The sequence below is a fragment of the Ptychodera flava genome, chromosome 2 (genome assembly GCF_041260155.1).
Source record: "Ptychodera flava strain L36383 chromosome 2, AS_Pfla_20210202, whole genome shotgun sequence".
In the NCBI taxonomy this organism is placed as follows: Eukaryota; Metazoa; Hemichordata; class Enteropneusta; family Ptychoderidae; genus Ptychodera; species Ptychodera flava.
Genome location: NC_091929.1, coordinates 27,601,292 through 27,673,380, shown reverse-complemented (window position 1 = coordinate 27,673,380; position 72,089 = coordinate 27,601,292). Strand labels below are relative to the sequence as shown.

The 72,089-nt window shown below is 37.8% G+C and overlaps 3 protein-coding genes across 5 annotated transcripts in view; all 3 read left to right on the top strand.

The window, feature by feature from the left end:
- LOC139118347 (phenylalanine-4-hydroxylase-like) overlaps positions 1 to 13,557 on the top strand; it is a 42,941-nt gene extending 29,384 nt beyond the window's left edge. Inside the window, exons 4-12 of the mRNA XM_070681623.1 lie at positions 3,385 to 3,473; positions 4,001 to 4,068; positions 5,441 to 5,637; positions 5,997 to 6,132; positions 7,799 to 7,925; positions 8,855 to 8,950; positions 9,500 to 9,633; positions 10,298 to 10,413; positions 11,060 to 13,557. Of these exons, the coding sequence (XP_070537724.1) occupies positions 3,385 to 3,473; positions 4,001 to 4,068; positions 5,441 to 5,637; positions 5,997 to 6,132; positions 7,799 to 7,925; positions 8,855 to 8,950; positions 9,500 to 9,633; positions 10,298 to 10,413; positions 11,060 to 11,103 (1,007 nt within the window). The 3' untranslated portion in view covers positions 11,104 to 13,557. The remainder of the gene's footprint in view (positions 1 to 3,384; positions 3,474 to 4,000; positions 4,069 to 5,440; positions 5,638 to 5,996; positions 6,133 to 7,798; positions 7,926 to 8,854; positions 8,951 to 9,499; positions 9,634 to 10,297; positions 10,414 to 11,059) is intronic.
- A 7,397-nt stretch (positions 13,558 to 20,954) lies between these two features.
- On the top strand, positions 20,955 to 44,770 carry LOC139118350 (protein henna-like). Of its 3 annotated transcripts, none has more exons than XM_070681638.1 (9): positions 20,955 to 21,392; positions 31,272 to 31,357; positions 31,671 to 31,738; positions 34,497 to 34,693; positions 36,637 to 36,772; positions 38,686 to 38,812; positions 40,826 to 40,921; positions 41,363 to 41,496; positions 44,210 to 44,770. In XM_070681638.1, exons 1-9 carry the CDS (start codon positions 21,242 to 21,244, stop codon positions 44,289 to 44,291), a joined length of 1,077 nt encoding a protein of 358 aa, XP_070537739.1. In that variant the 5' UTR covers positions 20,955 to 21,241; the 3' UTR covers positions 44,292 to 44,770. The 3 variants fall into 3 exon arrangements, with proteins under 3 accessions (XP_070537739.1, XP_070537747.1, XP_070537755.1); XM_070681646.1 differs by having other exon boundaries at positions 21,369 to 21,603; XM_070681654.1 differs by lacking the exon at positions 20,955 to 21,392 and adding an exon at positions 24,863 to 24,992.
- Positions 44,771 to 53,612: 8,842 nt separating this feature from the next.
- Positions 53,613 to 59,022, top strand: LOC139118342 (uncharacterized). Its single transcript, XM_070681610.1, has 2 exons — positions 53,613 to 55,553; positions 56,230 to 59,022. The coding sequence occupies exons 1-2, from the start codon at positions 55,043 to 55,045 to the stop codon at positions 58,269 to 58,271; spliced, it is 2,553 nt and encodes an 850-aa protein (XP_070537711.1). The 5' UTR covers positions 53,613 to 55,042; the 3' UTR covers positions 58,272 to 59,022.
- Positions 59,023 to 72,089: the final 13,067 nt, after the last annotated feature.

Below are 72,089 nucleotides of genomic sequence, written 5' to 3'. Positions count from 1 at the left end.
AAGAGCCGTTAGGCACAAAGATGTGGATTATCGACTGATGCTGTCATTCAGATCAAATCAGAAGTGAATTGGTGTGATCCAAAATGTAAAAACATCGACAAAAAACAGCAGAATCATTGAAGCAGAGAGACTAGCCCTTACCTCGATGATTGAAGATGTCTTCAGTTTTACAAACTTCTTGAAAGTTTTGGTAGTTTCTTTGCTTTGGTTCTTAAAATGGCAGAGATCATATTGTTTGACTCCTATAACCCTCATATCCAGACACTATCCCCGTGCAAGAGTTGAATATTGTTTGTTTGTTTTCTGCCTTTTCATGTTAATTACTCCAATGCTGATAGCCTGCCAAATCTCAAAAAATATTCCCAGCTGAAGAGAAATACCTGTAAATTCTGTCAAACATTGTAAAGACTCGTGAGGTATTGTTGACTTCCCCCGTGAGAATTGTGCATTTCTCATCTGCATGAAAGTTTCCTTGAAACATTTCTATCCCGAAAAAATTTTGCTGATACTGCAGTGTTTGCAGTGATATTGATGTTGCGCTGTAGTGGGTCAATCACAATCCTGTAGCAGTCACTTTCTGTAGAGAAGTTCTGCGCTTTGAATATATGACCTTGTAGGAGGGACAGAAGTTGAAGTTCAATATGAAAACCCCAGTTATGCTTTCAGTGTCTTAATAATTTTGGTATTTAACTCTACCTTTGGTTTAGTGTTAACTTGGTGTACGTGATCTGAATCTGCTGTTTTCATTAGACCCTGGTTGCTGAGTAAAAAACAAAATTGTATGCAGCTTTTCAGTGCTGCTATGGGCATTGTGATTTACAGCTCTGCCAGGGGTGCAGGTAGAGTCACGTCTCTTTTTGAGACCGGCTCAGCCTGGATTCCATGTCATGCTGATACACTTCAAGGGACTCAGGCCATATCTGGTCGACAACCCCCTGGCGCACTCAACACTTGTTAATCATCAGCACACCACAGCTATGTTGTTGTGTACAATGCACCAAAAGACCAGCAAACACAGTATGATCATCTGTCGTGCGGAATGCACCACGTGAAAAAAGTCTAGGTCAGAGGTTACAGTAACAGAGTGTAAATTTCACAGAAGTGGAACGAAACCAAAGTCGTCCTTGACACCTCAGTGTACCTGTCAGTAACAGATACTTAACCACTGTACAAAGTTTTCATGCTTGACTCGACCGGTACCTTTATTTCTTGTATTTATCGTTTTCTGACTGGGACTTCCTTCACTAACAACGTAGTTTTCTTCTTATTTTGACTGCACCAGTGTTCCAATTATTCCCCAAGATGATATGATATGACTGTGTATGCTTGAATTGGCTCGTTGAACACATTGCAGACACAATAGAAATACACAGTCTTCTGGGTTCCTTTGTAAACGTTCTGAAATTTATAGGAGGACCATTCCAATGCATATTTCAAATGTTAAGGTGGTTGGAAAGGCTATTTTTGCACCAATTCTTTTCTCATAGTTAATGTCAAGTTTAAAGTGTTAGAATCAAGATATTTAGTTCAAATTTTCAGTATAACTCCCTTAGTTAATATTTTCTCCAAAGAATATAAAAATTGTATATTTGCAGCCATGATTCTGAAATATGACACCAGTAAATATTAAAATTTAATTTTTCATATTTTTTTACATATTTGAATTTAATAATAATTGGATAGTATTAATATTACCAAATTAGTTATAAATATGTTGACACTATTTATTGTAAGATTTGTACGGCAGGATTTGTAAATAAAATTTGTTTTTATGATTTTACATGGGTTTATATATCAAAAAATTATTAAAAATTCTTTCAAATTTCAAAATGTGATTTTTCAAAAAGTACTTCAAATACAGGAAAATTGTGCCTTACAAATCTTATCTGTATACTTGTTAATAGGCTGTAAAAATTCCATGTCCATATCTCACTTCAAAGTTGGATTAAATTGGTATACAATTATGTAGGAAAACTGTTATTCTGTCAAAAATGTTGAAAACAAGCCACATTTGCACCCCTCTTTTGAAGTCATAGAGCAGTTTTTTTGGTTAATCTCACTTTTGACACCTCTTTGACACTCAAAGAATCTAAAAATGCATTTACAATAGCAGTCACTCACTCTGAATGCCAGCACCGCCTTGTCAAACTTTCCTGAAAACAGCAAATAATGACTTTCCCTTTTCAAACATTTTATTAAAAGCTAGGGGACCTCTACCATAGTTAATACACTAAGGACTCCCCAACTTCTTCTTATTTGGTCAGTTTTTCAGAAGTTTTAACAGGCTATAACTCTGCAATGCCTTTGTGCCCAAATGTCTAGTTTTTTTTATTCCACAGAGAATGTTGACTACTTTTATATTTTAATAGTTTTGTTGAAATTTATAACTGACGCTCTAGCCTTTCCAACCACCTTAATGCACACAGCACACAATGTAGTTATTAATATTCATAACAACTGAGAGAGCATGCAGCCTGAATTTTCTATGCTGGTGCTGAATTTCTTCAGTACTTGCAGCTTTATGGAGGAAAAGAAGGCTTCAAATTGTTTGATGATTAAAAATGTGGATCTATTACACAGTGATGACAGCATGGTTGCTGCATCAACTGTACGTTTCCAAGTATGAGTTTGAATGATGAGCTATCCAGCAAGATTTGATTCTACAGTGGAAGTTGATCAAAGTCAAGGTTCTGTGGAGAGATTAGTCTAGTTTCAAATCTGTGTATTCTGGGCTGGATAAAAACCTCTCAGATAGTAGGATGAAGTATTGAAACTTCATTCTTGTGAGCCTGAGTATGATTTCCGTTCCGCGGATAGTAGCGCCAAGCTGTTGCCTTAAAAGGGCGTGTGGTTTATGGGGATGTGAAACTTGGCTACTGAAGGAACAGATTTGTCACTAAAATTCTTGGAAGCAAATTTGACCCTAGGATTAAATTGTGTTGCCTTGTTGTGAGTAAATCTGTCACTACATAGTCCCATTATTTTTTTACAAACATTGATTTCCAATTAACTTGTAGGAATTCAGAGGTTAAAAAGCAAAATGTCAAAACATTGGCCCCTTGCCAGGGTAGATCCATTGCCATTCATTGTAAAGCGCCCTCTACGGTACAACAAATAAAAACAAAAGGTGTCAGCCCTAACTGAGTAGAATTTTGCAATCACTGTGATGGCAAAAATAATCATGAGTAAATAAATGAATAGATAAGCAATATAAAGTAAATATAATAAAAAAGTGAATAAATTCGACTATTATAATTTTAAAATATTTGTTGCAGAACATGCACATATCATTTCATGGGTAGATCAGTACACAGATACCATCATGACTACATCTGGACAGATTTCATCAAAGATATCACTGTGTATGTCTTTTGTCTCCAACAGTGCCATGGTTCCCAAGGAAGATCTCAGACTTGGACAAGTTTGCCAATAGAATCCTTGGATACGGAGCAGAGCTGGACTCTGATCATCCTGTAAGTAAGGTGTTCATGAAAACCACTTTCAACAACCCATTATCGTTCAACTCTATTATTTGCCATTAGGCAACTAGGCCATTGTCAAAGGCGAGTGATTTGAAAGGGCAAGATGCGACCTTTGTATTGAATACTGGCCATATTGTGTATAATTTAGAATTTAATGGTCTATTTCTGGTCAGTATCATACCAGTTATACATACATTAATTACACTTGGTTTCACAAAACTTCTCCGATCAAAGGTACTTCAGAACTGGTAGAATTAAAAATCAAAATGATGCTATGGTATCTTCAGTGTGACCAGATGTGCTTATACTGCAGTATAGATGAGGGCGTCCTCCAAAATATGAAATTGTCATACCCTTGCATATGATAGATAAACCCTTTGACCACCATGGGTTGGTCCAAGCCCATTGCCATAGGTATGGATTTTGGACCCTATAACCAGGAGTTAGGGATGAACAAGTTAAAGTTCCATGCAACATAACAGGATGAGACATTCAAACATGTTGTTTTCCTTTTACAGGGCTTTACTGACCCGGAGTACAGAGCCCGTCGCAAGGAATTTGCAGATATTGCTTTCCACTACAAACAGTAAGTTATAGCACAATCTTGCAATTTCATCATGATTGATACTGATAACTCGTTCCACTTGTGCCAAGCCGTGCATGAAATGACATTTTGGGCAGGGAAGAGTTTGACAGGCTTGCCCTGTCATCAGAAGATTTGTAGTACATTCCTATTATTCTTAGTGTTGTTGGACTTGGAAAGATGTATGACAGGTGCTCCTGGGCAGCCCACGCCCTTGGTTCAGTTTAAGGGACAGCAGCTGTACTGCAGTAGTTTTCAAATTTGTGCTAGAATTCACCGATCAGTATCAACTGTAACATTGCGCTCTGAAGGTGTGCAGGCCGAGTTGCCAAGTTGAATGCTGTGAGTCTGAACATACTTTGGGAGTAGAACAAGAAACTTCGGTCGACACTCATAAAAACAAAAATAGTGACAATATCATCAAAAGTTGCATTTTCTGAACTTCTCATCTTTATCATGCAAAACAGTTTGCACTCTGTGGACACAACTACAAACAGTCGTCTGGCCACTCTACTGTCTATAATTGAACACAGAAAGTCTACCTTCGTCTTCATTCATTGTGTTGCATAACATTCCAGTGAGTGTGTGACCATTTATGTCATTAACATATTATATCATACCATCGACAACTGTTCACTGTCAGTGGTTTTGATTGTGGATCAGACAAACAATAAACAACTTATTTGAGCTGACCCCTGTTTACCAGACAGCAACTAAAATTTTGGGACTGGTGTGCAGCGTCTCGGAAGCTACTATCCAGTTGGGTGGCTGAATCTTACCGGCATAATTGAATAATACAAATAGACTCCCTAAGTTGCTGTGAATAGTGACAATTGACCAATCAGATGTAAGCTTCCGAGCACGCTGCACATCAGCAGGAGATTTGCTTGGCCACTTTGCATATTATTTTCAGGATTACATTCTTTTGTGTATGCAGAGCCGGCGTGTCCGGTGGATCTAATGCCACTACTGGTCACCATTATTCACTTGTGCACAATTAACCCTATGGAATTTAGAGATAAAGAAATCAAGCGGCTTTGAAGAGCTGTCACCGGTTGTATTGTCATCATGTGCAAGCAGTGTGTAAATTTCTCCTCAAAATTAATATGATAGTGAAGATAAGTACTATACGAATGCACTCAGACAGCAGGGAGGCTTTCCAAAGAAGATAATTTCTTTCGTTTATGAACTATAGAGGGCGCCATTTACAAAATCTCAGTGTTCCGTGATGACCCTGCATACACACATAATGCATGGCAGTAGTCCAGTCTGTCCTATTGATTTTCTGTTTTCCAACTAACAATTTACATTAATACAGTGTTACTGCTTGAGGGTATGATTTGATAAACCGTTGAAAATATTCTGTTTCTTTCAGCGGCCAACCTCTACCACATGTGGTGTACACTGAAGCTGAGATCAAGACGTGGGGAAGCATCTTTAAGAAACTGACAACACTGTACCCAACTCATGCATGTCGAGAATACAACCACGTTTTCCCCCTGCTGGTGGAAAACTGCGGTTTCAACGAGGACAACATCCCCCAGTTGGAAGGAGTTTCAAAGTTCTTAAAAGGTGGGTCTATTTTGAGGAATGATGAGCAGAAAAGTAAATCCACTTTGCAGTACATTTAGCTACTTATACCAGTGAACACATTTGTAGAGTATAATTTCAATGCTCCATGACTGCTGTAAAGCATGTCAGTATGCTGAAAAATTTACATTTATTTTGTTATTGAGGCAGCTTTGACCTGATGCACACTGTTGGCTAATGGCTATACAGTCGGGGAGTTTTGATTTGTTCTAGATATTGAAAAAATTAACATAAAAGACGTTTAAAGTAAAAGCATATGGAGGTTTATTCACAATTTCTGATGACTGATAGGATTATTTGCTTCACCTGGCTGACGGAGCCCTGCCTTCTTTTGTCCACAGATTGCACAGGGTTCACTCTCCGGCCGGTAGCGGGATTGCTATCATCCCGTGATTTCCTTGCGGGCTTGGCATTCCGAGTTTTCCATTCAACGCAGTATATCCGGCACTCATCCGACCCCATGTACACACCAGAACCGTAAGTTGTAACCCTTTCACCTCCATGGTTTAGCCCCAAATCTTTGTTATCAGTGGTAAGTGGACCTGATTACTGCAAATTGGGGGTGAACAGGTTAAACAAGCCTCTTTTATTACAAAACTTAGGTGTAATCCGTCTCTTGAAATCGAAGATGTCAACATGGCCGCTTTAATCAGAGTGAGTGAATAGGTCTACTGCAATATGATTTTCAGTGTGTTACTGGGCACACCCTCAGCCTTTCTGGACCAGTATGTCCTAAATGATGTGGGTGTCCATATGAGCATGTACAACATGAAGGTCCAAGGGGAACCACATGCATACAGTGGGAGTGATAGAATCATGTCATTTTATAAAGTTCATGTGACATGACGTGCATCAAATGGACTTAACCCTTTGAGCGCCAAAGTCAATTTTTGTCACCTTTAAAAATATACTCCTGTCAATTTTTTTTCAGATTTTTTTCAAACTTTTGATAAAAAAACTGCAGCAAATGAAATGTGATGTCCATTTGGTCCAAAATCATTAAAAAATTTCAGAAAAATTCATAAAAATTGGTAAAAATGTTGCACTAAAATTTTTGTGGGGACATTTTACAGCACTCAAAGGGTTAACAGTGTAATCCCGCCAGCAACAGCATAAAACTTCACCGTCTGTTGAAGTTTTTCTCCTAAGCATGGGTGGCCAATCTGCATAACAATGCATAATTTGCATGTTCTTTTGCTGTGAAGAAACCCTGCTGATGTGCAGTTGAATAAGCTCTTTCTCTGATTGGTCCATTTCACTATTCACAGCCACTTAGGGAGTCTATTTGTATTGTTTTCATTATATTGGTCAGATTCAGCTACCCAATTGGGTCAGATCTTATTCAGTGCTGCACATTTGCCCAAGAAACATTCCATTGTGTGTGGCTGTTATCATAGGAATAGATTGCTCAAATTGCAGAGGGGTAGCCCTAACCTAAAAACATCCGGTGCAGAACCCTACTGATCCAGTCAGAGCATGACCTCTGTATACGGAGATGTGAATTTCGTCTCTGTTTCCAAACAAGCACTTTCATTTGTGAAGGCTGGACTGTAAAAGATTATAGATGCTATTAAGACTTGCAGTCCTGAGAGACTCCTAGTAGAATCTGCCAAATGAGCTATTGGGTAATATAATTGTATGTAAACAAAGAACTTTTATGGGACATACGAGATCTGCAACCTTTGTGTGCCTTCATGCAAATTTCATGATATTCAGTGTTTGTTGTTAGTCATTCACCATGGAAGTATACTTAGAAAGTTCTTCAAACTGTAAAATTGATGTGGTTTAAAGAAGTAGCCAATGTTGAGGGCAAAAATCATTGAAGTCCTGTAGTTCAGAAAGGGGATACAAAGATTAAGTCAATTTTTGTCACCTCTTTAAAATATAACCCAGACAATTTTTTTCAGGTCCAAACATTTCTTTCAGATTTTCCCAAAATTTTGACCGAAAACTTGAGTCTATGAAAAGTGCTATCCATTCGGTCCAAAATTTTCAAAAGAATTACAGAATAATTCATGAAAATTGGTAAAATGTTGCACTGAAATTTTGGTGGGAAAAATTACAGCATGCAAGTCTTATCTCACAAAATGCTCTGTTCATTTTTTTGAACAAATATTAATAATTTTTCTATTTTCTATTTCAGCGATTGCTGTCATGAATTGCTAGGACATGTTCCGCTGTTTGCAGACCCGGCGTTTGCTCAGTTTTCTCAAGAGATTGGCCTAGCCTCTCTTGGTGCCCCTGATGACTGGATTGAAAAACTAGCAACAGTAAGTCTCTCATTACCTTTGTTCATGCTTTCTTACTTGCCACCGATGAAGAGATTGAACTTGTGCTCAAATTCTCATCAAGGAAACTTTAAAGGTATACAGTCACCTTTAATCTAAATGTGCCCATATATGGTCAAAGGGGCGTTCCTTGGTATTCAAAATACCCGTGTGAGGGCGCTGTTTTTAAAAAGCAGCCACCTGCTTAAAATCTGTGATTGGTTAAATTTTCTCTTTCCATGGTAACTGTGGCAAAATTGGAAAAGGTGACAGTATACCTTTAAACCATTTTCTTTTACAGTATTAAAGGGACAAAGTCGGTCATTTTTTAATGAATTTTGTTGAATGCGAGACACTTTTTATATTGACATGCTGAAAGATTCTGAATGAATGGGTGACCATGCATATATTCGACCCACTGGCATATTTAGACACAGTAAATGAAACCATCGCGAAAATGAATAATGGTCATGACCATTAATTCATTTCCGCGATGGTTTCATGTATCGTGTCTAAAACTGAGGTCAAATACACGCAGGGCACCCATTCATTCAGTATCTTTCAACATGTCAAACAATATAAATTGTATCTCGCATTCAACAAAATTCATGAAAAGATGGCCGACTTTGTCCCTTTCAACAAGGGTCTATATGATCATTTTAAAGTCTTTGAATTTTCAAGCCACCGGAAAAGTCTGTGAAGTCCTGGAAAATGAAATTGAGTCCTGGAATGTCCTGTAAAAATTGATGAGCCATCCATGATTTAAAACTAAACAATAATGTCACAGACCAAACCTTCATGTGATCCCTTTTGAAGCTAATACTTCATATTTCAGTGTACTTTCGGGAAAAGAACAAGTCAGAAATAATTGGTCTTCTTTCTCAAGAACGAAAACAAATTAATAAGAATGCTCATGTACTTTTTTCCTTCAGCTGTATTGGTTTACTGTAGAGTTTGGAATGTGTAAGCAGGATGGAGAACCAAAGGCCTACGGAGCAGGATTATTGTCGTCATTTGGAGAGCTGCAGGTGAGCACAAAATAATTCATTCTTGTTCAATTGTGTATATAATGTCTAGGTAGTGAAAAAATTTGGTTACTCTACTCGTCCAAGTATAATTCCCCAGTTGGGCAACATGAAATTGCAGTCATACTACAGGGGAGGCGTATACTCGAACACTTTTGTCAAAATCTATTTGATGCTGGTGGATAATGGTAAAATTGCTTGAAAATGCCCTGCATGTAACTAAATGTCATATAGCATTAACTGTGAAGAGGCATGTAATAAACATATTATGCCCTGAATACATGGGTTTATGTGCCTCATGGCATCGGGCAAATTGTCACCTGCTCTCGAGCACATAAACCCATGTATTCAGGCAATAATACAGCATATATAATATATAATATATATTACAGCAAAGGTTGAAAAAATTTTTGCTCTAAAATGTGCTAGACTCAATATTGTTGACTTTATGGGATGACATATGTGACAAGATATTAGAGAAACACTTTTTGCGGTATGCGAGGTAAAAGCATTGCATAACACAATCCACTATCCTCTACCTTCGATCTGTAGTATTGCGTGTCTGACAAGCCAGAGAGGCGACCTTTTGATCCAGCAAAGGCAGCTGTACAGCCCTATCCCATCACACAAATGCAACCAGTCTACTTCATTGCAGACAGCTTTGAAGAAGCCAAAGAAAAAGTCGCGTGAGTATACCATGAGCAGTGTGAACCTCATTTGACAGTTATACATCTCTACTTGAGGAAATATTCACCTCAAAAATTTAACGACTTAAATTTTTGCTCTAACTTTGTTAATGGAATCTTTCAACCATTCTCTTTCAAGTCAAGAATAAAAATAGGGGGTCACCATGCAAATTTTGTTACTAGAGAAACAAATTACCCAAGATTTACTGACACTTGAAATTCAAAATGGCAGAAATTCAATGATTGCTAAATGCTTAAAACTTTAAATTCCAAAACTACCAAACATAGTTTGAATTTTTTTTATCTTTTTTCTGATTTGGCTGAGAACAATAATGTGCTATCTCCAAACATCTTATGATTGATCTTTTGTGTCTAATATGTCGTAAGCCATGACATTCTTATCATGGAATGCTGTTTCATTCATTCAGAGAATATTGCTTAAACTGTTAGCCCATATAAAACTAAAATAAAAATGGCAAACTTGTTGACCAAATGTGAGAAAGATTTTATGTTAAAACTACAAGCATGTAGTTTTGAATCGTGACATTTTGCCATTGCCCTGATTGAAGTTTTATCCATCAATTAAATTATTTATTTGTCAAAAGTCACCCAATAGTTTATATCTGAATTGTTAAGTGAACAGTTTAAATCTCTTTTTCTGCAGTACTTACGCAGCACAGATTCCAAGACCCTTCTCTGTGCACTACAATGCCTACACACAGAGTATTGAAGTATTGGACGATAAATTTCAGATCAAAAACCTGGCCAACAGCATTAAAGGTAAGATGAGGCGACTTCAGTTTCTCTCTCAGCATTTCCAGCACAGTGATTTACAGTAACTTTATGTTACAGCAGAAATTGAAAATGTATTGACACAACAATGTGAAAAGAAATGCGTGAATGTGTACAAGGTAATTTTGGCCTAAAGAGGGCGCTGTCACACTGATACCATTTTAGCTCTTGCAAACCCATGCTCAGTATTGTTTACATCTGAATTATTCTGTGAATGGTCACAAGTGTAATTTCAATATTCAGATTTTTCTATATTTATTTCACACGTGACCTACACACTCAAAGACACAAAAGTGTAAGAATATATAATATTAACCCTTTGAGCACTGTTATTCCCCTCCCCAAATATCAGGGCAACATTTTACCAATTTTTATGAATTTCTCTGTATATTTTCCATGATTTTGGACTACATGGACATAAATTGTCATGGACTACACTTTTTGACCAAAACTTTGGGAAAAATCAGAAAAAAAATATCTACATCTGAAAGAAATTGTTGGCAATATATTGTATAAAGGCAACAAAAATCAACTTTGGCATTCAAAGGGTTAATGCTATCTCATGTAATTTTTGGAATCTTGCAGTATATCTTAGCGATGTTTCTAAAGTATTTGCTCTTTTTTAATCCCACAGGAGAACTGTCTACACTGATTGACTCTCTCAACAAATGCAAGTAGCCAACTCCTGTAGTGTTTGGCACACTGTCCGTCAATTCAACATGGGGAAGCAAAATTTACATTTTTAACAGGAGCACAGATGTGTGAAAAAATGCCCCAAAATCCTGGCCTTGAATCACAGAAAAAAAAGTGTTATTTCCCAGAGTTCTAAACTGCTTGTTGTTGTTTTTGTCAGGTTGGATATTTGAAGTTCGTCATTTTGTATTCACCAAAATTATGAATGAAATTTCAGGAAACAACGTTGAAATTGTCATTGATGTGAACATTTTAAATTTATAAACACTACTGATACATGTTCAAGTGATACCCTCTTCTTTATACTCACAATATTTCTAGGGTGTTTTGAATCAATTTTAGAATTCCTACCAAGTTCTTGGCATTGCTTCAAGTGTTATCCAAAAGGGAATTTTATGGGGTTGGCTACTCCTCTTGTTTTAGCAGTATATGTATATTAATTGGTGTAAGCCTTAAAGACAAATACATTTTCATGTCAAATGGGCATGCAAATTAACACTGTTATGCAAATTGTATATTGTAATGCAAATTGGCCATCCCTCTGTTTTCCCAAGCTGTTGAGGACACAAAGCCCCATATAATTTTTGAGTTACAGAACACACTGTTTGCCTCCCCTTGAAGATTTGAGTCATCTACACCTGGGTACGTAGTTGCCGAGAGTTCTAAAGGAAATATTGATGGTACCTACCAGGTGTTTGATGAGAGAAAATGTAAATTTTATCAAAAGATATAATGATTTCAAAACCAATTTGCTCTTTGATTCATGGAAAGATTATTAATCTTAACACTTCAATGCAACTTTTTTAATATGCTAGAATTTCAGTGATCATGATGTTGAATTTGATTGGTTAAGTGTGGCAGATTTGCATATATTTTCAAAGTACATCTGGTAAATGTTTGTTTTCTCTCTTTTGTTTATTCCATCACTTATATTACATTTTCAAGGGATGGTATAGTGTGGTGGTATATCTTAATGTGAACATTACTGTGAATTTTGCCTCATGAATTTGGCTGTATCTCGATAGAAATGGTAGTAATACTATATAGATCAGGTCTGTTTAAGCACAGCAGATCATGTAGTGAAGTGATATGATCAGACTTTACAATTCGTTAGAAAAATGGGATACTGCTAGATGTCTGCAAAACAGAAAGATATTACATAAGACATTGCGTGGCATTTCTCTATAATGTTGCTGATTAAAAAATATTCATATATTGCTTACCATATGATCAAAAGAAATACAGACGAGTTATATGAGAGAATAGAGTACGTTTTGATAGTTCAAATATTACCGATGGGGACAAAACTCGTGTGTCATACCTGTGTTATGACAAAGGTTGTGAATTCCTGTTACAAAAAATGGTTTCTTCTTGGTGTATTGATTAGTTTTTGACTTTGAGGCTGTCTACATATATTCAGATCACTTTATTTAAAATTTGTTTTGATCATCCTTCACTTGATGCTTGAAGCCTGACCAATAGTATTCTTGTATGCAAAGTGTATTGTTTAAATATGCAAATATTATGGTAATAATCATTATTAATAGCGCATATTCATCTATCTCAGATAATGCACTATGTACAGGCTTTGCACCTTTTTTGTACTGAACACTACTGTCTTAGTGTTTTGTAGATGATGTGAAGTTTGTATTTTGTGTTTTAGATGTTGTCATCAGCCAAAATGAAAATTCGATCAGCGATAACAGCAACATAGTTTTGTCCTCGGTGACAAGTCTTCAAAAAATTACTGAAGGTGCCTTTTTATGAAAGCCTAGAAACTCCAGAGAAATAAAACATTCGTCAAGGTCTCTTCTTTATTTTGTCATTTCGACACTGTTCAGGGGTAAACCACTCTGTAATCATAGTTCTCAAGGGGTCAGGGTTTATAAGGTTAAAGATCAAAACGTTTCTCAGTAAAATTACAATTCCAAAGAAAAGTTATGGGCAAGTGTGGTATACCTGTTTTATATATTTCGATCAATTTTAGATTATTCAGACTGACACATTCCAAGCTTGTATTTTTCGTGAGATGCACATAGATATATTTTTTCTCAAGTGATATAATCACGTCTTCTTTTACTAAATATTTCTTATGTTTATATATTCAAGGAACTGTCTAAAATATTGTGAAGAGTCGTTTGGGAAGTAGCATGTGACTTTTTCATGATGAAACATGACCAAAAAGTGGTATTGTGTATTCATTTGAATGACGCTGAAAGCTAAGATGGAAATTTTCAGAGTGCAGAATGAATTTATATTCAGCAGTGGACATGTTGCTGTCAGAATGGATCATGAAGATATCTCTGTTATATCAGTAATATAGATATAGAGTTGCTATGATGCCTTTTATAATTCTCGATGCGTGGTTTGCAATCTACCACTCTCTATTACTATCTGCTGTACGACTTAATCTTTAAAATAAAGTGAAAAAAAAACTAACCAGGCTGTGCTCTCGAACTTAAGTATTTGTGTGTTTTAATTAGCCCTGCGTACCGTGCTGTGTGTTCCCGGCGTTATAAAGCCTCCTACCACAGCCCTGCTCACTCACATATGGGAAACTCCGGTGGACGGGGTCCCAATTTGGACAGTGCACAAAAAACTACCATTTCTAACTATTTTCGGCTGAAATCAATTTGTTTTCGCTCTATGCCCACCAGAATAACTCGATCGCTCACAGACTGCAAAAAAATTTGCTCTCATGATGACCAAAACCGTATATCTTGCTAATGGCCTGGTACTGGACCCTCACCGTATATCGCTGGTAAACTAACAGCTTGGGATATCATGAGAGTAAATTTTTTGCAGTGTGTGTGCAATTGAGTCATTCGGGTAAGCATAGAGTGGAATTGGGTTGATTTCGGCAGAAAATAGTTAGAAAAGGTAGTTTTTTTTGTGCGCGGTCCCAATCGGGACTGCGTCTGCCGGATTTTCCTATGAGAGTCAGCAGGGCTGTGGTTGGAGGCTGTATAACAGTGTGTGTGTGTTAGCGTGTATATATGTGTATGACATATGTGTCGTATGTGTGTATTGACATATCTACGTATAATGCTTCTGTATTTATGGTATGTATGTTAGCTGCAATAATTGTAGCCCACGGGGCTGTGTAGCAGGCTTTTTCTGACGTGTTTGCATGTCGCCCCTGCCCGTAGAGCTACAATACCATCCCGCAGAAAGTGTGGACGAAAATCATATAAACAGTCAGTGACAATAATCACTAGTGTGAGAACCAGGGGATTGAGCACTGCCCCTTTAAATATGGCTCCCCTATATTTAGAGAGATTCTACGTAGGTTCATTAATTTCCACATTGAATTATATCTATCAGTTTAGCTACAGATATTTTACAGAAATTCATATCGTTTGAAGATTTGTTCCATTGTAATTCATGATTGCCCCAATTTTATCACGAAAAATTCCAAAATCTGAATAGGCGAGTACGATAAGCAATATCGTATTAGTCCTGAAATGGGTATGCGCCTCGAAAGTGAAAGACTTTAACTTTTGTTCAAAGTTTCCTCAAGAATCTTTCAATAATTCTCTTTCAAAATCAAGAATAAAACACGGGGGTTACCGTGCAAATTTTGGTACTACAGAAACAAATTACTCAAGATTTTCCGATATTTCAAATTCAAAACGGCGCGCCATCCCTGTGTTTACTCTATGGAGAAAAAGATAATTTTCGATTTTCAAAAAACTAAGACGGTGAAAGTCTTTGTTACATCCAGGGCTTGAAAATGAGCCCTCACAAGTGGTAGGTAAGAAAAGCACTAGAAAAGTTTGAGAGTCCAAATATCTGTGCCCGAGGCGCATTCTACCTTAACCACATATCTGCGGAAAAATACAAATCTGTCACAATACTATAAGATCTGGCCAAAGGTATGTCACATTGTTTTTGCATTGTGGCGGCAACGAACTTACCAACAAAGCAGGTCCCAAATATGGCCCGGCGACTGAATGACCACTGCATTTTTTAAACCACTATCTATAAGCTGGTCTCTTGCAAATTCGCTTTCCCATTAGGCAAGCGTTGAAGACGTTCAATTTGCAACTCTCCCTCGAACTGAATCTGAGAACATGATCAAGGTGGGAAAATGTAAACGTTGTCTCATAGCGTTGAGAATATTGAGAACGTTGATAAGTTTGAGAATGTTTTAAGAACGATTAAATGAAATAGGGAAACGATAACACAAACCATAATAGTCCTATAAATGGTTACAAAATGCAGGAATCAAACTACATGTGGGTGACTTCCACTTGGTGACTTCAAACCTTTGGTACGGCGCCCTCTAGAGGTGGCAAATGTCGTGTTCACAGTGTCCTTGCTTGACCTCATTGCAAAGTCAAACACCACCACGATGACAAAATTATCTACAGATATCATGACCCTAGTATGATTATGCATCAATAACACGAGGTTAGCTACGTCGGCTGCACAGTGGGGCGGCTCAGGGGACTGTGATAGATTGCACCAGTCCCTCCCCCGACTTGGGTAGCCCAGAGAGTTCGAACTACAAATCACAAATGGTACATTTTTCCAAAAGGGGAGGGGAAGGTTGTCGAAAGTCTACATTTAAGGCAAAATCCTGAAGTCAAAGCTCTACATTGTGGTTAAATTCTGGTAAAGGTCAAGGTTGTATTAGAGTAAAACAGACAAAGGTCAAAAGTCTACATTTTATTCACATTTTCTTGGGCCAACGTCTGCAAGAGGCAAAAACGTGAGAGTTCAAAATCGCGTTTAATGCCTATAACGTTCCTGCTGGAGTTTCTCGCACATTTGACTGTGATGCGAACCAAAACTGGATTATTGAAAGGGGTGGTAATACAGTGTAGATTAGCTGCCATAGGCCGCAATGATAAGGTAACTTGGGTAATTGTGGCTCAAAGAAGTACTTAGGGAGCGTTCAGTTATTATGGCCGGGGGTGGGCCGGCAAAATCCAGGGGAGGGGGGTCATCTCAAATTTGAAAACTGCAAAGGGGGTTATGTATTTTTCAAACAGCTCAGAGGGGGGTCACTTAATTTTCATAAGTATCCGTCCCGTCAAAAAGCAGTTTCAGTGTTCAGAAATATTCTGGGAGATAAAAATGATTCGTTGCATGATTTTATTCTCTGATGTTATTCAACTGTAAATCTGAACAAAAGTATAATTATCTGTCACATGAACATCTTGAATTGACAACTCTGAGGCTTGTCTTATTGTAAATCAAGCTCACTGCACTGAGGGCAATGAAAAATTCCTATTATTTACATATTAGAGATATAGCAAGTTTTGTCAGGGAAATTATTTAACAGTTACCTGTACTGAGACTACTAGAACCATGAAAAATTAAATAATACTTTATGGTGAAATTCCAATATCATAATTGTTGTCCACATCTGAACTTTTAAATACCCTATTTGAATCAAGTACATTTGTATCAATCATCAAACACCTATGAAAGCACAAACTAATTTTATAGTTCAGCATTGTAAAAAAATTATTTTAGTTTTCTCATAGACTCAAATGTATAGTGAATCAACATTTCGGTGAATTCCAAAATCCAATTTCTTGCACACATATCAACCTTTTACCATCCCAGGCTAACTAAATACTTTAAAATGAATTATCAAATTCTATAAATACACAGATTTTGATATTTTTGTATTGGGAAAAAATTATGCATATTTTCCTCATAGACTCCCATGTACAGTAAATCTACATTTTGGTATAATTCCAAAATCCAATTTCTGGCGAACACATTCATTTGTTACCACCCTAATCTAATCAAGTACATTAATATCAATATCGAGAGTACATAAATACACGGGTTTACCTAATTTTGTATTGGAAAAAAATTACTCATACTTTCTTCATAGACTCCCATGTATAGTGGATGAATATTTTCAGTGAAATTCCATAATCAGATTTCTTGTACACATAATATGCACCTTTAACCATCATATTCTAATCAAGTACTATTATGTTAATTATTGAACGTCTGTAATATACACAAGTATACAAAGTTTTTCATTGGAAAAAAATTATTCACAATTTTATCATTGACTCCCATGTATAGTGGATGAACATTTTTGGTGAAATTCTAAGGTCAAACTTTTTGTCCACATGCCAGTTGTAAAAACAACACGATTGGAACTAATTTGGGATAATTGGATGGTGAAGTAATGTCTATTTGATTGGCAAATGTAAGCTCATCTGCTTTTCTTTTTAAGTTACACACTTGTTTTTATGAGTAATTTATAATATCGCAACATTCAGCTATAGGGCACCTAACATTTTTGAGAAATTTGAAAAATATGAAAACCCAATTATCCCAAATTAGTTCCAATCGTGTTAAACCCTATTTCATTTAAGTTCATTTATGTAAATTATCAAATATCTATAAATGCATAGATATAGTTTTGCATTGAAAAAGTATTAAGCTTACATAGTTTTCTCATACATTACCATGTATAGTGAATCACCATTATCAGTCAGCTGATTTTTAATTAAATGCAAATATCAAAATTTTGTACACACACGCTTGCGCAAAAATATTGCGATCCATCAGTAATTTCTGTCCAACCCCTTTGAGGGTTAATTTCAAAATTATAGCAAGTCAATAGGGGAAATCTGAGCATTAAGACCTTGTGAGTTTGTGAGGAAGGTCATTTGGCAAAATTCTAAGCTCTTTTTGGAGGGATTCTATCCCACCATACCCCCCCCCCCCCCGAGGTATTGTGTGCGCAGCTTTACTCAAGCAATGTGTGTATAAGGGGGGGGGGGGTCATAACTTTTTGTCATCTTGAAAGGGGGGGTCATCCATTTTTTTGGTACAATAGGTAGGGGGTTCACTTATTTTGACTTATGCGCAGAGAAGATTGCCGGCCCACCCCCGGTCATAATGACTGAACGCTCCCTTAAGAGATATTATTTTTCATAGAACTGCGCCTGTTTAGATTAGAATTAATGACGGAAATACGCATATTGAGTGCAACTACTATGATAAAACTTTGTACGCTTTTGAAGCAATAAAGTGATGGTAGTGATGTTGACATATGCACTGGTTTAAGCAATAAAGCACACCCAGCGACGGTGTATCACCGTGACGAGATTTTGACCAGTTCAAGACATATATGCAGGAGCGATAGCATTTGTTATGAGTGAACTGGTCAAAATTGAGTGGTATACTGTCGCTGGCTGTGATTTATTGCTATTATATCGTGACAGCATTTTTAAATTCAGGCATGGCACGTCAAAACGGGATGTTTGTAAAAGCCGAAAGCTCGCTCGTGTGCCAGCCGTGGTATATCGAGAATGCTAGTTCTTTTCCCGTCTCGACCAATCAGATCGCTGTATTTGCGCCATCAATATACTAGTATGATATAATTCCAATTATATTCGTATCTGACTTTGTGTTTGAAGTATTTTAAAGTTCAAATCGCTGCATTGAGGGAGCTCTGAAAAAATTGTGTGGGAGAGTGTGTGTGTGGGGGGGGGGGACGTGCCGTATGCTTGGTGAGGGCAGTGGAGGGAGGGAGAAACGTTGTGTAAAACCAGTCTTTGTTACCATTTGAAAAATCCTATCTTCTACATACATACATACATACATATAGATCTAATACTGAATGCCAAGCATTTCGGTAAATGTCGGGAAAATGCTCCAAATTGTTTGATCCCGGACAAGTCACCGTGAGCCAAACATAGTTTGGCCAAATCAAAGATCATAGATTATTTTAGTCCAGCTAACATGCTGTATAAAGTACAGAAGCTTTAGTCTCAGTATTCTTGAATACGATTGGAACTATTCTGGGATAATTGGATGGTGAAGTAATGTTGATTTAATCTACAAATGTGATCATAGGGAATTCAGTCTCCGATGATGATGATCAGATGGTGACGATGATGATGATTAAACATTAAAAATGAAGGAAAATAAAAATATAATCGGACTCAGTAAAGTTGTTGTTGTTGTTATTGTTGTTGTTGATAGTATTTGTAGAAAAGAACAAAGTATGGGTTGCAAATTCAATACAGCCAAACTATACACATGCACTGCAAAATTCAATACAGCCTTTATAGTATACTATACACATGCGCTGCAAAATTCAATACAGCCTAACTTTAGGCTGTATTGAATTTTGCAGCGCATGTGTATAGCATGGAGGTAGCTTACCTCCATGTCTACAGTAAGGCTGTATTGAATTTTGCAGTGCATAATTTGTTCTTTTCTGCAAATACTATCAACTACAACAATAACAACAACAATAACAACTTTACTGAGTCCAAATATATTTTTATTTTCTTCATTTTTAATGTTTAATCATCATCATCATCACCATCTGATCATCATCATCGGAGACTGAATTCCCTATGGTCCGAGCGGTGAGTACTGGGCGGGATCCATTTAGCGGTCGCGATTGCGTCTTTTCTGGTGCCAAGCTTGCTTCCCTGATGAAGATTTTTTCTCCCTGCCCCCTCTGTTTGTTCCTCTCTCTCTCGTTCTCTCTCTTTCTCTTTTTCCTTCCATGTTCCCATCTTTCCCTCTTCGGTTAGACCCCAGGCCCATTTCCCATCCCCACGGGCCGGCGCTACTCAGCCAACACGACAGAATTACTTCAAGCGCAATAAGCTGGCGCACGGCCCGTTGGCTTACAAAATAATACTGAAGCGGCTCAATCCTTGTGCGAATTCGACATCGCCTACACCTCAACTTTCCCTTAAAGGGACATTAGCTGTAACTGTTGACTAATTTTTCACTGCTCTGTTTCAATGTATCAACTACAGAATTTTACTATAATCCGATCATCAGGACCAATGCCCATTGTCCTTCCTGCCAACACAGCCTGTATATGTGAAATGACCGTTGTTATTGTTGATAAATGTATTCTAGTCCGGACCTGAATGCAAAATGTAAACAATAACAATGCAGATTATACTCATATAGGGTATATTTATTAGCTAAATATTATGAGTTTCTCCATGGTTCAGGGACCCGATTCACACCAGAAACTGCAGATAACACACAGAAACAAACAAAATAAAAAAATGACCAAAGTTACAGCTAATGGATCTTTAAGGTTCAGTCTGGATATCATGAAAACAAAAGTAATAGAAAAAAACCCGTATCGTCTGTACTGCAGAGACGTCGTGCTCAACTGTACTACATGTGATGCGATGCCGGCAGTGACGCTAACAAAAAATAATTTTGGCCCCGGTTACTCTGAGTTATGGACTGGACCTATTGAGCCTGCCTTCAGACCATTTTCATAATAAAATAAAATATTTAATTGTTATCTTGGATACGTGACGCCAACAATGGCACAAATACGCGTCCTATTACCCCTACAAGCAGATTTACGTCTCAAATACGCACTATGGATCGGGAAAAGATAGAACTTGGGGACCTGATTAATAGCGATTGCCAAGCTTTGGTACATCAAGGCTAGACATGCTCTTCGGTGCGAATAAGAAATTTAGATTCCTTATTTACATCCATGCTTATCCGCACCGCTGCGGAGCAAATAAGAAATTTCTTATCCGCACCGCTGCGGTGCGAATAAGAAACTATGATTTCTCATTCATACCGCTGCGGTGCGAATAACATCTTCCGAATGGAATAATGGCATGCATGCGAATTTCCAACAATGACGGAAAAGAAGAAGTTGATTTTTGTTTCTTCACGGCCCGGCGAGACAAGAAAAAGAGATACATACACACTTTCAAGTGTCATTAGAATACAAAGGTTATTACGTAAGATAGTGAAGTTGGATTGTAATGAATGAGAAATGAAATTCATTCTGAGAGTAGAGGTGACAGTATACGTTTCATATTATCATAATTCGTAAACATGTTGAGTGCGCATGCCTAAGCTTGGGTCGGTCGCTGCCCATGCATGTTGCAGACGTTTGATGAGGTCATGGGGGTTAAACATACTGTTGGGGTCAAAATGACCTTTTTGCCTTCATGAACATCCATACATGTACGAGGGCTAACTGCAGCACCTCCACCCGGTGGCCGACCTTTAGCGGTGTTAAGAGACAGCCCTGCCGTCGACGTTGCGTTACGTAGGAATCGTGGCCGTGGCCGTGGCCTTGGTTCGCTATAGCTGTGGGTCCATAGCTGTGGTGTTTTCAGACGGGATTCCTATGGACCCACAGCTGGGTTCGTCAGTGCTCGTCAGATGCTGCGCTTTGCGGTTTCTCAAGGCTGTGCCAGCCCACGGTACAACCTCCGACCGAGGTCAAGTTGCTCGGTGGTTTTACTTCCGCTTCATCAAGGCAAGGCAATGTCACTCCGGTAAGGGTTATTATGATCATAGTGACGTTCCATATTTGAATAGTTGGAGATGTGTTTTGTGCGAGACGTACAGTGTCCTCAATTTCCATTCCGACATTCTCCTGCACACAAAATCACCCATGCGCGCTCATGTCGTCACCACGGAAACCTCATTCAGTTCGTCCGAGGACAGTACAGTCTCTTACGACATTGGACAGTCTTGAGCTTGACGGTACAGTATGCCCCAGTTGCTTTAGCCCTGCGTATTACAGGTCTGTTTGTTCCCGGCGTTATACGGCCGTATAACGTATAACGCCGGGAACACACAGACCTGTACGCAGGGCTACAGTTGCTGTAACTTTTTATGATTTTCCACACTGTTTTTCTGCTTTTTATGTTTTTTTACGCGAGTTCAGAATCCTGGGTATAGCCACAGGCACTGGACACGTACACGTCGCCTCGCGATCTGTACTGATTCACAGTAAACAGAGAGAGAAAAGTTTACTGTGAATCAGTACCGATCGCGAAGCGACGTGTCTAGTGCCTGTGAGTACAGCAGCCGTTTATCGTCTCATGGCCACCCAGTCTTCGATCGTCGGATACCAGAGATCAACCAGTGGCTCGTGGATGACAAATAAGAATTTTATTTATTTGACAAAGATGCTTACGGAAGAGCCCATTTACGATAAAACGTTGAGGCTACTATACCAACACTACTACCCAATTTTATGCCTGCCTAGCTTAACCATAGACCCGGTTTTTCTCGAGGGTCTATGGCTTAACTATGGCCAAAAAAAGAAGAAGAAATGTTTCTGGTCAGCGCGCGCGTCACTTGAATAACAGCGCGTCACCCTTTTTTTTCTGTTTGTGGCCGGCGGCCGTGGTTGACACCAAACCAAAATGGCTGAAGAGAAGGAGAAAATTCTTTGGGGTGGGGGCATGATCAGTGACTGCATGAACAGTATATATGTGACTATATTGATAAAACTATAAAACTGACCCTCCTCCCTCCCTTGTGGCAAAAAAAAAAAAAAAAAAAAAAAAAAATGCGCGTCGCCGCACCATTTTTTAAAGAAAGACCTGACCAGAAACATTTCTTTTTTTTGGCCTATACAGTGCACAGTGGTTTACTTTGAAGCATTTGCATCAGACGAACTAGACCTGTTATCTAAATCGAGGTGTTGCCAACACTGTCGGGTGCAACATGAGTCGATCATAAAAAAATCAACTCTGCAAAAGTTGAAACATTGTCTAGCGGAATGTCAGACGTAGTCTGAACACCACCACCACATATATCCAAACACTCCGTCCAAGTCTTATCACTTGCAGACAGGTGTTGTTGTTTTGACTGCGTCTGACCTCCAGCAAGACAATGTTTCAACTTTGGCAGAGTTGATTTCACTGTGATCGACTTGAATTACTGCTCAGCTGAGAAATACACCTGACAGTGTTGGCAACACTTCAATTTAAACAATATGTCTAGTTCGCATAATGCCAATGCTTCAAAGTAAACTACTGTAATTACAATTTAACCCATTATGATAACTCAAGGTGAAACTTAAACGTACAAACAACTCTGGAAACAATCAGCGGGCAATAATTTACATATCTTAACAATAGGTCTGTTTACAATTGACGTCACTGTTCTCATCTGTACACATGCACATTTTTAAGTTACGCTTTTGAAAATACGCGCATGCAAAATGACGAAAATACATCTTAGTCGGCGACTACTAGTAACAATGAATACGTAAAGACATATTGACGACTGAGAGTACAGGCTGCACAAAAACAGTCGTGGATGCAACATTGATAAAATTTGTCCCCATTTCAAGCTACAGTCTCCGATTTCATGCGCCTACAGCTATATTTAGTAACAAACCTATATAGACCGTGAACAGCGCTATTAGCGGGTATTATATCATACAGTATATTTATGGCGCAAATACAGCGATCTGATTGGTCGAGACGCGAAAAGAACCATGGTATATTGGCGATATACCACGGCAGGAATACGTGCAAGCTGTCAGCTTGAGCAACCAGTTATGAACTGAAAATGCTCACGTTTCATGATATATTGCAGTCGTGTGTAAATTTAAACCTTCACCACATGTTTGTAACTTCATTGAAAGTGTTATGATCTACATAATGAATAATATTCACCACAGATTAATTCTAATTGGACTCTCTTCATAATGTACGTTGGCAGAGAGTTTCATCGGGTCAAATAATAAGTGTTCTTGTAGCGTTTCTTGTGATATCTACATTACGTTTGAAACAACAACAACACAACAGTTATGTTCGTTGAATTTTATTGGTCAACAACAACAACAACAACACGACTATTAAGTACAACTACAACAACAACAACAACTACAACAACAACAACAACAACAACCAGGTCTCTGGGTCCCCTGTGCCCGTTATCGTTTTAAGTTTAAGCGTCAGCTGTTTTTCCCAAAGACGGGAACCCTCACTTAAGTTTCTGAGTTGAATAAAATCATTGATGACATCGAAATTTAACTGTTTTATAGTTTTTTTTTCTGTTCAAGACATGTATATATTTGTCACCATGTTCAAGGAAAGAGGTCCTGGTAACGCCAGCGCGCCTTTTCAATAACAAGGGAATTCATGACATTGGCTATATTTTGTGCGTGTTTTGTCTGTAAAACACGTCTGTGGCTGCATTTATTTTGTTGACTGTGCGGCACAACAGAGAGTCCACGCTGACTCTGTCTTCGTTGTATCATCGTCTTCTGACAGACCTTGAATTCTTCTAATAAACGTCTTTAGGAGATTAGGTAATAGAGATGGGTAATTAGTATAGCTTGGGGTCCATACCTGTGGTGTTTTCAGACGGTATTCCTGCCTTTTTACAGGCCAATTTTGGCTCTTACGACTTTTTTGCGTCGGCGGTCAACCACAGCTATGTGAACTTCCATAGACAAAAGTCCAAATCCGCCCGCAAGCACCCTGCGCGCAGGTTTGTTCGACGGTATTTCAAAAAGTTTACATCCACATTACAAATTGCCAACACTCATCGACAGCTTAGTTATTAGGGATTTACCACGTCGACCAGAAATCCGCTCAAAATTCACCAAAAATATCAACTTTTTTCTAGCTTTATCCAACATGACTACTTGGAGACCGCCATTTTTCTAGCATAAAACTTTGTCGAGGCTCAGTGCAGCATGATCAGTCACGTTTTATACTAGAAAAATGGTGGAAAAGAAGTTGATTTTTGTTCGTCACGGTCCGTGAAACAAGAAAAAGAGATACATACACATTTTCAAGTGTTATTAGAATACAACGTTTTACTTCCGCTTCATCAAGTCAAGGCAATGTCATTCTGGTGAGAGCTATCGTGATGGAGACATTTGAATATTTTGGAAATGTGGTTTGTGAGACCGTAGTTCGGTTCCCTGACCTGTTTCCCCCTGTAGGGCCCTCTACAGGGGAAAACGGGTCAGGGAACCAGACTATTATGAGACGTACATACAGAGCCCTCATTTTCCACTTGGCACTCTGATCACCCATAGGCGCTCATGTCGTCACCACGAAACCCTCACTCAGTTCGTCCGAGGACGGTACAGTCACTTTCGACATCGGACAGCCTTGACGGTACAGTATGCCTATGCAGAACACTTCCTTTGATACACTCCCAAGTTGTGTAACTTTGATGCTTTTCTCCCCTCTTTTTTGTTCTGTACGTCAAATGCAATTTATAAAGCCTCGGTGTAGCAGCCTTTTATCATCTCATCACCACCGAGTCAGAGTACTGGCTTGTGCATAGGGTCATATGGCGTAATACTGTTCATAATAATTATATATTTCTGTCATTATTGCATACTTCCAAAAGAACCCTACTGCACTCGAATCCTGAATGACGATTAGTTTTCATGCCAAATTCGCGCAGTTATACTACAGACGCATATTTATGATTACGAATATTCATAATAAACAAATGTTTCTGTCGTTATTGTACAGTTACAAAAGTACCCTACAGCACTGGAATCCTTAATGATGATCAGTATTTATGCCAAATTCAGGCAGTTGTAGCACAGACCCTCAGAAATATGGTTAATATAGTTGCAGCAACAGTATTGCACGGTAACTTGATGCGCGCGGTCACTCTACTGCCTCGGCAGACTAACTCTCTGAACAGTAAACAAAAGGGGTTTTTGAGAGTCTGCCTAGGCAGTGCTATGACCTTGCATCAAGTTACTGCGCAATGCTGCTGCTGCAACTATTATTTGAGGGTCTGTGCTACAACTGTGTGAATTTGGCATAAGTAGTGATCATCATTTAGGATTCGAGTGTTGTAGGGTACTTTTGTAAGTATGAAATAATGACAGAAATATTTTTTTTTATCAAGAATATTCATACTCATAAATTTATAATAACAGGGTCTGTAGTACAACTGCGCGAATTTGGCATGAAAATTGACATCATTCAGGATTCGAATGTTTTAGGGCACTTTCGTAACTATACAATAATGACATTTAATTTAATAAACAGTATTCATAATCATAAATCTATTAATTTTTTTACACTCTTGCTATTGCTGACAATGCCTTGTACCCCTGTGGCTTGTTGATATGACAAAGAAGACTCTTTGTTTCTTTGACAAAGTGAAGATGCGTACAGAAGAGCCAGCTGATGTCAGATTATAAAACGTTGGTGCTGCTTTACCAAAACTACCACCCAATTTTATACCTGCTTAGCTAAATTATAAATGTAATTTAACCCATTATAATAACTCAAGGTGAAACTTAACCGTATAAACAACTCTAGAAACAATCAGCGGGCAATGATTTACATATCTTAACAATAGGGCTGTTCCCAATTGACGTCATTGTTCCCTCATTACTATGCAAAAATAAATATTTGTCCGCATTTCTAGATTACGCTTTTGAAAATTGCGCATCCAAGAAGGACGAAAATACAGTCTTAGTAGACGACTACTAGTAACAATGAATACGTAAGGACATATTCAAGAATTAGAGTACAAGCTGCAAGAACAGTCGTGGATGAAACATTGATAAAATTTGTCCCCATTTCAAGCTACAGTCTCCGATGTCGTGCGCCTTACAGCTATATTTAGTAACAAACCTGTAACCGTGAACAGCGCTATTAGCGGGTAATAATTTACATATCTTAATAAATAATAGTATTCATTAAGTTAATCTTCCGGAAAAAAACTCTCGTAAATTAATTAACCACTAGTGAAAACAACATATATAATATCATTAGAAATGTCTACTCTTAAACTTCCAGATTGTATGTAGATTATCTGACCTCGAGTGCTTATTTACCGTAAATTTTGTTTTCTTTATCACTTTTTCCAATTACATATAACTGCCTGAATTCATAAAATCAGCTTACGTATAATGTACGGGACTTTGCACTAATTGTAACAAAATGTTTTCTGAGAAGCAAATTTCCTCTGTAACAGTAACTCAACCAGTGCGAACTTTGTCACTGACTATCTACGACTCATATCTTCTCTTGTTGACTACAGTATACTTCAAACGTGATAATGTGTATTTTCAGTCATTTATTTTCAATCATTTTCGCGTGAGCTGTCGACGCGTGCTGCTCGAGTTGTGAACTTTTGCCCTAAAGGCTCTATAGCGCATCCAGCGTACCGGTAAATACGCTAGAGGTCAAAGTTCAGACCGTCAACAGCTTTGTCAAAAATGGTTGCAATACGTGTTGTTGTGGTCAAGGTTGCTGCGGATCCGTAGCCCTGCCGCTCCTTGACTGTTGACTGAGCAAATCTGCAAATCTGGCATCACTCGACTTTATTCCCAAGAAACACGGTACTGAGATGGACGATACTTTCAAAACCGATGCAGAATAATTGCGGACACTGTGATAGTTAATCTCATTAATGATCGAAACTCATCTTGTTTGATTTTGGAGGCAACTCGACGTGACTGTTGTTTGTTAGACAACACCCTCATCGGTGAAAATCGATATCGTTTTCACCGTTGTTTATGAGCTGAATATTGGTGTTCACGCTGTGCCTATGTGAATACGCCCTCTACGTTCGATATTAACTTTGAACGTCGCCTGGAGTGAATTTTGGCAGGCAAAGCTACGCCCGTTTTCTCCAGAAACGAATGCTCTGGAAGGGATGCTAAAGCGACACTGTGTTACTAACACAATATATAGGCGTTCAAAGAACTACTGCAACGGACACTGTACTGTTTGTAAGACAACCTTATGGCCTTAGATATAATTTGTTTGACAAGTGAAAAATAACGATTGGTATAAACAGCTGAACATTGTTACTGTACGTGTTATTTGTTCTCAACGTACCAGGTTTTTTGATAGCGTTTTGCACTTTTGAATCAATGTCTTGTATATTCCTAATACTTAGACATACCGGCTGCATATGTGGGTACATTTGATTTAGGAATAGTAAGTTTTTGCCAACGAGATTGTAAATCGACAATATTATTCTGTACAGGTACATTTGAGTTTTATGGAATTATTGTTCATTGTTAAAGTGTCAGCGCCATTTGTCCAGTCCCTACCCTCGACTTGATATACCCCTACCTGCAACGCAACCGCATTTTCAACGAATTCCACGACCCAACTCACACTAACGAATGGGTGATTGCCCTTCACAGTAAGTGAGGCTACCCACAATTCCTCTTGATTTGTTCACTCAGACATTTTTTGCTAAAGGCTTTTTCAATTTTATCAGTTTCTTAACAATTTTTAATTTAAAAATAAATTAAGGATTATTTGTTAACACTATGTTCCAAAATTATTGATTATGTTTCAAATTCAAGAGTAAATTGAATGAGAAGTCGATGTTTGGAGGTGCTAAAAATTGCACACTTGTCAAGATAAAGTTATCAGCAACTAAGATGGTCTCATCATACCACCTGTCAGACATGCAAATTTCCTTTGTTACGAACATTAAAAAAAAATCAATACCCTTTCTTTTGCCAACACAGATGCAACTTATTCCCTTAGTTTCCTTGAAAATATTGTGTATGGCTGTCAAAAATCTATGTCGACAAAATTACAAAATTGCTATCTCTTCCGCGGAAAAGGGGTTGATCTTCTCATTATTCACAGTGAGAAATCAGAAAATTATGATTATCAGAACTATGTTGCCAGAATTTTGAAATATGGACCGAGTTGTTCTGTGTACAGAAGAAATTTGCTTCAGTTCAGTGAGTGATCTCCGTGTGTACAGATCATGGAGAATTGTGGGTAGCCTCACTTACTGGGTGATTGCCCTTGTTGAGTTTGCTCCTACACAGCTGGCCTGTGAACACGGATCCGCAGCAACGGCCAAGGTCGTTTGCACCAGTCGCAGATAATCACTGATAAAGCAGGTGCAGGTTGATTTATTCAAAGATTGATATATTCATTATTATACGAGCTGAATGGTTCTACTCAGGGAGGAAAACGACGCCACGTGTCATACAGACTCAGTACACCCAAAAGATCACGTGAGGGTGGTACAAGCAACCCCATGTGTATAAGCTCGTGAGAAAATAAACGTTTTTGCGCGTTTTCCGCACGTGGGTATGTTTACAAGTGCTTTAGCCCATTGAAGCATAGGTAGTTACTCACAAAACATAAAGACACTTGTTAGCCTGTAGGGGCCGACGAGGCTGGTATCCCGATGTTAAAGGGGTGTAAGGAAGACTTGTGGCAGCGAGTGTTATTAATTTAAGTCTCCACTCTATTAACACAAATAGTAAATATAATGTATTGCTACTTTATGTATCTTCAATGACGCCATAGGAGTGTTTTCAATTGTTAATTTGCCAACTACCGACATCCTGGTATAATTCAAGTTAGATTTGATCTGTCACAATCCCTCCACCTCCCGAGTTGAATGGAAGGATGTGACCCCTCCCCAAAATAGACCAGGCAATGGTAGCAAAGCTACCAGCACTAGTAAGTATAGGTAGCTGTGGATCCATGCTGCGCGCTGCTGTAGTTCTCTGACTTGAGTTTTACACCAACCCCATCTCAAACTATGGCACATTATATTCCTCAGCTATTATAGAAGAGCAGCGGAATCCGAGAGCAAGCTGCTAGTGCACACGATTCGCGGATTTTTCGACCAATTGGCATCCACTGAAGTTACAATCTGTCAACACTCATCGATAGCTAGGTTTCTTGGAATTCGCCACGAACAAAATTCCGGACAAAATTAACTTAAACAGCACCGTTCACCAAATTTTTCCCGATCTGATTACGCGGAAACCGGGATCTACATGGCTTTAGGAGACAGTGTGGGTCTTTTTAGGTGATCGGCCGATGTCCTGAAACAATTCTCTCATTTCGCAGGACTGTGTTCACGCGGAAACTAATGTTTGTAACCTCCATAAATGTAATAATCTCCACAAATGTAATATCAACTACAATTGTAATACAATCAACCACAAATGTAATAAACAGTCAACCATTAATGTAACAACCTGGAACCACAAATGTAATACACAAATTCACCATAAATGTAATAAACTCAACCATAAATGTAATAAACATTTGTGGAGATTATTACATTTGTGGAGGTTACAGCTGTGTCTCGCCATGGCCAATAAGTTCTGTATGCAAAACAGGTAAACGTAAAATACACTTTCAAATATACAAAACACACTGAACGCAAACAATTAAGATATGAATAATGTGTGGAGTTGCTTTCCTTATCACATAGATAAATATTTAAGGGCTAATTCCTCAATTGCAACGACAAAATAGATTTATTACATTTATGGTTGACAAGTATTACATTTATGGGTGATTTTTTTATTACATTTATGGTTATCATTTATTACAATTGTGGTTGGTGTTTTTATTACATTTATGGTTGATTTTTGTTACATTTATGGGTGATATTACATTTATGGGTGCACTTTATTACAATTATGATTGATGTTACATTTATGGAGATTAGTAAATTTATGGAGGTTACAATGTTGCCTGTAGTCTTTGGGATATGTCACACCACAGAGAGCCGCAAATAATGAGAATACATATAAAACACAATTTGAACTAATTTGGGAGAATTGGATCTTCATATTTTTTGAATTTCTCAAGAGTGATGGGTGCCCTATAGCTGAATGTTGCAATATTACAAATTACTCATAAAAACAAGTGTTTTGCTTAAAGAGAAAAGCAGATGATCTTACATGTGCCCATTAAATTGATATAAGTTCACTATCCAATTATCCTCAATTGATTACAATCGTGTTATATGAATATCAGTAAAACACGAGGAAATTAATATAACTTCACCAGTTTTATTGTGGGATTTTTCCTTTTTCTTTTTCTTTTTAGCTTGACGTTTTTCTGAGCAAGTTCCCATCTTCCACGATTCCATTTCTCTTTATGTTTTTGGATTAGTTTTCTGTGCTTCAAGCTGTGCACCCGTTGTCTTTTCGACATACCTGTGACCTACATTAAGTATAGCAGGATTTGTCCGCCCTCAACGACCAATGTTATATATTCCTCTGTCAGTACAGTCACATTCAATATTCGGCAAATTTGACTGTATGGTTTTAGAGAGTTCTGCCCGAGTAAAAAAAATCGTCCAGGAGTTGTGAGTCTACTTTAACACCTGACACCACAATCATACTTTCGATTTGTCGTCGTCCTTTGAGATATTTGAATTCTTCTAAATAAACGTTTTTAAGAGATTTATTATCGGTAAAAGCTGACCGAGCGAGAGTGACAGAATGTCCATAGACAGAAGTCTAATTTCGACTCAACTCTCCTCTTACGTGTAAACGAGCTTGACTGACCCACAGTGGACGTTACGGTTAATCTGACTACATAGCCCTGCTAATTGTCTGTGGTAAAATTCATAACGAGTAGAAAAAATACGACACGCGCAACAAGCCGTCTATTATTCTTTTATAGTCCCGTGGTTTCCGAGAAAAATTGCGGAGCTAGATGAGTGTGCCAGCGTAATTGGATACGGGTCAGGATTAGATGTAAACCATCCCGTGAGTATCAAACGAGACATTTACATTTTGAACTTAATGAATGTGCCTTCTATTGAACGTACGATGTTTAGAAAACAGGCGAGAGGGGAACTTTTTTACCAAAGCAAATCAGTTACGAACAAATGCTACTTTCCCCTCCAACTTTTCATTCTGTCCAAGATGCCGTAAAATAGTCATATTTAGATGTCATAAGTGTTCTTAATCGTCTAGTTTGCTGCTCCAGTAATGTGCCATGACAAACCTTTTCCTATGAAATCGTTTTCTTAAAATCGTTTCAACGTTATTAAACTCGTTGCTACCCTCTTGATTGCAGGGATTCACCGACCAGAAATACCGCGAGAGACGAAATGAAATCGTTGATATTGGGAACCAGTACCGACAGTAAGTCCCTGAAACGTACCTCCAAAATATGTTTATTTTTCAATTGTTTGTATACTTGGTCCAGGGCATCCCTGAAGTGTCTCCTGTTTAGCTCACGTTTCCACTGACGTCAGCTAATTTCGCACTAATGTCTGTCTGTCTGTCTGTCTGTCTGTCTGTCAGCAGGTTATCTCAACATCGGCTGATAGGATTAGAATGAAATGCAATACATAGATTTTGATTTGGAATAGCAAGAAATGATTAGTTTGTGGTGGGTGTGGCTTGCATATTTTATGTTTATTTGCATAATTTGTAATTTCAGAAAAACGGATTACACTGAGAACGGCTGCGTAAAATTTAATGACATTGGCTACAAATGTTGCGATGACCTTTCACAATTGGGGATATATATCTGGATTGACTTGACAAAATTGACGAAACTTGCTATCTACATTAAAGATACTATTATAACAACAATGAAAGTTGTTAAGCATTGTGAGATCAGCTAATTACGAATTTTGCATATTAACGAACTTCCCTAATTAGGACTATATCGGAATGGACTTGATCAAAATTGACGAAACTCGATATATATACATTGAAGATACTATGATAACAACAATGAAAGTTGTTAAGCATTGTGAGATCAGCTAATTACAAATTTGCATAGTAACGAACTTCCCTAATTAGGGCTATATCGGAATGGACTATTTGATCAAAATTGACAAAACTTGCTATATGTACACTGAAGATACTATGATAACAACAATGAAAATTGTTAAGCATTTTGAGATCAGGTAATTACGAATTTGCATATTAGCGAAATTCCCTAATTAGGGCTATATCGGAATGGACTTGATCAAAATTGACGAAACTTGATATATGTACACTGAAGATACCATGATAACAACAATGAAAGTTGTTAAGCATTTTGAGATCAGGTAATTACAAATTTGCATATTAACGAACTTCCTAATTAGGGCTATATCGGAATGAACTGATCAAAATTGACGAAACTTGATATATGTACATTGAAGACACTATGATAACAACAATGAAAGTTGTTAAGCATTGTGAAATCAGCTAATTACAAATTTGCATATTAACGAACTTCCCTAATTAGGGCTATATCGGAATGGACTATTTGATCAAAATTGACGAAACTCGATATATGTACATTGAAGACACTATGATAACAACAATGAAAGTTGTTAAGCATTGTGAGATCAGCTAATTACAAATTTGCATAGTAACGAACTTCCCTAATTAGGGCTATATCGGAATGGACTATTTGATCAAAATTGACGAAACTTGCTATCTACATTAAAGATACTATGATAACAACAATGAAAGTTGTTAAGCATTGTGAGATCAGCTAATTACAAATTTGCATAGTAACGAACTTCCCTAATTAGGGCTATATCGGAATGGACTATTTGATCAAAATTGACAAAACTTGCTATATGTACATTGAAGATACTATGATAACAACAATGAGAGTTGTTAAGCATTGTGAGATCAACTGATTACTAATTTCCGTATTTAAGGAACTTTTATAACTAGGGATATATATCGGGATTGGCTTGATCAAGGTTGACGAAACTTGAAATGTACATTGAAGATATTATGAACATCAAACTGGAAGGATTTGACCAAAGCTATGTAAGCATATTGGTAATTATAGTCAAGTTGCAAAATTGTGTCGAAAGTTTCAATTTACATACAACTATAATATATACTGAAAAACGGGCATTTTCAGGTCATATCTGGTTAGAATATTAAAGTACAAAACACGCCCGTGAGGTGCACTTGGTGTCAATGTTCAAACAAGAGTAAATATTCTAACATCGATACGCACAACTGTCACTAGCTCTGTCATAAAGAGCACTTGCCCAACAATAGGGAAGGCCCCCTTTGGCGTACCTTTTGACCTCTTGTTGCATTTTCCTACAGCTTTGTTCTGTCTGTGAGATAAAATTTTTCATTCCACTCCCAAGATCATGCCCATATGCTCACGTTTCAACTAGTCACTACCGCATGAAAATATATCTATAATATATATATATATATATATATATATATATATATATATATATATATATATATATATATATAACGTTACATGCTATTGTCGACAAGTCACTTTCGACTAGAATTCATATTCAACGGTAAGATTACACAATGATACACATTGCATTGTATAGAGAAAGCTGACACGATGTATTTCATCAGACATTCTGGAATAGGTGCTGGAATTCTGCATGCTTTCAGAAAAATATAGAAGTGAAATTATTGATCAATGTTAGAAATATTGTCCCCATAGGAAATGTACATTATACGGAAAATTAACCAATGCATATTGAGTATAATACATATTAAGCATTAAGTCTGAAATTTTATACCTTTGCATACCTTCAGATAGAATGTGCGCTGTTTTTTTTCCGAACACAATTATTTAAAGTACTTTTCTTTTCTGCTACTCATGTGGACTTGCTTTGAAGTCTGCTGAGTAGATGACGTCTTGGCCGTCTTATTTTTGTGAAAGTCGAAAATTAATTATCCTTAACTGAGGTAACACAAAGTATAGCAACCATTTCAAATTTCAAATGTCCGTACATTTTTGATAATTTGTTATACGTTTCATGGCGTGTATTGCCTTAAAACATGGACTTACATATAGTTTATTGTGATGTTTGAACCGAACAAATGCTAATTTTACTGCCTATTCAAAGGCACAACCTCTCGACGTCATTTAAATATATATTTTCTTTTCGTCTAGCGGCCAACTTCTACCAAATATCGAATACACAGAGGACGAGATCGAGACATGGAAGACAGTCTTCAATAAACTGTCAGCACTCTACCCAACTCATGCCTGTCAAGAATTCGTCAAGGGGTTCCATTTATTGGTTGACAACGGCGTGATCACCGAGGATGAAATACCGCAGTTGGAAACTGTATCCAACTTCCTGAAAGGTTTGGTCTCCCTGGTCATCCCTGAATATTGCCATTGCACTTAGTTATTCTTGTTATTACTCATGGTGAGCTTCGGAAACTTATATCAAATCTCAATTTCAAATTCCTTTACCTACCTGCAGCTCAAGCGTGATTTATAAAAAAAAGTTATGTCGAGCGTCCTCCTTACATTTGCAGTGTGACGTACGATTTTCTGGCTTTATCGTAGAAGAGAAATGGGGAAACTTTAATTTTCGATGTTTCGTATCCCCTAAATTGGAAGATGTGATCATTGTTAATGTATTTAGGCTAGTTATATTATAGTTGAAGAAAGTTTGCCACGATTAATCACCAGAATGCGCCTTGGGGACATATATTGGGACTTTCAAATTTTTCAAATTCTTTTCCAATCTACCACTTATAATGGTCTCATTTCCAAGTTCCTGGAATAAGAAAAAATTCACCGTGCTATTTTTTCGAAAATAAAAAATCCCCATCGAGCTAACATAGGGATTGTGGCCAATTTGGATTTTCGAATATATGTAAATGTTAGGTAATTTATTTCTCTAGTACAAAACTTTGCACGTTGATCCCTTGTGTATATTCTTGATTTTGAAAGAGAATGGTTGAAAGATTCCCTGACGAAAGATTCAGCAAAAAAATTTAAAAAATTGTCACTTTTTTGGTGCATACTACCGAAACTGTATGGTCAAGTACTCCAGTCCCTAAATTTCTGGATTTAGACTCTGCAAATAAAAGTTCATACAGCTGCGCTATACATGTAATGAGGATTTACAGTTTTGCTAAAGACGTTCTTGTCTGTTTTACGCTCGTAAATAGTTCCTTGTGGAAAACTTTCATATGAGGTGAATGGTTTTGATAGGGTTTGTAGACACTTGACAAGTTGCCTTTCATGTCACAATTATACACACCGTTTCAAAAAGTCTTGCAGAGACAATTGTTGAGAAAAATTTGACTATTTGCATATCGATCACACAGTGTGACGTCACGTATGCTCATTGGTTAGAGCTACTGCTGGGGGTGACCATTCGATTTCGTGGGGGGGGGGGCTGGAGGAAATAGGTATGGCAACGATTTTTTTCACCCATCCACAGCTTTTTTCCCAAAGATTACCTTGAAACAGTTTTTGTCTTATAGAGACAAACCAATTTTTTTTCAACAAAAAACAAAATCATGCAAGCAACTCTTTGTAAAATACTGTGTTCTTAGAGTGAAAATAGCTGTAACTATTTGTTGATTTTTTTTTCTGTATTAAAATGTCCAGTGTATCACCTACTATTTCCAGTTTTACTCTTCAGAGTCTGTTGAATTGCAAAGTAGTCAGCTTGTGAACACAACAAGTATTACATGTAAAGTGAATGAATATTGTGTACAAATCAATCTCAGTCCGGACTGAAATTTAATTGTGAACAATAACAATACATTGTATAATATGTAATAGCTGTAATTCTTGATTATGTCATTATGGAGAGTAAACAACATTTTGTAGTGACACTGAACAAAACATTCTACTTGCGTATAATATTTAATTACTAAGTTAAGTAAAGATATCTATATATTTGCACAATGAACGTATGCTCCTATGTTTAACATGTCAGGATGTTGAACGTGTTTACAGGCCATATCGTTTACAAGTTCCACCATTAACCGTTGTAGGAGGCAGCTCCAGAGACCACTGAAGACAGTCTACTGTCTCAGGGTACATGGCAACACTTTTTTGCAACCTCCCTTGAAGCAATTTTTTCCTGCTCACTTGGCAGACACTGTTTTCTTGTAAATGGCCAGCGACAGTTTTTTTTTTAAATTCCTCCAGCTAACCCTCCCAGATACTAAATGGTTCGCACCCTACATCTACTGTCTATGCCTCTATCTTTGGAAAAAGACATCTCAATTGTTTGCTTGTTGTCGTTAACATTTGTCATTCATTCATTATCATATTACAGAGCGTACTGGCTTTACCCTTCGCCCTGCAGGGGGTTCAATAACACCACGTGACTTTCTCGCCGGCTTTGCTTTCCGTGTATTTCGCTCCACACAGTATATTAGGCACAGCTTGGATCCGTCCTTCACGCCAGAGCCGTAAGTAGCCCATGCGGCAATGTCAACGCGTGATATCGTTTCCCGTATCCAATAATAAGGAAAGCAGCTCGAGACATTGCACTCTCATGACTCTATGTACGTCACAGGGGGTATTTCATCAAATGACGGAGCCCGAGTGAAATATGAACTTTAAGGCACACAGAAGTTTCATTTTAAAGGGATACAGTCCTCGGAACTGAGGTCAAGGTCGTATGGGACCCATCAATGTAAACACTGTATCCAAGGTATGATTGTGATTGATGAAAGTTAAAATATGTCTGTCATAATCTACATCGTATAATTTAAATGTTGTAGCTATGATGATGAGTTGTATCTTGATATCATGCACGAAATACATTGTTTGTAAACAAGAAACTCGCACAGTAGCAGTTCCGACGACTGTTCCCCTTCAAGGAGGGGGCAAGATAAAAGTTGTCTATTTCATAAATTAAGGCAAAACTCACGAGGAATGCTGAATTGAAGAGAAAACAAGCGCTCTCATCTAAGTCAAAGTTTGTATTTGGATAGCACAATCGCCAATGATCGAATATGCCCATCTGATACCAGAAATCACATCAACTTTGTTTCTCGATGTGTTCCGGCAGTGAGCTGAGTGGAAGGTACATTTTGTCGCTCACCACTCTGTCATATTTTAAGTCACAATGAAACTGAATGCTGTGTTAACAGTGTTAATACAAGATTCACAAGAATTGTGCGATAAGTTTCCGCCAATATGTTAATGTAATGCAAGGTGTGACGGTAGGTGCCATTTCTGCGTACTACAGTGGTGACATCTTCTGACGAAAACTACCCAGTTGTGACTCTGTTGCTAATTGAGTTAGTCCTCGATGATAATAAATTAAATAATCTGACCTGAATATCTTCAAAGGACACACAGTATTCCATTCAGTCTTTACTTACTTCTCTTTTATTTCTGCTAAGGCTGGCTCCAGTCTGTTTATATAGGTTCTGGTCAGCACTGCTCTGGGACTAACACATTAACTAAAAGGAACAATAAATATTAGGAAATACATGCACAGTGTCAGTAGAAAAACCTACAATCAGCACCAAAATTCATATGAAGATGTTCATAATATTCAAATAATTGTTCAATTCTACATGTCCATTTTGTACATCAAAGACTGAAGAAACGTCCCACTGTTCATGCATAAACCAAAATTCATTTCAAATAGCCAATGTTGTCAAATGTGCTCCGACGCCAAAATAAAGAAATACAAAAATTTTGGAACGAGAAGTACACACACAGCAATCTCTGTTGCTCATACAGAATGTTTCCAACCTGGTCCATTTCAAAATGCATGGCTTCAAAATTCCTGTATCAAAATACACAACTGAAAACAGCTTAAAGCTTACCAATATAATTAAAGCCACCGGGCTGTTAGCGTTTCATTCCATTTGTTGGTTCAGCATCATTCAAACAAAACCTAGAAACTAATCAGCCCTCTGAACAAAGTTGCCACATCACACCATGCTTTCGCATGCCCTGCTTTCAATTACCTGCCGCTGTTATGTAATTGATTGAGGTCATAACCTCAAAGACAATGGCATCAAAGGAGACACACTCCCGGCCTCTAGAGGGCCATATACAAATTTCTTAGAAGGTATAAACAAAGTTGAATTTAGAGAGCAAAGAAAAATAGCTGTTCCAGCTTGAAATGCACCAAAAGGAAATAAGGCAATTTGGCTGCAACACAAGGAGGACCACCCTCGAAGCAGAGAGTTTGGAATCGTCTCATCAGAAGGGTCAAATTCTGAGAAAAATGCAATGAAGTTTGTATAATAAATACAAAAGATGATTCTCTGAAAACACTCTGAAATTGAAGACAGTGTTGGTGTGCCTTAACCATAGATCCTCGTTGCATGCTTTAATACTGCAATTATCTCCATTTCAGAGATGTCTGCCACGAGTTACTGGGTCATATGCCCCTGATTGTAAACCCGTCATTTGCCCAGTTTACCCAGGAAGTGGGTCTAGCATCGCTTGGTGCCCCGGATGATTGGATTACGAAGCTTGCAGCGGTAAGTTGGAAATAAGTCATCACCTCAGGGTGCCCCAGGGATTTTGGCAATTTTTTTATCAAGTGTGAACCATTAGCTTATGTGTAGTGCGAAGTCTATGACAACTGGGCAAAATAATACAGGACAATCAACACACGTTATATAAAAGAATAACAGCACACATACAGACACGCACACACAGGCACATAAATTATATGTACATATATATATATATATATATATATATATATATATATATATATATATATATATATATATATATATATATAATATACACACAACATATATATATATATAATTATATATATATATATATATATATATATATATATATATATATATTATGTATGATGTAATGCGTATTTTGTGTGCAAAGGAAGTATATATGTTGTTTTTGTGTTAATTTGTTCAAAATGTATAAAACAATACCGTCCTCCGTATGTTTCACGTATTTCTACAATCATGAGATTCTAATCAGAAATCTACCTGTGTCTGTATATATGTGAGCCATACTTTACTAGCAATTTTATACTTGGACTGTGAGCTTTCCGAATTGTGCATGGTCGTAGGGGCTTTGCTCGCGTAGGTGTTGCTGTATACTCAACATAAAATAACACTCAAGCAAGTGGTAAAATAAATGATAAATCGAAACACAGAGGAACATGGACAGAGTGGCAACGGGTATTGTTTAAGGCGTGAAGCGGTTACGTAACCCATCCATGTTCGCCTCGCCTCAGGTTGCTCTCGCCTCTCTTTTCCGAAGAGTACCGACCATGCATCCTTCGGTAATTTTCGGATTTTCGCCAATTGTTAAGCGAAAGTATGTTCGGCAAAGTTTGTGTTGTTGTTGTCGTGTGGTGCTGAGCGAAATTGACGTGCTGGCGAAAACGGGAGTGTTTTGAGCTTCAGGAAAGTGAGTTTTACCGTTTTAAAAATTCCTCTCATATTTTTATGAATATATAATGAGTGTGTTTGAACCAAATTTGAAAGTCTTTTATCGATACTGTCTGGTTTTACTCAATGGTTTACGGTCAGTCATACCGTCTTTTACACGTGCGTCAAGGACGGACATGTTTATGAAACTGCTGGCGTGTTATGTTTTGATTGGCGTGAAGCAGTGTTTCTTGACTGAGAGCTCACAAAGTTACTATGGTTGTTACGCGACTGGCAGTACGATGCCATCTCGTCGTATTTTTCGCATAATCTCGTGTAATTATCAACCACAAACAAAGCCTCCAAAAGGTTTAACACCTTTGAAGCTCATTTTAATATGAAAAGCTAATAGTCTACCGAGACGACCATGGAACAAAAGGCATGCAAGCGTTGCCACTCTGACTATGTTCCTCTGTGATCGAAATAATTATTACAGAGGAAAATGTGCAAAGACTTCCAAGGGGCCATAAATTATCGAAACACTGACAAACTTGTTCAAAACTGAAGCATGAATTGCTTTAGTTACATATCTTCATCCATCCGAATGGATTTGATTAGAGACTGGATGGCTCCTCTCACTCAGAGCGAGCACTTTATGGTGTCACTGCGTCCGCCATATTGTTACTACACACATTGAATGAATAAACAGACCACGCGTGACAGACTAAGTATCAAAGTACCACTGGTGGCGCTGTACATACTGTAAAATTTACATTACAAACGATGCATCTCATCAAGTTCTATGCATATGAATAGCAAGATCAAAACTTTACGATCATTGCCCACATGTAGTAGAGAAGTTGTATCAAATTTATCGTTTGTATTGACGCGGAAATCATGAGACTGACTTTGTGTCTCTATTTTGCAGCTTGGATATTTAGTGGTCATTTTTTTTGAAATTGTTCGTGTAAACAAATATGGCATCCCTATCATACGTTTAAAGGGAGCCATGCATCTCGTCCGTATGTGGGAATGAGAAAGGTGAAGGTCAACTGTCCGGTGAGCATAAATGTCGTTGATAATAGAACTGTAAGGGAAATTACGCACAAGCTATCATTATTGCTTCTTGTCTGTTTTCAGTTTTACTGGTTCACATTGGAAGTTGGACTTTGTAAGGAGAATGGCACACCCAAAGTTTTTGGAGCAGCAGTGTTGTCATCTTTTAGAGAACTACAGGTAAGCTTCCACAATTAAAGGTAGAATGCGACTCGTTAACAGATATTCGGACTCTGAAGTTTTTGCAATTCCTCTCTGGTCTACCAATTGTAGGGGCTTATTTTAAAGCTCTCTGTGTAAGAAAAATTTTCACCGTCTTAGTTTTTCAAAAGTCGAAAATTTTATTTTCTCTGTAGAGTTAACACGGGGTTGGCCGCCATTTTGAATTACAAATACCGGTAAATATTAGGTAATGTGTTTCTCATGTACCAAAATTTTCATGGCCACCCCGATGTTTCTTCTTGATTTTGAAAGAGTGAAAGATTGCTTGAGGAAAGTTTGAGCAAAAGTTAATTCTTGCATTTTAAAGATGCATACTACCCAAAGCACTTGTCAATATGTGTGCGTGGTTCTCCTGAGCAATCAAGCTGTAGAAAAATCTGATTCTACTATTTTTTGCAGTACTGTATGTCAGCGGTGCCAAAAATCAGACCCTTTGATCTTGGTGAGGTGATCGTACATCCCTATTCGATATCTGAGATGCAACCGATGTATTTCATGGCAGAGAGTTTTCAGGATGCTATTGATAAACTCAGGTAAGTAGCGTTGTCAGATGCAGTGTAGCTGGGCATTGTTGCCATGATGAGTAAAGAATAACGTTTTTTGGTAGATTTCGCCCGAGAGAAAGATGTGCAGACTCTGAAATTTTGCAGTTCTTTTCTAGTACATGCTGATTGTGTGGACGCATTTGGCCAGATGGGTATATGCAGTTTACGCTCTCTTGTTTTTGTGACACTGAGGTCAACCGTTGAATCTCTGCATGGCTTAACACTGGGTGTAGTAGCTATTTTGACTTTTCACATTGTAGTCGATTTGGACAATTATTTCTCCCATTCCAAAATTTGCAAGATGAGCAGTGTTTTACACCCTAGATAATGAAAGAGGGCTGTTTGAAATTTCCAGGAGGCAAGTTTTGCAAAAGTTGTTCCAGTTGTGAGACGCATCTTACGTCACTTAGAATTCGTTACTCTTGAGCCTGCCTCCATTTTAAAATGATGGCATAATATACATAAGACATGATTTGCGCAAAATAAAAACAATACCTTTTCCAGAAAATCTATTTGAGGAATTTTCATCTCCCATCAAAGGGAAAACATGAATGTAGACACCAAGGAATATGTCACCATTGCCTCTCGCATCAGAGTCTAAACTACAAGATGTTCTAAAACTAGGTTTAATATTGAGATAAAAATTCGAATGTTTGAAAATTGAAAAATTCAAACATTGATGGAATATATTTCATGGTACACGTAAATTAACATGCTGTTCATAGTCACTCAATACTAATCCTGTTTAGATTGGATGTTAAAAAAGATTTTGTAATACGGTTGTCAAACCGTTTTTATGTCGACCACTGCTAAGGAGTTTCCACACTCGCTGCTTTTCAAATTTGCCCATAATGTTAAGTATTAGGGAATGTGTAAGGGACAAGGGTGCGATCTTTTCAAATTATTTTTGTAATTTTGTTTCATGTCAGACGTTAATCTGGCTTATCATATCTCTGCTGACACCTTTTACATGCACACAATATGTAATATATGCCGAGGCCATCCTAGTATGTACCGTAGATAATGTAATCCAAGCATGTGTTTGTATATCTATAGGCAGGGAGGATATGGAGCTCTGAAGACAGAAAATTTAGTATTTTTCAGTGAGCACGACAACATTAATATTTGTGCCTATAAAACAAAAATAATCAAAATAATTTAGAAAAAAGCAACCGTGTCCCTTGAATTGACCACCTTCTATCTGTTCTAGGACATCCTAGTCATTTATATATTAAAGGTATACTGTCACCTGTTCCAATTTTGCCACAGTTACCATGGAAAGAGAAATTCTAACCAATCACAGATTTTATGCGGGTAGCTTTTTAAAAAACAGCGCCCTCACACGGGCATGTTGAATACCAAGGAGCGCCCCTTTGACCATATATGGGCATATTTAGATTACAGGTGACTGTATACCTTTAAAGGGAGGGATCGTCCCGCCTGTGACTGTCCGACTTTCTTGTTGATAAAAATTGCCCCTGAATCCCAGAGATTGACTATGAATATCATTTAAGGCAAATGTTAAGTAAATCAAGCATGTTATGCATGTTCATGGTTCACCTGTTTTGTAACTTTCCAATTACTGCAAGATTTTACCCATTAAACTTTGGTTGTGTCTCTTTGTTTATGTGAAGCTGCCTTGGCCGCTGTCACCATTTTCAGCACAAACGCCATTTTGAAATTTTAGACATGCAAAAGGAATCCTGGGATATGTTATGCATAGCAACATATCCGTTGTATTGGTCCAATATGTTCAGCCATAGACGGGAAGACCCCCTCCCTTTAAGTAATATTTGATGCTGGCAAATTCAATTGATGTAAATGGAATGTGAATAGCAAAACAGGAAAATATTTATATTCAGGGCTCGAAATTAGCGGTAGTCCTGCGTCCAAAGACTACCAAGTTTTCTCTGCGGCTACCAAAATCCATGAAATGGTAGCGCACACGGACTACCAAAGCCTGGGACCTGAAATTCAGTCAGTAGTTGGCATGCCTTGTCTTGTCCGTCACTTTGCGACGAGCTAAATGCAGTCAAACCCAGCTGGACACAGAAAGGCCATACTATGACTTTGTTATGCAAATTACGAAGACGACCGGCTCTGCAGTGGAACTTTGCAACAAAGTTTCAATATCTAAACTGTGGTACTTGAGTAACAGGCACAGGAAATGATGGCCAATGAAAACGCAATTTAGTTGCATTTTGATCATGATGTATCAATCACAATTACACTGAAATTATGCCTCCTCCAACAGAAGGTCAATGGCCTATTTTTAGCCCTGCTACATTATGTCCCAGTGCCGAGAAGGTCGTGTTGTTGTCAGGACGACTATCAAAATTTGCATACAACTCTGAAAGTGAAACGGGTTGTCAATAGGTCACCAAACTTTTGAGTATCCCTATCGACCATTATACCTGTTTCCATGCCAATGGGTATTAAAATTGTGTAAGTATTCACATCAAATGACTAGATAATTCACTTCAGGTGCAGAATCTTGAAAAAACAGCATTTCTCAACTGGTTAACAAAAAAAGATACCCCTGAACTAAAATATGCATAGGCTACCAGCCATTGTCAGCGGGCTACCAACTTCAGAAAATGGTAGCTCAAGTGGACTACCAGGGACTAAAATTAATTTCGAGCCCTGACATTGATTATTGTAAAGTGTATTTAAAGAGCATTGAATGTTGTGTTCTTTTCAGGCAATTTTCGCGACAAAATCCGAGACCTTTCTCAGTTGTGTATGATGCCGCCACACAGACTGTGGATGTTTCAAAACTGTAAGCCCAAACTAGTGGTAAAGAATCACCAAAGAGTCTTCCTAAACAGGCAACTGTAATGAAATGGGCATTGAAACTGATTCGAATCAAGAGAAGTAGCTGGCAGTTCATTGGTGGATGAAAGCTCAATTTCCAATGGTGGATGAAAGCTCGATATCAATCATGTTTGAATGACTTTTTGTATTCATGAGGGTGTTCTTGCTTGTAATTGTTGAGTTGAGGTATGAGTCTTAGTCATAATGCTTTCATTAATTGAAACCAGACTCACGGGATGTCGTATGTAAGCAGCACTTTAGCTCTTCATTTCAAGATTGCTTTCTATCCAACATTTCTATTCAGCTTGTTGTACCTTGTGCTAAGTGAGACATACAAGTGCACGTCAGTGTGTTTCACGATATGATTTGGTATGGCCATCTGGCGATCATTGTCTGTCAAGAGTCAAGATTTCAATAAAACCAGCACAGGGGCGTATACAGTGAGGTACATATGCATATCAATCGCTTTATATGACATGATCCGATATAGGCTGCTTGGCGGCAATTTCTGGTGATGATGACTGATTTATTTATTCTGCTGATAAGGTAATGATGCCAGACCGAAGCGACGGAAATCTTCCCTCGTGAAAGAAGGTCAAAGGTCATCGAACATCACCGAAATTATGATTACTTACTTTCCTACTGGTCCAAACGCAAGAATAAGAAAAAACGATCCTCGTGTCCTATTGGTCGATAAGAATAAGATATATGCATAATTACTAAGCCGAGCTTCTAATCTAAGACGATGCCCCTCGCCCAATCCTTAAATGTTTCATGCAACACAATGCTTACTGTGCTAGCTGTTATAGGTAAAGGAGGACCTACGGTAATATAAGATCATCCCCAAATCAGGGAACAAAGTGCTCCATAAGCAAGAAAAACCTAACAGCCGTTAAAATTACTTGCTGAAATATATGTAAAAGTAGGTCAAAGATAGTCCAAAAATATTTTGAAAAAGTGTTTCCTATGCTTGTCAATATCCAACAATGACCATTGCGTAGCCCTCATTGGTTTGCATACCATTAGATGATTGCATAATTAGTGAGATGGAAAGGTCAACGAATAATGCCACGATGTTGGATATACGGCCAAATACCAGAACTTTATAGTGCTGAGATATGTGAAATAATATATGAAAGGTCATCAAAGGCCATCCATAAATTCGGGGAAAAATTTTCCCATACGGATCAATATACAACATAACTCAAACTCTGAGCCCTGTTGGTTATCATAGGATGAAATATGTATATAAATAAGTGAACGGCTCCTTGATCGGGCATATGCCAGTAAATACCAGAGCTGCACCTGTCGTAGTTGCCTAGGTAAGTGAAACAAGATCAAAGGTCACCCAAAAACATTTTAAACCGTTTAGTGAAATGCTTGTCAATGCCCAACAAAAATCAAAGCTCACCTGTTATTAATTAGCCAACAATTACATGTAGGCTTGTTGTGCGAGTGGAGCAAGAGTGACAAAAGGCCGCTCACTCTCAAGCACTATAGACAACATGTATATATAGAAGAAGGTTATATTATCACTGTATACCTAAGAGTTTGAATAGAATGTGCTTCCAGTCGCATGCATGAACGCTGTTATTATTACTTTTATTATGAGGATTACCGGGAAACTATGAAGTTATTTTTCACCAACCCTGCATCACGATTGGCTTCGATGAAGAGACGGTCTCCTTCTCTCAAAAGGAATATTGGACATTTTGATCTCAATGCTTCCTTAGATCACTTTTTTTTCTGGCATTAGTCCTGTAATTTATTTCCCATATGCCACCACAATATATAGTGTTGGCGTAAACTTCCTATTGTACAACATTCAGCAACACAAATCCTGCTGACAGGTGGCAGAGCAATGTCGGCTTGAGAACTAATTAAAGTTTCCTGTGGCCAAGTCAATTGAAATTTTGAGTTAGTTACGAAAACATCGCCCCCAATGGTGTTTATGCAGAAATTAATGCTCATTGCTACAATATCCAGGGGCCACTAGATTACCACTCGATCAGGGGCAACCAGCAAATCGATTGTGTTTTCAACGATTTCAATAAATATAGCATTTGAAAGGATTTGGGCATAAAAAAATCTGGCGGGGAAAGTATAAGATGCAACTACCTTCCTCACAAAAATTTAAAAAGCTTCCCGTCCCGCCAAATATCCCCCCAAAATAATCTTTCCCCTCCCCACAACGAAAACTCTCCACTGCCTTTCTCCCAACTACAACAACTTCTCAGTCCGAACTGTCTTCTCAACAACATATGATTTTGTCCTTCCCACGAAGTAGGCCATCTTTCCGTTTCATTTATGTACTTATTTTTAATTCGTCTCGAAAATTCTCATTCAAAATAAACTTTGAATGGCGAAGTATTTTTGTTAGTGCAGTTTTTGCCAACGTAAAGAAGCTGCTTGGGCTGAAGGTCCATGGCGTTAGCAGCGTTTGCAACAGAAAATTATGATATGACAAAATTATCATAAAAATAGTACGCCCACTCACAGATGATGAACTTGAACTTGCATGCAGATGATACGTTCGCCCTAATGATTGTATTTCAAGTCGCCCAATTTGAGATGAAAACAAATTTTATCCCTTCCACTGATAGAATTAAATAACTTATTATCCCTTGCACTGACAGAATAAAATATCTTTCCCCTACCACTAAATCGCTTGCGAACACCTTTTTTTCATGAAGAGATTCATTCGCTGCCCCTGGCAGAATGGTAAGCCATATTGTACAACAATTCGCATTTTAATTCAAGCACAAAATGAACTTTACCAAAATGTTTAAAATCCAAGCTAAAGCCAAATAAGCCTCACGGCAGGAATCAAAATCAAACGTCAGTTTTGGGACTAGCTTCGAGGTTAACGAACCTAGAAGTAAAGTACTGGGCTGATACCGATATGGTGAATCCAAAACTGATAAAATGTCAAAATTCTAATACCAATCAGAATATTTGTGAATCTGACTGAAACGCCCTTTTTTAATTTCCTACACTTCCACTGCTAGTCCTCCATGATGATATCACAGAGAAACATAGAAACAGAGTGGCAACACTTGCATGCCTTTTGTTCCATGGTCGTCTCGGTAGACTATTGGCTTTTCATATTAAAATGAGCTTCAAAGGTGTTAAACTTTTTGGAGGCTTTGTTTGTGGTTGATAATTACACGAGATTATGCGAAAAATACGACGAGATGGCATCGTACTGCCAGTCGCGTAGCAACCATAGTTACTTTGTGAGCTCTCAGGCCAGAAACACTGCTTCACGCCAATCAAAACATAACACCCCAGCAGTTTCATAAACATGTCCTTCCTTGACGCACGTGTAAAAGACGGTATGACTGACCGTAAACCATTGAGTAAAACCAGACAGTATCGATAAAAGACTTTCAAATTTGGTTCAAACACACTCATTATATATTCATAAAAATATGAGAGGAATTTTTAAAACGGTAAAACTCACTTTCCTGAAACTCAAAACACTCCCGTTTTCGCCAGCACGTCAATTCTGCTCAGCACCACACGACAACAACAACACAAACTTTGCCGAACATACTTTCGCTTAACAATTGGCGAAAATCCGAAAATTACCGAAGGATTCATGGTCGGCATTCTTCGGAAAAGAGAGACGAGAGCAACCTGAGGCGAGGCGAACATGGATGGGTTACGTAACCGCTTCACGCCTTAAACAATACCCGTTGCCACTCTATCTATCTTTCTCTATGATGATATGCACACAGCGTTTCAGCGACGGCTTTTTCGTCGCATTTGACGCAAGCCATTAAGGTTCCAAGACGACAAAATTGACCTTTTTAATCTAACAATTCTCTGGTGGTAAATAAGCTCAGAACCCCCATAAATTATATATTTTCTGAAAGCCTAGATATAGGGAAACATTTTGGTAACCACAGTGTCACCATTGTTTACATAACTATCACATGACAGGTAATTTGCATGACCTTTCAAAAATCGGTTTCCCTATGCTTTGTCTCAATACTTCCAAATATCTGACTCTGTCACAACGATCTTTGAAAGTGTGTCTCAGATTTTTTATATCTTGCTTTGTTTTTTAAGCACAATTTTAAAGAAATTAGCTAGGGTCAAATTCACCGCTCTTGAAGTTTTTTGTGGCATAAAAATTGTTTAAGAAGGTTTAATAAAATTCTGAGACACATTTTGGAAGGTCACACAAATTTCAGCCACTTATCTCAAAGCATTGAAACAAAACATAGGGAAACCAGATTTTTGAAAGGTTATGTAAATTACCTGTCATGTGATAGTTATGTAAACAATGGTAACACTATGTTAACAAAAATGTTCCCCTATATCTGGCCTTTCCGAAAATATATTATTTACGGGGGTTCTGAGCTCATTAACCACTAGAGAATCATTAGCTTAAAAAGGTAAATTTCTTGTCTTTGAACCTTAAAATGCATCTTCGGCAAAGAAATCGTGTTTTCCCAGCACTAATATCTTAGTACCTTTGCAACTGCCCAATGATGTACTTCTCATAAAGGATAATATAAATTCACAAATGGTAACTCCTCCAATAGAATTACATCCAATTTTATGGTGTCATGATCCTGCTTACTTTTTGGAACAACTGTTTTAGCAAAGGCCTAATGTCTATGCTGTTTGAAGCCTTTAGTTTCACTTGCCTATGCATTGCATAGTCACTGGCAGTCAGATTATCCAAACATGCAAAAGTTTGTCTTCAACACACTTTTCGAAAAAAGTTTGGTCCCATAGTGACACGTGTGCTAAAAACCCTAACTGTGGGGTTCTTTTATGTAACCTATAGACAGTATGAAAAATTAACGAAGCACACGAAAATGACGTTTTTCTCCTTCGCCAACTAAAAAGGAACTACTCATGCATGTCACAAGTTACAAAGTAATCAATCCGTTCGCTGTTGAGAAGAAGATTGTAAGGTGTTCAGGGATATGCCAATGTGTGCTAGGGCGAAATGTCGTAGGTTTAGTATTGCCATGAAACGCCATGCTAATTTTTTTTTTTTATTCGCAAAACTTGAAAGAGTTCAGTCAGCTGATCCTTTATACAAATTTTTAATAGATGTGCTCATCGGTTTCGGAGAAGAAGTTTTAAGCTTTTAGCAATATTCAAGTTTGGTGCAAGGTCATTTGGTGCAAGATCACTAATCATAATATCCAGGGTCATGGGCGCAACATTCTCATGGTACTGGATCACCATGGCAACTTTGACAAGTTAACGTTCCAAGGTCTTATTAATGTAGCTTGACAATTATTTGACAGAAGAAAATCTTAGCGATAAATATAGGGTCCAATTCATGGGGCTTTGGCCTCCGATCAATAAACCTTAAAATGACAAAGGTTGTTTGCAACACCTACTCATGCCTTATTCCCCGCAAAACCAAAACTTTTGGTACTAACCTAGGACTTTTATCAAATATCAAGTTATATATGTAAGATCAGGCTTGGCAAATTCTCCTATACTGAGAACAGCTTGAAGTCTGGTATGATCTATTTGTTCTTGTTCTACTTCAGCTATGATTCCTGATTAATTTGAATATATTTCGTCCGAGACAAATATGTCTGGGCTGACTATGAAGATTATGATGACGACGACGAAATTAATGATGACGCGAATGCTGTTGTTGTTGTTGTTGTTGTTGTTGTTGTTGTTGTTGTTGTTGGTGTTGGTGTTGCCCATGATGATTGTGATCCAATGTAGTGTGGTTGGTATCCGTGTATTCTGCATTTGCTGGGGAATGTAACAATCATTTTCAGCAACATTACATCTATTATAATCAACTGTTAACACAAACAGACACAAAGAGAGACACAACATACACACACAAGCACACTGAAGAGGTCACCTATTTTTTTTCTACCACAGGTATGCGAAATAAGTTGACAAATGTAAGTTTAGGAGTCACTTTTTCACATAAGACAAATTACGTGCTTCGCAAAATGATAAGCAAAGGATTGGAAAATCTAACCTTTCCCAAAGATAAGTAATCTGACGATGAGAAGATCATAGCACGTCTACTTTTTGTAAATACTTCTAATCATCCAGGGCTAAATTACGAATGATACATGCAAGCTCCATGTTGCGTCGGCAACAACAAGGACCTACCAAGAGCCAATCAGGTTTTCGGCAACACAGTGGTTCACGAGAGAACGAGGTCTGTTAGGAGAAAATTGACGAAATATTTAAATGTTTTATGCAATCATTGCTATGGCTATGGTACTGATGGAGGTTGTTTGCTTCTTCGTTCATGGCTTGATTTCAAGAAAACCATTAACTTACACAAAGCAGACTGTTGTTTTACTTTTTTTATTTTTGCTGTCAGCGTAGCTCCTGATTAGGAATGTCGAAGCCAACCATTAGAATTTGTCTGTCTGTCTGTCTGTCTGTCTGTCTGTCTGTCTGCCTCTACGTCCGTCCGTCCGTCTGTATGTATGTATGTATGTATGTATGTATGTATGTATGTATGTATGTATGTATGTATGTATGCATGCTTGTATGCATGCACGCATGCATGCATGTATGCATGTATGTATGTATACATGTATGAGTAAAATTCACATCAGCAGCACCGTCAAGAGAAAATCAAATATCGACACATCATTCACCGGTGGAAAATATTACAGCAGTCTCTTTAATTGTTTGTTCTATTCAGATATTAATCACTCCTGCAATGTTTATGTGTCAGTTTTAACGGACGTAATTAAAAACAGTATTGAAAAATATTTTCATAAACATCAAGTGTTCGTTGGTTCGAAGTCCTTTTCCTTACTAATGGGAGTCAAGTTCCTCTGGTATAGGAGCATTTACTGACAGAATGAATCTTATTGTGACGAATTTTCTCGTGCGTTTGTTTTCATTTTATTTTTCTTTAATTTTCTTGTGAAATTCCTAGATACACAGTTTTAGATTTGTCGAAAGACTTTATATACAGCATCTATATGTATGTAAGTATGTATGTAAGTATGTATGTATGTATGTATGTATGTATGTATGTATGTATGTATGTATGTATGTATGTATGTATGTATGTATGTATGTATGTATGTATGTATATTATTTACGTTGCAACTCCATATTGTTATCAATTGTTATCAAAACGGCGTTCAAAGTAATGAAAGTGTGCTGTTTTTTATGAACACACAAAGTACATAAAATAAATTATTTTATGCCATATTTTTTAAAGATTTTCCTTCAAATTAAATAGATTTGTTTTCCAAATTTTAATTTCGTCTAAGTAAAATTCGGCATTTTGAAGGATAAGTGGCATGGTGACGACGACAAAGTTACTGCGACACCTTTCAAGAATACTTCAAGACTTCAAGATCTCACCTACTAACTAATAAAGTTATATAAGACTGCATGTCTCGAGGAGAATCAAACTGGTTATTGCCGGCATTGCGACTCAAGCGTGAAATTTCCATTTGGTCGCTGTATTAAACTTTTACCGATAGAATATTTTAAGAAGTTTGTGTTAAGGTATATATCGCAGTAATGCTCCTTTAAGCAGCAAATTACTTTTCTTTCTTTGCAATAAACTTGTTTTTTTAATGAGTAATTGTAATATTGCAACAGTACTTAAAGTACAGGCCACCTTACACTTCTTATAAGTTCGAACAATTGACAGATCCAATTATACCTCTCCCAAATTAATTACAATCGTGGAACTGCATGTTGCTAACACGGCTGTATATTTTAAAAACACAGAGACTCTAAAGTTTAGTATGGTAGCACGTGGGTGTATATTTGGGGGGAACCTCACTTTCGGTATTAATGATAAAATTAATTCAAATAAAAAATCTGACCTTATTTTCTGAAATGTAATATTTCACTTGAAAGAAGAGTATATGTAGAAAAAAACGACCATTTTATTTGGCATTATCTATCCTCATTCTAAAATTGCAAGTGTTGAAAGACCATTAATCAAAATAGGGGTTGAAATTATAATAGTTAAATTAAAATGCCTCTAATTCAAAATGTAAGAATTTTATTGCTACACAAAATAGTCGTTTTATTATATAGTATTTAAAGAAGATAATGTGAAAATTTCAGAAAAGTTGACCCAGCCAGTGTGGAGCTAAATTCTTTGGAAATTTTGAAATTTGGATGAAAAAGAAGCCAGGAAATCGGGTGACATGCATACATTTCCATAAATTAACACTTCTTTATCACGCAACTTACGAATGCCTGACAAGCTAAAAGATGAACCCAAGCAAAATTTTGATGTTAGATTTACAAATTAATTAAAATTGAATGAATATTTGTAAAAAAATGTTTAATGAGCAAACTACCCGCTATTGGGTGCAGCAACCCCTTAAGTAACATCTAAATACTGATAACATATGTCAGAGTGACATGCAGAGCCTCCGTTAGGATTACGCAAATGGTTTTTTTTTTCATTTGCGTAAAATGTATCGATAATGCTTACAACTACATGTAAGTACATATAAAATCGCTGTACACGCGATATTGAAAACTAGTTGAAAAGTCAATGAATAAAGTGTTCAATAAACATCAGCAGTGACAATGTTTCTTCTTTGGTGAGTTTTACAATTCATAGTTTTGTTTTGTTATATTCTCTGTCGGCGGAATCGTTATTTTTTCTGTCTACTACTTCCGACGATGTCTTTGCTGCCTGAACTCTATCATTGCTGCTCTGAAGTCAAATTCGCCAAGTCTTGGCCCTTCCATGGTTATCACTATCAGATCATTTATGACATTTTCACTCAGATAAGTACGTTTCGATGTTTTAATCCTGTTTTGGGTACTGAACCCGTGCTCACATGGGACAGATGAGACTGAAATCACGGCTGCAATTATGGCCAACTTTGCAATATTCGGAAAGAGTTCACAATACTCGTTGTAAAGAAGCGTGCAGACCGCCATAAAACTATTATTTCTAGTCCGCGTAGCATTAGCTCAAATTGTTGATATTCGACGCGGAGATCTTTAGGGTTTACAAGTACGAGTCAGGAGCAATGAAAAAAAGAACTTCTTTTTAAAGTACCTATAAAATCCACCGAACATGTTACATTTATATTGGAACAACCTTGAAGGAAACAATTGATGCTACATAATTGACAGTGTAGGACAAAATATAGCAAAATCGTGAACATTTTCTATAGGCAAACATTTTAATTTTAGTCCTGGATAAACTGCGCATTCGAGGGAACCACGTCTGCTCATGTCTTTGTTACGGAGACTGCGTTCTTTTCAATGCGATGGGATTACGCTGAATTTACTTTGCGTACTTCAGAGTAATTATGCGTGAAATACGCAGAATTTTGCGTTAACGGAATCTCTGGACATGCAAAACTAAGGAATTCAAAGCGAACCTCTAGAAATTGTTTTGAAGGATTAGTGGCGTGGTGACGACGATAAAGTTACTGCGAGACATTTCGAGACGTACTTAAAGACTTCAAGATCTCACCTACTAATTTATGAAGTTATACAAGACTGCATGTCTCGAGGAGAATCAAACAGGTCATTGCCTGCGGCACTGCAACTCAATATGACATCTGAAATTCAACATGGCCATCATTGTTTTATCTCCATGGATGAAAATAAAATTACACATGTTCACAAAACTAAGCGGAATACAACTGCACAAGCTTCAGAATGAGCTCCAGCAAGTGCAGGCAAAAGTAATATTGTGAAAGTTTCAGAGTCCGAATATCTATCCCCGAGGTGTTCTACCTTAAGTTGCTTCTCTAGTAACAAAATTTGCAAGGCAGACAACCAATTTTTCTTCCTGATATTTGAAAGAGAATGGTTGAAAATTTGATTAATGAAAGTTTAGCACAAGCTTCGGTCATAAACTTTTCGAGGCGCGAACTACCTTAATTTCAGGACCAAGTCATGTATCGAAATTCTGTTGGTGCTTCTGGGTACCCATTCACATTTTCCGACGATACCTTGAGAAAAAAATTTCCACAATGTCAAATCCATACCGTAAGGATGTCCTGGCAATATTTACCAAGTTTGGTGACAGAACTGTTATTCAGCGTTCAACAACGGTGAAAGATGTAAGTGACAGGCACAGCGCTATTTGTAATTTTTATGGACAGCTTTTTTGAATTTCACCCCCTGTTTCATGTATAATTTAACTGTTATATTCTGATTATAGTGCAATGTATGATATTGAATTCAAATACTTTAGATAGTGAAAACAAACACACCTTAAATTGCATTTTATAGAGTTATACTTATTCGGACAAAGCTCTCAACTACGCTATTCCACGATGAAAATCAGAATATCAAGGCAAATTGTCCATTTTTCATAAGTAAAGCAGTTTATCATAAATTTGTTTGCCAAATTTCTTCCTCTCGGGATATCTAAATAAGACATTGAATATCACCGCGAAACAGTCGTGCGCCTTACTTCATTTGTACTCACCGACTCGGAAAATAATTCAAAGGAGCTCGCCGATGATAAACACTTCTCAAAGAGATTCTGAAGAGCTTGTCGGCGTCATTCTGCAGTAAAGGTGACAAGATCAGCGTGTTCGTTTGGAAAGTGACTGTCAGATAGACTGACGTACATGTCGACTCTTGAGGGCGGGGTTTAAACTGTCCTGCAACGCCCACACATCATAAGTTGTAACACTGGCGAAGATCTTGACATCACTATAGGACAGGTCTTCTCACCCGGTACATCTCGTGGTGATGACTTTCATTCTGCAAGTCGAACCTACACATTTTAACAGATATAATGGCACGAGGCATGACCTTTGGATGGTTTTGTCTAGCGTATTTTCTTGGTTTCATCGAATCCAGCATAGTTACAAATGAATCGTATTCTTGGTCTGAGAGTGAAGAGTTCCCCGACCTCTCCAACCCTTACAACGAAGAGCAAATAGCTGACCTATCTCGCGCATTACGACTGCCTAATGAATGCCTTGATGCAATCGAGCGGGCAGGATTCTCGGACAGGGGACTCTGCGAGACTGAATCCCTTTGCGGCAAGTCGACACAGTTTTCAGAGCACGAGCCTTGGCTGTGCAGCTGCAACGGCGAGTGTTTGAATCACGGAGAATGTTGCAAGGGCTACGCCGAAACCTGCCGAGGTGTAGAAAACCAGTCAGAAAACAGTGCCTGTAGGGAAATCGACAGTGTCACAGGTGTTGGCATGCGGATGGTACGCAAGTGTCCTACACTGAGTCCGGGTCAACCATTTCAGGAGTTCATGGTACATAGTCTTTGTGAACAGCTGGGAGATGGAGGTACTGCGAAGTTTTTATATATTCATGCTTACAACGCAAATCAGAACCAAAGAGAGTAATTTGAAAAAAACGTTCTCCGTACTAGAGCAAACCATTGTTTAATATGTAACTTAAATTTGAGCAGACAGATGGTATGCTATTTAAGCGAAGTAAAATCGTCAAGTGTTAGTTCTATTTGAAATAACTCGGTTTCATTTTTTGTTGTTCACTTTGGGTCGACAGGAAACTTCCTTATACCATGTCTTACTGACTTTCTATTACGAGCTATGTTTTGTCGAGCGCTGGCTTCTTTCCATATGCACATACACAATAAGGGAAGACAAGCCTGATATAATGGCGTAATTTAGGTGAATTACATTAGAGCAAGGCATTCAAGTACTTTATAAAGTTGCTAATGCATCGGCTACAAGAGAGAGGGGGAATACAAGAAACGTTAGACAAAATAAAAATTATGTCTTTGACACACATAAGATCGTAACTGTATATAATATATATATGATCCATCACTCAAAGTATTTTCCTTCTTTTTTAGATGAAACTGCGAATATTTCCCAGTCATTATATATATATATATATATATATATATATATATATATATATATATATATATATATATATATATATATATATAAATATAAATGACCCATTACTTATGTTATTTTCCTTCCTATTTCAGATATGACCGTTGACATGCCTTTGAAAACTCCTGTATACGGAAACAAGCAATTTTTTGGCAATGTGTTTTGTGCTGTTTGTAATGGCGTTGCCCTGCAGGACATAGAGTTCTTCAAGACGGCGGTGTCGTGCAATCTTCCAGCCCCACCAACTTATTATTCTGTACTAGATGTGCTGGATTGGATCGAAGGCAAACCGTGCAGAGTGTCCAATATTCCGCCGGTTGTTTCCAATGAACTGATTAACAATTGTGTTCAACTTGTAAACCCATGCGAAACATACAACGCCGGTGAAAGTTATTACAACGATCTGTGCAACTCGTTTGTGGCAGCAACGAGTGCATTTATTCAACCATCTCGCCATGGAGACATGGGTAGATTCGTTTACTACCGAAACCCACTCTGTTTGGCGTGTGCTCGTTTAGGAGGCACGCTTTCGTACAGCGCAGGCGTCAACTGTGGAGTCAGGCTGCAGGACATGGAGTTCAAGAGTGATAACCAGTCTGATGACAGTTTTAAATTTCAGTTGTCTTTTGGTTTTTTTACGGACATTGTGCTCGAGATTCAAAATGAAGAAACTGATTCCGTTAGGACACTACAGTTGCCTGTTGATTGCTTGGCTGAGATCTTCCGAACCCAATCCGACGAATTTTCTTTTTTATGTAATCCAGTGATACGAACTCAATTTGTGCCAGGAATCCGAACACTAGAGAGAGACACAGAGCATGATGAAAGGGGAAACAAGAGTTCTATTTGCAAAAATGAAGAGGATAATCTGCATTCGGTTAACATAACTGTGAAGGTTACCGTCACTGACGCCGCTGAACAGAGAGAAAGTGTTAACATGTTGATTGCTGACAGGTTCAATGCACTATTCGATATGTTAAACGATTTTATTTCGTGTTATCGTGTACTGGGCGTACGTGATATAGTTAGCAGGCCTTTCCGTCAAGTGATCGTTGAATATACCCTCCGTCCTACAAGGTTTGACGTCCTTCGCTTTCTTGTGAACGATTCGCTAACATCTGTGTTGTCTTCATCCCTTGATGTGACGATGATAGGCTATTGGCTGGAAGCAAACTTAGGTAATTGCAATCAACCAGGTGTAAAATTGAGTTTTGATTCCAGTGGTCAATTTCAATTTTTCGACGAGGGTTCGGAGAGTTTAGTCGACGGTGGGGTTGCTGTCAAAGTGCTCATTGAGGGCGATGTCCACTTTGTAGGCAAAATTGCATCATCGGCGAATTTATCGACGTTTTCTGAAAATTCTGTGAATAAAGTCGGATACATATTTTACACGTGTGCAGCTTGGGAATCACGAAACATCGCAGGCGAAGGTCTGGGTGACTTCTCCACTGCAGTACCCACAATGCAAGAGCCAAGCTATACCACTCCGGTTTCCAAGCTAACGCTCTCATGCCACTCGGGCAAGGTAATACACCTTCCAGCCGATAGTGTCGCTGTTAGTGATGGGCTGCTGCGAGCAGAAAGTGTTACAGATAGACAGATTATAGCATTCAAAATAATTCCGGCCCAAGATGTGGCCATCGCGTGCGTTTCAGTCCACCCTGATGCCAACACCGCAATAATCGCGGATTTGCGCCGTTGGATGGTCGCTCTTCTGAGGTACTCGTCTCTGATTTTAATCCTTGCGTCCACTTTTGTGGTAACCGTGCTTCTCAATACGAAAATTAAGCTTCAGAAAATTTGCCTATCTTTCTTGATGGGTTTTGGGCTATTATCAGAGATTATTAGTCTGGTAATTGAGGAAAACACGCTGTCCCGCCTCCCTTGTATGATCGGCTCCACTGTAAAGCATTTTAGTAACATCAGTAGCTGTGCTTGGCTGCTTTCATTTTCTCTATCTGTGTATGCTGGCGAGAATCTTGGGGAAAACCAGTCTCTCAGCTACAAAGACAAGATTATAAGTATTGTCTGGGGGTCTATTTTCCCAGTTGTCATCGCGGTGTTGGAAATGGCCTTGCACTTGTGTGAGTGCACACAGTTGGTGTTTTGGTGTATGGCTCCTACGGGTGTTCATTGATTGGTGGCATCTCACGGTTGATCTTTATCCACATGCCTTGCTGTCTGTCTCTGGTGCTATCCTTACCAATTATCGTTACGGTTTACCGTAGGCGGCACAGACAAGAGTCCAGCAAGTATATTTTCTGTTTGCTCGTCACTATTTATTCTGTTCTGAGCACACTGTCGTGTGTAGCTGTCGTGAGAGAGTTCCTGGTGTCGACCATGTTGGTTCTTATTTTCGATACTGTCCTTGCGATGAAGGGGATCTTGCTGTTTGTATGCCTCGTCCTACCTTGTAAACGGGCTGATGGAGAGAGTTGGTTTCGGCGGCACCCTTGGCGAAATTCAACTGTACGAGGTCCGTCGACTGTCAGCACCTCTGTCACTTAAAAGTAACTGTTGTCATGGCCGAACAGTTCGGCAAACAAGGGTCACTAAGTCGCTGAACCAGGAAAACACAATGAGACGACCTTGTTACTCCAGAATTTAAAAATATATAATGAATGTATTGTACAAAAAGCGAAGTTCATCATGTCTAAAGTATTTTCGGTTCATTTTTGGTTCGTGCTGTATTTTACATTGATCGAAATCTTGTACCAGTATTTGGTGAATTCAAACCAAAGGCATTTTACAAGTTGCACTATGTGATGACAGTGAATGAAATGCAACAAAGTCTGAGAAAAACTCTTTTGCTTAAAGTGTACTTTAAATCTTTTCTTTATAATATACATGAAAATATAAGGTAACTCATGTTAGTTTTGTAGGAGAAACAAAATACTGAGAAATGTTTCTACATTGATGATGGACGGTCTTTAGCCATTATTAATTCAAAGATAGTTGTCGTTGGGTTTGTATCATTGTCTGAAATTTTGACAAAATGCTCTTGATGATGGTTATAATGATGTTGTTGTTGTTGTTGTTGTTGATGATGATTATGATGATGATGATGATGATGATGATGATGATGAAATCTTGTATTTATTACAAAATGTTTATCCTGAATCAGATTCTGGTAAGAATTCATCATGTAAAAAGTTAATTGCAATTCATCACTTAAAATATCTATTTTCAGGAGAACTTCAGCAAACTGTAATCGTTGTTTCCATTGTAAGTGAAGATCTTAACATGTGCTTTACATTCGCTATCGTCTGAGTGGTATTTTCTAGGGCTGTACATCACCACGCGTTACATTAAACCTTATTGTTAAGTACGGTGAACTTTCCAAATTTAATTGATCAGATTGGTTTGGCTTGTATTGTGTCAGATATTGACTTCATGTACCATGTATGAATAAACACACATTTTTTGTGTACATTACATTGTCCTTGTCAATTATTGTGCAACCACGGGGCCCCATTCAAAATGATATTGCATGAAAATGAGGTAGAATCTGGAAGAGTGGGGATCAATAAAGATTCGAAGCAATCGTCGCAGTATGCAAAACGTAGAGGAAAACACTATGCCAAATAACCACGTACAAAACAAACAACGATGAAAAAGGTGAGTAAGTGCGGCAGCAAGAATTCAACGTTTATTGCTGACAGCTATCGACTTTGTCATGCGTATCTTTGTCAACGCATTTATGGCTGTGTATTGAAACATGTTGGGCCTCTGTTATATCAAAGAGTGTGATCACACGCTACTGAAAGTGTCCTTCTCTGTATACGTAGCGCCAGTAGCTATGATCGCTACTTACGAAGTTAAACGTTTCGAAGTTACTTCGCAAAACAACTTAATAAATTGCTTGATGGATTGTAATGGCTCACAGAATTAAGTTGCATATCTATTTTTCAACTGACATCTGTTCTGGTCCCTGTGCCAAATGTACATATTCATATGGGATTCTTAGTCACAATTATATGGTTTGTACTAAATTGGGATAATTGGATGATGAAATAATTTCGATTTAATCTGCAAACGTTATCTCATCTGCGTTTCTTTTTATATTACACTTTTGTTTTTATGAGTAATATGCGATATTACAACATTCAGCTATATGGCACCTAACACTTTTGAGAAATTTGCAAAATATGAAAATCCAATTACCCCAAATTAGTTCCAATCGTGTTTTTAGACGTATAAGCTAACTCCAAAAAGTGGCACACTGATGAAATGGCGTGTTTTGTTGTCACAAAACCATAAACACCTTTTCATCAATAAAATGTATTTGAAAATGAATCGATTTTGAATGTAAACTTAAAACTGTACATTAGAATGCAAAATTGAGTGTCTATCTAATCTTATTTTAATTAACACGATTGGAACTAATTTGGGATAATTTGATGGTAAAGTAATGCCGATTTAATCCACAAATATAATCTCATCTGCTTTTCTTTTTACAGTAAACACTTTTTTATGAGCAATTTGCAATATTGCAACATTCAGCTATACGGCACCTAACACTTTTGAGAAATTTGAAAAATATGAAAATCCAATCATCCCAAATTCGTTCCTATCGTGTTTTATATGTTATTGATCACATATTACTTTGGAGTAATTTGGTACCAGTCACCCCTTATATTCTAAGAGTAGATAATTTCGTTTATCAAAATTTTAAGCTGACATTTACACCTAAACTTGCTGCCTACTTCGATATGTGTACTTAAAGCCGCACTTTTAAATCCCAGGTTCTCGCATTAGTGTTCTCCTCCCAGTCAAACACTTGGCCAGTACGATGTTTCATTTCTATAACATTAATTACACAAACTGATCTCAACCTTTTGTCACCTTTTGCTAATCCTGCAAACAAAGTTTTTACAAGCGTTTAATTGACTGTCAGTTCAAATTGCCAACGGTCATTGATTCCCCACCACCAACGCTCGAATTTCCTAAAAAGTTGTCTTCCAGTCTCGTTAGAATTTGAATATAACCACAGAGTTCGATCGGCAGCAGCTTCGCGCTGACAGCTTGGCAGTCTGTCCGCGTTTTGCGGCCAGAGAAAACTAAAAAGTGGTATTTTCTGGAGCATGTACCCGCGTGTTGCCTGTTTGGTGCCCACTTACACAATGAACACCGCCATAGCTTCGCGTCATTTTAAAGGGGGGCTCCGCCTTTAAGCGACTCTGCGCGAAATACCACTGACCTGTCGTATAGGTACAAATTCTCTTGATATTAAATATGCATGAGGTTCGATGTCGTCACAGTCAGGCTTTGAAGAATACCGTCACCACGGCATTTCATCTTATAGCGAATAATATTTATTTGATTAAATTTTAGATTCTCAACGGCGAGACTGGAATTCAGTTTATCGTGTGTGTAAGTGAAGTGATGATTTATAACATTAATCTTTTATATTGTATATGTCCGAACATCAACACAAAAATGTGCACGTACGAAATTTCCTCTTTCTCGTGTTAGTTATGTAAGGCGAGAGTTTCTCGTATCCTGGGATATAAGGTTGTTAATTTTTAAAATTCTTGTGATTATAAAAGCAAAGGTCTTCCTACCGGTATTTATGTGATTTAGAAATTTTTTGTGTTTTTCCTCAGACAAGCTAAATTAATTACCGTTTTTGTAATCTACAACACACAGACAGCTTTTATTATCTACATGCTTAGTTTTTAAGCTCTGAAACAGATAGAAGAATCCAACCAACTGGCTAGTCGACTTACCACTTTCACTCAATTACTTAAACTTGTAGTATTTACAAACTACATAATGTCGAACTCTGAATACCAAGAATAACCAGACCATGCGAGGATGCGAGACTATGCGGTTCGATGAAAGGACCTTTTTATTTCTCATCCCCTTGAAAACGTACCTGATACGTGTGTATGGTGTTGCACGGAAGCAAACTGTTTCGCGACACCTTTAAAATCATTATGTAATATTTCAGTGTTGTCAAGGATGCTGGATCAGTGAAATGTTATTCATGAGATGGTGAATGTGGTAAATCAAACTTAATGATCTATTTCGAAGAACAATAACTGCATTGTGACGACTTGCAACTAACTATGAGGTTATCGCATCATAGTCACTCCTTCGTCAGGTAAATCAGGATTCAACTTGCTATCGTAGATGACACGCACATCCCCTGAAAGATTGATATAATGTCATGAAGATGACGTCATGAGAGCCAAAAAATCGAACGTTTCACACGGCAAACCTAGCTAAGAACAAAGTGTACAGGGAATGTATGACATAGTGGACAACAGTTACAAGTGACAATAACACAGCTCAGATGGACTTTAGAAAAGGCATCGATGACACGAAATGTACCTGTTATGACACATAATAGCTTTGTACGGGAAATCCATATCATTCTATTAGTTGGTAGATAGCAACTCAGTCTTATTGGTGGAGCTTGATCACATGATGTTTGGCAATTAACTTTTCCTCTCGCCTCCTTTTAATTAATCTGTTAACGCAAATTTACTACATATCAAAAACGACGAAATCATTGGTCAATGGGTAATTTACATATGAATTCTCCTTCATAGAAAAAAGGTTGCGATGATCGCTCAACTTGGTAACCATTTTGCTTACTGACTTCCCGGTATTCATCGGAGTACAAACTGCGCTCTCTACTTTTACACGATTTTTAGAGTAAAGTTATGTTTGTCCCGGAAACACTTGCGAACCACTATCACACGCTGAAAGCTACCACTTCACTCTTATCATTTAAGCAGTTGCAATGTTTCGCATGTTCATCTGGCTCAAACTTTGTTCTCATTTGTTATGGCATGGATGCCCCTCTCAGTCCTTCCCTCCCAACCCTCCCTCCCTGTCTCTATAGAAACTCACGTATAGGAGAGAGAGGGAGTCTGACGTGCGCTAGATGCGTAAAACATAAGTAGCAGATACAACTACTTTGTATTTGTGTTATATATATATATATATATATATATATATATATATATATATATATATATATATATATATATATATATATATAACGGAAATCTTTCAGTACAAAGTTATTGTAAATGATGTGCATGAGCTCGAGGAACGGTATTTGTGTTTTTCGCGATTATATTTCTGATTACTTTCCCTTGAAAAATGATTTTTTCATCGAGCATGGCAATCACATTTGCATACCACTTAAGCAGGTTACCGCATATTACGTTACAATGTTTTTAATACTAATACAATTTTACAACCAAAAGGAAGCAAGGATTAATTAAATCTACTCAAAAATATTTCGCGAGAAAACAATTGCTGTAAGTAAATGTGTGTTTGTTTTGCAAGACCTTTCGCCGAAACACATCCAAAGTAGCGAAACTATGTGGTCTATTTAAGGAGATCACCAATACAATGCAACGCTACGTAACAGTTGAAGTAAATACAAGCGCCCTCACAGTGCGAGGTGCGGTAGCTTTACACGTAGTAGCAGTTTTCAATCCTACAATAAACAATCGCTAAAACACAAACCTGCTACCAATCGGGAGTGTACATATAGAAAGCTTAGTAAACATATGGTCTTAATCGGCTTAATATTTCTCTGAGCAACATTTGCCTCACATTCTATGCTAATTGACGGCTCCAAATGTACATCAAAGGAAATGGGGAAGTATGCATATACTGTTGTACATTCTTCCGATCATGATATAATCGAAATCAAGGTGACGATATAATGTTTGAAGTGACAAAACGTTAATCTCCTTGCAGGGTTAGAACATGAATCATTTGTTAAATATTTAAAAAGGATTTACATGTGAATCTGATTTATAAATGAAGGCATGCAAGCATGACAACATGACAAAATACAGGCATAAATATGCTAACCAAGTCTTTTTTTCCGTTTCATAACTTATTGTAATCTATAATATTCATAATTTTACTTTTTACGATGTCTATCCTCAGTGGAACAGAAATGAGGATGAGTGGCATTGTTGTACAAGCAATGATAGGTAAGTTTACAGAATACGCTATCTAAGTAGCAGTTCATTATACAAAACATTTACAGAGTAAACGTTTTCACCGGCGTGAAGGTCCACTTAAATCCATCAAATGTTAACGGAGAAGCACAGAAAATAATGTGCAGCCAGACCTCAAGTAGTTTTGTTTGGCCCAGAAATGAGGCGATGCACATGGAATTTTTTAATTGTTTGTCTTTCTATATTAAAACTACCTTTCTTATGTCTTAGGCTAAAAGCTAGTGTATTGTTCAACCTCGGCAGCAGCTGAAAGACCATTAAAGGTATACTGTCACCTGTTCCAATTTTGTCACAGTTACCATGGAAAGAGAAAATCTTATCAGTTACAGATTTTAAGCGGGTGGCCGCTTTTTAAAACAGTGCCCTCACATGGGCATTTTGAATACCATGGAACGCCCCTTTTACCATATATGGGCATATTTAGATTACAGGTGACTGTATACTTTGAATAGTCTTCTGACTTCTCTTATATGTAACGTAGCAGGGCGTTTTAAATGGTGGGACGGCAAAGCCTGAGAAACGTATGAAAGCCAAGCGGTAGCAAAGTCCATGCGTTCAGGGGATATAAATTATTTCCCACATGTTTCAATTCTCGGATAATATTCCACTATAATCTCAATGGAAGTATCATCTGTCTATAAACATTTTGTAATGACAATTGGATTTCCTGGTAGGCTTAGACTGTTATTTTGTTTGCCATTTGAAAGCTGTAATGTTGATATCTAATCGAATTTAACAAATCTGCAAAACGTATTTTGAAGTATAAACTGACTAACTACAGCATTTAAGCAAAAAGTATCTGAAAACTAGACTTTTCCTTGTCATTTCATGTTATACTAGTACACGATGGTAAAAAGTATAGTTAATTGCACGAGTAGGTGTGCTGTTACAGTTGTAATCACCACACTTATGGTCAGGAACTTGTAAACATCACGAGGCCGAAGGCCGAGTGATGTTTACAAGTTCCTGACCATAAGTGTGGTGATTACAACTGTAACAGCTCACCTACGAGGTGCGATTAACGACTTATACCACGAAAAACAGGCCAATCTTCTCTAAAATTTGAAAATTACTGTCAATAAATCGTCTACTTTTCATTTGAATACCCACAATGGAATGGAGTGACCCATTGTACGTCGAAGGGTTCACAGAGGTCATTATGCACCTGGCATGCGAGTTTGGGAGAATGACCTATCACAGACAAGTAGGACAAGGGCTCTGGTCAACTGCAAATCTGCATTTGAATAAGGGCTACAGAGTGGTATAATGCACCTGTGTAGAAGGAAACTGTTTTAGTCTGATTGGTTAAATAAAATGGCTTGCCTTACTCTGTCGTATTGGCTATTGACTAGCGAGAAGGAATTCAATCTGTAGATGCATGTGATTGCCTCGTGGATGCATCAGGCTTTCAATACCATTTTCGTGTTTTCGACTGGTCAAGATGGACCTTGTCAACTTGTCTGATCTGATGACCAAGAGACTTCTAGAGTTCCATGGACGGCCATGTAAAAACAACCAAAGTGGATTTTACACGGGCAAACTGCCCTATAAGAGCAGCCGCTACTACCAGCGCATAAAATCCACGATGTGTACTCTATCAACTTATAAAAAAGTACTTGGCGATGATAACACCGGACGGGATTGTACTATCGATGACCCTTGCCAAGGGATAATCAAGTTCTCCTGCCAGAAAATATACGTCTTTACACAAAGCAAATGTGCAAGATGGCTGGCCAGACTGCCAGCACACTGGATATTCTGGCAAGGTAATTTATTCTTTTACTAAAATATTTATACACAAAACGAATTCTGTAAAGTTATAAAATTAAATTCATTGACCAAAACAATTTGTTGTGTGTGCGGCAGTATCACACAATTTATTTCGACTATTCAACAAACGTTACAAAAAGGCTATACTTATTTCCATGCTATTTGTCACATATGTCTTGTGTTTGATAATTTCAGGTGAATGCGGCAACATCTCTGTACCATCAGGGATTCGATGAGCAGCTTATCAAAGAACAAACAGGTCACAGATCAGATGACGGTTTACGCGCCTCAAATGTATGTCTACTGCACAACAAAAGCATGTGCCGAATATATTACTACCACCTCCATCTAGTGTTAAATCAGAGGAATCTGTAAGTAAACTAGTTTATCCAGTTACGACAAAACAATGTAACAAAATAGACAAGATTGGTCCAACCCAAGAAGACGCCGAATCTAAAAATGGACATTCTTCATCAACAAATTATGTTGCTTACATTGAGCATGGTCCAAAGAAAGTTAAAATTGAATTATAAAATGTGATGCTACAACATATCAGTTGAACAAATTGTCTTCATTTTGTTTTTGAATGTGTGTGAATGCTTTAGACATCTTGACTTGACATATTGTTCTCATGCAAATTAGTAATCAGTCATACTTTTTTCATATTTAAATAAGTAATCACTACACTTTTATTGATATGATAATGATTTTCATTCATTAAAGTGTGGTGATTACTTATTTACATATGAATAAAAGTATGACTGATTACTTATTTTGCATAAGAACAATAGGTGTCAGTCGTATTTTCAGGGATAAATGGATGGCAAGAACAATAGGTCACATGACCTGGAGTGGTATAAATACATAAATCACATTTTTTCTCACTTTCATTTGTAACATACTGTACCTAGAATCAATATTGATTATTGATGTTCTGCCCAGTGCAGCCGGCATTGTTGCCGTTGTTTGTCACTCACGCAACGTTATGAAACACCATCAATCTATTAACTCATATACCTTTGGGTCTGTAGTATTAAAGACAAATACGTTTATCGCCCTCGGGTGGATTCAAAAACGATGTGTTGATTATGTTGTTGTTGTTGTTGTTGTTGTTGCCGATGACGATTGTGATTCAATGTAGTGAGGTTGCTATCCGTGTATTCTGCATGGTACTGGATCACAATGGCAAGTTTGAGAAGTTCACGTTCATAGGTCTTATTAATGTAGTGTGACAAATAATTTACAGAAGAAAATCTTAGCGATAAAGATAAGGTCCCATGCATGGAACTTTGGCCACCAATCAAGAAACCTGGAAACGTCAAGGGTCGTTTGCACAATCTAGCTATTCCTCTTTGCCCGCAAAAGCTTTGATACTAACCTAAGAGGAATTTTATCAAATATCAAGTTATGTATGTAAGATCAGGTTTGGCAAATTCCACGATGCTGAGCACAGTTTGAAGTCTTGTATGATCTATTTGTTCTTGTTCTACTTCAGCCATGATTCCTGATTAATTTGAATATTTTTCGTCCTCGACAACTTTGTCTTGGCTGACTATGAAGATTATGACGACGACGACGACAATGATGATGACGCGAATGCGAATGTTTTTGTTGTTGTTGATTATGTTGTTGTTGTTGTTGTTATTGTTGTTGCCGATGATGATTGTGATTCAATGTAATGAGGTTGCTATTTGTTTATTCTTCATTTGCTTAACGTAACAATTATTTTTCAGCAACATTACATGGACTTTCTATTACAATCAGCTGTAAACACAGACAGACACAAAGAGAGACACAACATACACACAAACACACTGAAGAGGTCACCTACATTTTTTCTACCACAGGTAGGCGAAATAAGTTGACAAATGTAAGCTTAGGAGTTACATTTTCACATTAGACAAATCACGTGCTTCGCAAAAATGATAAGGAAAGGATTGGAAAATCTAACCTTTCCCAAAGGTAAGTAATCTGACGATGAGAAGGTCATAGCATGTCTACATTGTGTAAATACTTCAACACATCCAGGGCTAAATCATGATACATACGAGCGCCATGTTGCGTCAGCATACATGTATGTATGTATGTATGTATGTATGTATGTATGTATGTATGTATGTATGTATGTATGTATGTATGTATGCATGTATGTATGAATAAAATTCACAGCAGCACCGTCAAGAGAAAATCAAATATCGACACATCATTCACCGGTGGAAAATATTACAGCAGTCTCTTTAATTGTTAGTTCTATTCAGATATTAATCACTACTGCAATGTTTACGTGTCAGTTTTAACGGACGTAATTAAAAACAGTATTTAAAAATATTTTCATAAACATCAAGTGTTCGTTGGTTCGAAGTCCTTTACCTTAATAATGGGAGTCAAGTTCTTCTTGTATAGGAGCGTTTACTGACAGAATGAACCTTCTTCCATTTGCGTAAGATGTATCAAAAATGCGTACAACTACATGTAAGTACCTATAAAATAGCTGTATACGCGATATCGAAAACTGGTTGAAAAGTCAATGAATAAAGTGTTCAATAAACATCAGCAGTGACAATGTTTCTTCTTTGGTGAGTTTTACAATTCATAGTTTTGTTCTGTTATATTCTCTGTCGGCGGAATCGTTATTTTTTCTGTCTACTACTTCCGACGATGTCTTTGCTGCCTGAACTCTATCATTGCTGCTCTGAAGTCAAATTCGCCAAGTCTTGGCCCTTCCATGGTTATCACTATCAGATCATTTATGACATCTTCACTCAGACAAGTACGTTTCGATGTTTTAATCCTGTTTAGGGTACTGAACCCAAGTTCACATGGGACAGATGAGACTGGAATCACGGCTGCAATTATGGACAACTTTGCAATATTCGGAAAGAGTTCACAATACTCGTTGTAAAGAAGCGTGCAGACCGCCATTAAACTATTATTTCAAGGTCCGCGTTACGGTAGCATTAGCTCAAATTGTTGATATTCGACGCGGAGATCTTCAGGGTTTACAAGTACGAATCAGAAGCAATGGAAAAAAGAATATTTTTTTAAAATAACGATGAACTCCACTGAACATGTTACATTTATATTGGAACAACCTTGAAGGAAACAATTGATGCTACATAATTGACAGTGTAGGACAAAATATTGCAAAATCATGAACATCTTCTATAGGCAAACATTTTAACTTTAGTTCCGGATAAACTACGCATTGGAGGGAACCAACTGTGCTCATGTCTTTGTTACGGAGACTGCGTTCTTTTCAATGCGATGGGATTACGCTGAATTTACTTTGCGTACTTCAAAGTAATTATGCGTGAAATACGCAGGAATTTGCGTTAACAGAAGCTCTGGACATGCACAACTAAGGAATTCCAAAGCGAATCTATATAAATTGTTTTGAAGGATAAGTGGCATGGTGACGACGACAAAGTTACTGCCAGACCTTCCGACACACACACTTAAAGACTTCAAGATCTCACCTACTAACTAATGAAGTTATACAAGTCTGCATGTCTCGAGGAGAATCAAACTGGTTATTGCCGGCATTGCGACTCAAGCGTCAAATTTCCATTTTGGTCGCCGTATTAAACTTCCACCGATAGAATATGGCGTTAGTTTTAAGGAAGTTTGCCCCTCGAAAATGAAAGACAAATTCTTTCCCAAACTCTTTCAACCAATGGATTCTCTTTCAAAATCAAGAAAAAAATGGGGTTCACCGATCAAAACTTGGTACATGAGAAACAGATTACCCAATATTTACCGACACCTGAAATTCAACATGGCCATCAAAGTGTTATCTCCAGGGATGAAAATAAAATTACAGATGTTCACAAAACTAAGCCGAAGGAAACTTAACTACTCCGCAAGGTTCGAAATGAGCGGCCGCAAGTGCAGGCAAAAAGAATATCGTGAAAGTTTCAGAGTCCGAATATCTCTCCCGAGGTTTTCTACCTTAATTTGCTTCTCTAGTAACAAAGTTTGCAAGGCAGACAACCAATTTTTCCTCTTGATATTTGAAAGAGAATGGTTGAAAATTTGATTAATGAAAGTTTGAGTACAAGCTTAGGTCATAACATTTCGAGGTGCGAACTACCTTAATTTCAGAATCAAGTCGAGTATCGAAATTCTGTTGGGACTTCTGGATACTCACTCACATTTTCTGACGATACCTTGAGAACAAATATTTACCTTAAAGGGACAAAGTCGCCCATTTTTCATGAATTTTGTTTGATATGAGATACTACTTATATTGTTGGACATGTTCAAAGATATTGAATGAATGGGTGACCATGCATATATTCGACCCCGGTTGTAGACGCGATACATGAAACCATCACAAAAATGAATTAATGGTCATGACCATGAATTCATTTTTGCGCTTGTTTCATTTAATTTGTTTACAAACGGGGTCAAATATATGCATGGTCACCCATTCATTCAGTATCTTTCAACATTACAAACAATATAAGTAGTATCTCGTATCAAACAAAATTCATGAAAAATGGGCGACTTTGTCCCTCTAAGCTTTTAATAATTAATAACTCCACCATGACAAATCCATACCGTAAAGATATCCTGGCAATATTTACAAAGTTTAATTTTGGTGACAGAACTCTTATTCCACAAGGGTGAAAGATGTAAGTGACAGGCACAGCGCTACTGTAATTTTTATAGACAGCTTTTTTGAACTTCGCCCCTCTGTTTTATGTACTTTAACTGTTATACTCTGATCAAAGTGCAATGTACGATATTAAATTAAAATATTTGGTAGTGAAAACAAACACACCTTAAATTGCGTTTTATAGAGTTATACTTATTCACATACAGCTCTCATCTACGCTATTCCACGATGAAAATTAGAATATGATGGCAAATTGTCCATTTTTCATTAGTAAAGCAGTTTATCATAAAATTATTTGCCAAATTGCTTCCTCTCGGGATATCTAAAGAAGACATTTAATATTACCTTTAAGCAGTCGTGCGCCTTATTTCATTTGTACTCACCGACTCTAAAATAATTCAAAGGAACTCGCCGATGATGAACACTTCTCAAAGAGATTCTGTAGGGCTCAGCGTTCTTCAGTGAAGGTGACAAGATCAGCGCGTTCCTTATGAAAGTAAATGTCAGACAGATTGACGTACATGTCGACTCTTGAGGGTGGGATTTAAACTGTCCTGCAGCGCCCATACATCACAAGTTGTAACACTGGCAAAGATCTTTAGCTCACTAAAGGATAGGTCCTCTCACACGGTACATCTCATGGTGACGGCTAACATTCTACAAGTCGAATCTGAACATTTTAGCAGATATAATGGCACTAGGCATGACCTTTGGATGGTTTTGTCTAGCGTATTTTCTTGGTTTCATCGAACCCAGCATAGTTACAAACGAATCGTATTCTTGGTCTGAGAGTGAAGAGTTCCCCGACCTCTCCAACCCTTACAACGAAGAGCAAATAGCTGACCTATCTCGCGCATTACGACTGCCTAATGAATGCCTTGATGCAATCGAGCGGGCAGGATTCTCGGACAGGGGACTCTGCGAGACTGAATCCCTTTGCGGCAAGTCGACACAGTTTTCAGAGCACGAGCCTTGGCTGTGCAGCTGCAACGGCGAGTGTTTGAATCATGGGGAATGTTGCAAGGGCTACGCCGAAACCTGCCGAGGTGTAGAAAACCAGTCAGAAAACACAGCCTGTAGGGAAATCGACAGTGTCACGGGTGTTGGCATGTGGATGGTACGCAAGTGTCCTACATCGAGTCAGGGTCAACGTTTTGAGGATATGATATTACGAAATCTTTGTGAACAGCAGGGGGATACAGGTGCTGTGAAATTTATGTATTATTCATGTTATCAACACATGTTCAGAACAAAAAAGAGTAATTGGAAAAAACGTTCTCCGTAATAAAGCAAACCATTGCTTAATATATAACTTAAGTTTCAGCGGACAGATGGTATCCTATTCAAGCAAAGTAAATAGCATGTGTTAGTTCTATTTGAAACTACTCCGTTTCACTCTTGTTGTTCACGTAAAGGTCGAAAGGAAATCCCTTATATCGTGACTCACTGACTTAACTTTTACTATTTCTGCTTTGTCGAGCCCTGGTTTCCTTTCATATGCACAATAAGGGAAGACAAGCATTATATAACCGCGTAATTCAGGTAAATTAAATATATATATATATATATATAT

What these genes read in the sequence shown, in the direction of transcription:
- LOC139118350 (XM_070681638.1), top strand. Translation starts at nt 21,242, where the DNA reads ATGGACCCACAGCTGGGTTCGTCAGTGCTCGTCAGATGCTGCGCTTTG. An exon ending in GGCAAGGCAATGTCACTCCG is followed by an intron (nt 21,393 to 31,271) that starts GTAAGGGTTATT and finishes ATTCTTTTATAG; the next exon opens with TCCCGTGGTTTCCGAGAAAA. An exon ending in GGATTACGAAGCTTGCAGCG is followed by an intron (nt 38,813 to 40,825) that starts GTAAGTTGGAAA and finishes GTCTGTTTTCAG; the next exon opens with TTTTACTGGTTCACATTGGA.
- LOC139118342 (XM_070681610.1), top strand. Translation starts at nt 55,043, where the DNA reads ATGGCACGAGGCATGACCTTTGGATGGTTTTGTCTAGCGTATTTTCTT. An exon ending in TGAACAGCTGGGAGATGGAG is followed by an intron (nt 55,554 to 56,229) that starts GTACTGCGAAGT and finishes TTCCTATTTCAG; the next exon opens with ATATGACCGTTGACATGCCT.